The sequence below is a fragment of the Emydura macquarii genome, unplaced genomic scaffold (genome assembly GCF_026122565.2).
Source record: "Emydura macquarii macquarii isolate MOO-44397 ecotype Brisbane River unplaced genomic scaffold, CSIRO-AGI_Emac_v2 contig_18, whole genome shotgun sequence".
Classification (NCBI taxonomy): Eukaryota; Metazoa; Chordata; order Testudines; family Chelidae; genus Emydura; species Emydura macquarii.
The window spans coordinates 5,694,631-5,766,719 of record NW_027130155.1 but is presented as its reverse complement, the minus strand read 5'-3'; the positions used below and the strand labels follow the sequence as shown (position 1 = coordinate 5,766,719).

The 72,089-nt window shown below is 41.6% G+C and overlaps 1 protein-coding gene and 1 long non-coding RNA gene across 2 annotated transcripts in view; both read right to left on the bottom strand.

Annotated features, from left to right (window-relative positions):
- The window catches only part of PFN2 (profilin 2), a 10,132-nt gene extending 8,823 nt beyond the window's left edge, over nucleotides 1-1,309 (bottom strand). The window contains exon 1 of the mRNA XM_067553054.1: nucleotides 749-1,309. Coding sequence (XP_067409155.1) covers nucleotides 749-880 — 132 coding nt within the window. The 5' untranslated portion in view covers nucleotides 881-1,309. The remainder of the gene's footprint in view (nucleotides 1-748) is intronic.
- Nucleotides 1,310-16,026: 14,717 nt separating this feature from the next.
- LOC137156378 (uncharacterized) lies at nucleotides 16,027-60,822 on the bottom strand. Its single transcript, XR_010920753.1, has 4 exons — nucleotides 60,695-60,822; nucleotides 52,006-52,044; nucleotides 43,425-43,524; nucleotides 16,027-16,456 (listed from the first exon to the last, which is right to left on the bottom strand). It is a non-coding gene; the product is annotated as an uncharacterized lncRNA (long non-coding RNA).
- Nucleotides 60,823-72,089: the final 11,267 nt, after the last annotated feature.

The window sequence follows — 72,089 nt, the reverse complement described above, 5'->3', positions numbered from 1 at the left end:
GGAGGAGGGGGAAAAAAAAAAATCAATGGCAGTGCGCCATCTTGGAGATGAAAAACATGTAGCCAGCGGCGAGGATTCACGAAAGCCTCCTACGCCGGCTACGTAAGTCTCTCCGCAGCGACGAGGCCTGGGCGCAAGGGACCCCTACGCCAAGTCTCGCCTGTGCCCGGCCTTTCTCTCCTCCTCCCACCGCCGCCGCATTGCCGGCTTAGCCCACTATCCGGCGCCGCGGCCGGGCAGCCAATGGGGCCCCCGGTGCAGCCGGGGTGTGCGGGATGGGATTGGGGGGGCTGAGCCACTGGCCGCCGCCGAAAGCCGGGCCCCCGTTGCCCGCCAGAGCCGGCGCAGCCAGGAAAGACCCAGACAAAAAAACCAGCAGCGCCCTGGGCTCGAGCGGGCCCCGGGCCCCTTCCCACGGCCACAAGCTGCGCCCCGCACGGCCCCGGAGGCTGCGGTGCGTCCAGCGGGCGGGACCCGGGACCGCCGCTGTGCTGCTGCCCACAGTGCGCTCACTGGCGGGGCCGGCGGCGGCCAGCGGCCCCCCGCCAGCCACAGGGCGCCCCGCCGGCACCCGGGGGACAGGCAGAGGCAGCCCCGTGCCGGGGGCGGGCGTCAAGAGCACACGGCGGCGGCGGCTCGCGGCTCTTTGCTGCTGCATCATCCCCCACCCTCGCTCTGCGGCCCGCGCCGGGCGGGGGCTGGAGCCGGGCCGGAGGCTCGCAGCCGGCGCGGGGGCCGCGGCCCTTACCGTAATGCTCTGGAAGATGCCCCCGGCCGTCGCGGCCCAGACGTACTTGGCGTCGCAGTAGCCGACAATGGCGGCCTCCTGGCAGCAGCCATCGCACATCAGGTTGTCCACGTAGCTCTGCCAGCCGGCCATCGTCTTCGCCTGGCGCAGTCGGGCGGGCGGAGGAGCGGAGGGCGGCGGCGGGCGGGCGGGCGACGGCGGCGGGTCTCACACGCGCGCGCGAAGCGGCAGCCGAGCCCTGCAGCGAGCAGCGCGCGCCCGGCCACGGAGAGGGCGGGGCCTCCTCCTTCTCCTCCTGCTGCTCCCCCTCCCCTCAGCCGAGCCCGAGTCTGGACTCACAGCTGCGCGTGGGACGGCGAGGGGGAGCGCGAGCGGGCGGGCAGCAGCGCAGCAAGAAAAGGCGGAGGACTGGGGAGAACGCGGAGGAGCCGCTCCGCGGATCGTTCCGCCGCGCGGCGGCCCCGGCGGAGGGATACGTTGCGTGGGGGGAGGGGCGGACAGCTAGGGATGCTGATAGCGGGAGCCAGGGAGGGAGATTGATGCCGGCGGCAGCTGTGCTGGGGGACGCGGCAGGCGGAGGGAGACTCGTGGCAGCTGCCTGCAAAATACGGGAGGGGGGCCGCCCCTCCCCCCCCCACGCCCTTGGCAGCGTGGGGTCTGCCTGCCGGCTTGGCTCGGGCGGCTCACGACACCTGAGGGGGACCGCCCCGCCCCGCCTGCAGGTGCGTGGAAGGCCGTCCCGTCCCGGCGGGTGGTGGCGTGGATCGCCCACCCTCCTCCCCGTGCCCTGGTTCCCACTTTCCCCTGCACGGGGCGATGGATGGCGAGCGGCGCTACTCAGACAAGCGTGGAGAGACGAGGCGGTTTTGTGACACTCCGTAGAGAACCGAGCGGTGCAGAGGCGGCAATAGGCTCGGGTGTGTAGCGCGTTATCTTCGCCCCAGGTCGGACCTTTCAGACTGCACAACCAGCCAGCCTGGAACCCGAGCACCCGTGTTGGGATTATAGACCAGATTCTCCTTTCAACTCTTAACCACGTGCATGTGAGGAATAACTCCGCTGCCGCAAGCCAGTGGATTTACAGCAGGGTAACAGCGCAGAATTTACCCTCTGTATTTAGATCATTCTTAAACAATGAATGAAGTAATTGCAAGCTCCAGGCAGTTGCAGCGATGATCTTGTCATATTACAGAATATTTGGTTTTAACATAACATTTGTGGCTTGAAGTTCACCTATCAAAACTTTGCCTGTGATCACAAAACCAAAGGATATGGGTGTAGATTGCATGTTAAAATGATGAAAGCTAAATTATTATTACCTTTTGTTATATTTATCTGAGATTGCTTGTTTTTTTTATTTTAATCTTTTGGAAAACTAAACTCTTCGTCTAGGTGAGATTTCAAAGAGCATATTTCATGCCATAAGAAACGTTGAGATAACATTTATTTGGAAACACACATATCATGATGGTGTAGCCACTCCAGAGCTAAGGTTTCAACTGAGTTTGTATTACAGACTCAATTTTTGCCACTTGCCCCAAAGTAAAGGGAAATCCTCAAATAAAATAGTATTCCCTTTAGAATTGATAGGTTATATCTGGAGCAAAGGTACAGTTTTTCTACCAAATTTGAAGTGAATTAGGCAACAGGTTCTTGAATACATCTAATGCCCATGCTATCTCTGTCTGCCCTAGAGGTTACACCATTGGTAGCACTGGTGAAGCTGTATTTTTACTGAAAAATAAGTAAGTATAAACAAGTCACACACAAAAAAGCAGCTAAAATGTAATTTACTAAGCTAATCTGGTTCAGATCAGGTGCACAGGACAAGAAAGAAGAAATCTCTTAACACTTTTTTGGTGAGATCTTACCTTGATAAGGGAGAGTGGGAGACATAAAAGTAAGCTTAATGGTTTCATCTTTTTTACTTTTTGGGGAGAAAAGATGCCTCTTCGAAGTGTTGCGTTTTACCCCCTACAAAATCCTCTACTGGTTCCTGTGGCTCCTGGTGATTTCCTAAGGAACTCACATCTTGTGGAGAAACTGGGAAGAGCATGGAACTGGAGGGAAGGTGGAACACTTGAGAAGGAAATATAGGGAATCAGAGGGAGCAAAGGAGAAACTTATGGACTATAAACAGCAGAGAGTATAAGAGAGAGGCTAGAATAATCAAACAAGCATCGAAACTAAATAGAAAATGGACAATTTGTTGAATGTATTAAGGAAAAAAAAGTCTGAGTTTAAAGTGGTTTTTGTTCGTTGCTGTGTGGTTTTTTTACACTGTTACTCCTGCACTGTTATAAATTAAAGCACTTTCTTTCCAAAGGGTGCATCCAAAATGGAAGAAAGTTCAAAACTGAAAAGTCTCATGAATGAGAGTATAGACTAGAGGACGTGGTGGAAGCCTTGCATATTTTTTCAGCCAATGCACTAGACTTCTCAACATACAATGTGACCAGAATATGGTGGGTTATCATCCTCCTGTCTAATTAGCTTCCATAATATATTTTGTCTCATCTTCATCTGTAATAGTGTCCTTGGATGTTTTTTTTTCTCTTTGCTCTGAGAGTGGCAAAACAGGAACTGTGATTTTTGGTATGCCTTTGTTCTTTCTATGTATAACCTTAACTCTTTCTTGTCATTCTACACGTGCCATGGTTGGTTTTTTTGTTTTTGTTTTTCCCAGGTTGCTAAATTATGGGCAAAAGGTTGGTAGGATGACTTCCTAGGATCTGTGGAATACGATTGATACTTTTGGTAGAAAAGTGTGGAAATCTGAGGTTAACTTTATCCCTGTGAAACATACAGCACTGCTCTTCTATGGAGATGGTGCTCAGTTCTGAAATTTTCCTTGATGAGGTGATGGAAACAGAGAGGGCAGTAGGCAGAGACAGAAGCACAGCAACAGCTACAGGGTCCCCAGCAAAACAGAAAGAAGTGCATAGTCAGCAATCCAGAGTCTCACCAAGCAGATAGCTGAGCCCAGGAGGGGGGACCTGAGCTGCACACCATGGCTCAGCTGATTCCTAAGGGACATCTGAATCCAATCAAGCAGGAGTATACAAGTTCCAATGAAGGCAAGTTGAGCCCTTTGGAGCGGCATCTCTTTTGGGATCTGTCTCATGTTAAGGTCTTTCATTTTGACATCACATATAGACTGAGTTTAGTTTGTGGATGAGTACAAATTAAAGTCCTATTTTGTACAATACCTTACACTTTTTTCACCAGTGTCTGAATTTAAGAGAAATCCTAAAATGTGTTTTAGAAAAGAAATTCTTTCTAGCTGGCAGAAACATATTGATGATGTAATCTGAATATGCCTAGTTTTTCAGGATCTGTCTTCAATCACCAGCTTGTTAAATTTTCAGTTTGTTGGTTCAGAGTCAATCCTTATTCTATGAGTATACGATAGAGTCCATCTCTAGATGACCAGCATCCAGTTTAAAATCTCTGGATTGAGATTCTTTAAAGTTTCTCTCTTTGGTTTAGCCAGCTGTCTCTTATGTTTTGAGATCCTTTGGTGGGGTCGTTGCCTTTATTCATTTTATGTTTCCATCTGCTCAACAGAACAGCACTGGGGCATTCTTCAAGAAGGCTCAGCTCTTGGCAACTCCTTGCTGGTTCACAATACATTACTGCTTTGACATAGTCCAACTTTGCCAACATATTTGCCACAAACTACTGGAGTTAACTCAAGCAAAGGCAGATTAATCTCCTGTTGATATGGTAGGATTTATGTGTTGATCCTGACCATGTATCAAAATATCAAAATGGTGAGATCCCCATCTTGTTACACTAACATCTGTTTTAATATTCTCCTTTCATGATGGTATAAAAGGCAAGATCAGGTTCCTTCTGAGTTTCTGTGAGAGAAGTAGTTTCTTAGCTATGTTGATGAAAAACTTCAGGAGTGTTGAGATGGACTGAATTTTTGGACAACTGTTCCAACCTGGTTTAGATTTCTAATTGTGGTGGGCTTCCCTTAAGATAGGATGACTTTGCCTTCTTTGGTATTTGTTAGGACTTGCAGGTGTAATAGGGAATAAGTGGGCATGAGGTTGCTTTTTATGTAATTTACTATGAAGCTGTGATTAAAAAAAACATAGGGATTATGCTAGCTGTCGCCTCTTCCAGATTCCTTCTTTGACTCACCTTTATCAAAGTGAGAAGTATAATAACTGAATCCGTCTTCTCCAAGGTTACCAAAACCTTGGTGAATACACTCTGTGATAGATAATCTAAACAACAATGGATTCCCTGAGACGTGAAATTTTTGTTGCTGACAGGAATAAAAGGAGCCGCTGGATTTGTTGCAGGCATATGGATTAAATTCAATTTTTAGATGTTTATGGAGAGAGATCTTGTTTTGCTTCTTATATTTCAAATCCACAACCATTTTCTCTATTTTCTTTCTAAACAATCTTTCCCCACTGAATTTTCCTCAGCCAGGAACTGTTTGGCTTGTGTATTTTCAAACTAGCTGTGGAGCTAAAAATGCCTGCATGTTCCTGCGTCTGCTGATGTATGATGGGATTTAAATTTCCTTTTGGATTTTTAAAAATGTATTTATGCTATTTGTTGGTTGTTTGGATTTTTTTCTCTTGAGTCCCTCCTGGGGGAAGGAGGTTGGAGGAAGGGAAATGGTCTGTGTCTTTTATGTTTGATAGAATCCTTCAATCTGGAGAGTTGAAAGCTGTCATTCAGGAACAGCTTCATCCTGTCCAGGTTGGAGTCTTTCATGCTTGATGTTAGAGGGGACTGATGGGCTCATTTTCTGGAGCTGGATCAAGGTGTGGTTTTCTGCAGGCCAGGGTGACTAGAAGCAGTTGAGAAGATTCCAGATTGCTCCTTTTTGCAACTTAAAACACAGAAATGGGCATTTTCTTACCCCTTCAGGAATGAGACATATTGGCAAAGTTTTGACTTACCTTCTCAATGGGCTGCAGATCATCATCATCCTTTGAGTGGTTAGAGGTGGGCTTCACATGGATAGAGGGCTGCCTGAATAGAGGACATGGATCGAGGACAGACTTTGTGGTGGCTGTAGTATGAACAGAAACCCCAGGTTCCAAGGGGATTAGTAAAGAACTACAGAATGAACCTCCTACCTGGAACTCCCTCACTTTACTAAGTTCCTCTTAAACATATCTGGTCCTGTCTTGAACTGGAGGACCAAGAACTCTGAGTGGAATTTATCTCCACAGAGGTCTGACCCAGAGCAGTGGCACCTATCATCCTCTTGCATTTCACCCTGTGGAGAGGCCCAGCTGTCATTGCCAGCTAGAAGACAGGGTTGGGCTTAAGGGAGCCACTGCTACTTTGGCAGCCATCTTTCTTTGATGCTTCTGTGGCCAGAGGTGGGGAAATTCAGCCACTCACATTTTAGCCCTAAAAGGCTAAAACCAGTATTTTCTCAAAGGGCATTCATTATATTTTTTTAGAAGAATAATCCCTGCTGGTGTGTCCCTGAAGGAGACTCTCACTAAAAGCACTTAGTCTTCATTGCTCTCTCTCTGAGGTATGACATACTGCCTCACTGATGCATGGTGGGTGGGGTCTAGAGGGGCTCCTGCTGACTGACAGTTCAGTCTGTCTCATTCCTTAATGTTCATAAATACTGGACCACCATGAGAATAATAATATTCCAGTTGTCATTGGGATTTAACAGTGTTGTTACTAAGACTAGCTGTTTGTAACTTCATGTATTTCTCCATTGATGGACCAAATACTATTTCAGTGGAGTTACAGGGATGTAAATGAATGCAGAATTTGGCAAGTTATTAATACATGTAGCACTTCACATTTTCAAAGCCCCACATACCATGGTGATGCTCAGATACCGGAGTGAGGGAGGCCCTATCTAGATAACTAGATTAATAATTGGGATAAATACAGTGGGTTTGATTGTCCTCCTGCTTTCTCTGGTGTAAATCAGGAGCAAATCCATTGAAATCAGTTGGGTTACTTTTACATAAAACTGATGAGAGAGAGTGGAGAATCTGTCCTGGTATTGCTGGATATTTCATCTTTTTATTGGTGTGATTTATACAGTTACTCCCCACAATATATCTAGAAAAATACTTCTAAACTGAGTTACCAGGGTTTGATATTTGTACCCATACTATAGCTCATATGTTACATTTTCTGTAACTGTATGTGATCGTTTCTTGTATAATTCCTTATTTCACAGTTATGGATCTGATTAATTTGTTACTAGGAGTATTATTATCCTATAGAAACTTTGCAATACTTGTAAAAATAATTTTTTGCAACTATACCACTGATTTAATTTAAGGAAGTAAGTGTGGTGTCTTGGATAGCGTAAGGTACTAGGAGTTTGGAGTTGTGGGTTCTATTCCTACTATATTCCTACTTGCAGCTGTATGGATCAGAATTAAATTTATGGTGGTTGTTTGAGTTCAAGTTAGTGCTTTTGTTTGGTAATTAAATTTCCTGGCTTTCTAAAGCATTTTTTAAAGAAATGCTATGCCCCTGCAACCTTAACTCCATCTTAATGAAGATTTTTGTTTGACAATTTTATATAAATAGATAAATATTGATATAGTTCTATAATCCAAAAATCCTATAACAATTTAACAAGTAATAAGCAGTGGCAGCACTAATATCAGAATATTTTACTATCGGCAATGAAAATGACCCAGACAGTTCGATTTATAGATATTGTGGCTTAGAAATTTATATGGAAAATAAAGAACTTAACAAAACTTCTAATTTCATTGGCAGACTATTCAGCAGAGGGTATAAGGAATGACAGCAGCAGTCTAGTAATGATCACATAAAGTAAACTTCAGATAGAAAAACATAAAGCTCTGCCAACTTAATAATAGGAACACAACATGACTCAGAAGGCCAAAGTTGGACATAGACTATGACAAGCATGTGATCTGCCAGAAAGATGTTGCTGATATTCTGATCAACATTAAGCCTGAAAGAGTGACACATTAGTCGGATGATAGAGCACTACATTCAGAACATAATATTTCTGTTTATATATACCAAAGTGGCACAAAAACTGCAGACCATAATGGACCATCAGAAAGATCCATTTAAAATGCCAGTGAACTTTAATAGAAAATGGAAATGAAGCCCTAGACAAGTCAAAATCAGTTCTCTTTAAGTTCTTATTGATGTCAATTGGAGACTTACACAAATATCAGAGAATATGGCCAGTAACAAAACTGTTAGTTGTCACATTCACCAACGCTCAGTGGGAAAATAATGCTTCCAAATAAGACCCCTGATCCGTCTGCCTGTATTTCCCTTCTGTATCCTCTTTTCTCTGTGTTCTATCCTCCTTCTTTATCTTTGTGTGTATCCTTTCATTTTTCTGCATTTCCTTGCCTGCAGCAACTCAGTTTTTACCCTGAATGTCACTCTCACCACTTTCCCTGTTTCATCCACTAAAATAATCTGTGATGAAATAGTGATGACATGAAAAGTTACCCAGGTGAGACTGATGGGAGTGGGGAAGTTCACACCTCAAAGTCATTGTTTCAGGCTCTCTGTAGACTCAGGAAGACATCACTGCAGCGATTTATCATTGCTTTGTATTTGGAAAGTTAACTTCACAATCAAGAGAGCTAGAAACTTAGGGTTTGGTGGGGAGTTGGGGGGCAGGGGGATTAAACAAAAGCTTAGGGTTTGTCTACATGGTGGGGTAATGTACACTATGGGGTGTGATTTCTAAAGTGCACTAATGTATTGCATATTAATTGGTCCATAGTGCGCATTGCTGCATTGTGTAGATAAGCCCTTAAAATCTACAGAATGGCCTTGCTCTTGCTCCTTTGGTTTTATTCACCAGAACTGAAACTGTTAACTCATAGTACCTCTAAATCAGTTTCACCCGCTCCACTTCCGAAAGCACTTGTGGTAGAGCACACAGATTGTCACAGGAAACACAATGTGGTTTACAAAGGAAGTATCAAAAGTACCACTGCAAAGTAACACATGAAATGACTGTTTAATTGTCAACTGGAAGAGAACAATGCATCAAACAAGATATGTTGTCTTAAATATATTAAAATGAATAGCAGTAGTCAAGACACTAGAAATCCACAAATGTGGAATTTCCTACTTTCTGTAGTTTCAGGGTATCCCCCTGGACTTTTGGTATCTGTTGTTTCTGCAGAGTTTACATTTTCATTTGTGAAACATGGGGCACGATCATTCTGAAAATCATATTTCTATCTGAAAATTTTGTACTTACTACAGTTACCTAAGATTACAAAAATGAAAAACTGGAGGAGGAAGCATTAGTTTTGTTTCCGATTAGTTTACTTTGTATATTTTACTGCACTTTGTGTATAATCAGTGTTTTGCATTTCCTCCTCATACACTAATGATATGTGATGATACCACACATGACCGTCATGACATCACTGTTACAGTGCTTTGGAGAGCTCACGTTCATGCTCTTCCCTGGACCTTGCTAAAAAGTTTTTACTAATAACACCATCATAAAGATGCTTCCCTTAAGAGTTTCAGGTCAGTAAGGTGCCTGCTTTTTCTGGGATCCTCTCATGGAAGCATATGTGGAACTTGAGTAGCCAGGGGAATCCCTATTTTTAGCTATTATGATTCCCGTTATTGCAGCTGGCTTTGAAAGCCCTCATAAATGGGGTTTCAACAATGCAGAGATGAAAGTATGGCCGGGGGGGGGGGGAGAATTCAGAGGAACTCAGATGCAGAGTAGAGCATGGGGCCCACATTTTTTTTCTATTTGAGAATATTTGATTTACACATATGTATATATTAAAATCTTCCATTAGAATCATAACCATTTTCTGCTGTACAAATCTTTATCATTACTGCAACAGAAGACTCAGCCTACAATGATGTCTAACATGTCTCCTGTGGTAAAGTCACTAACAGGTATTGCTTTAGTGATTAGAACTATTGTATCTATAATACAGTGCCCTTGTCCAGTTTGCTAACAGAATGGTATAAATGTTTAATTAAAATACTGCAGCACACTCTCCTTGATACAGTAGGTAGTTTGTAATCACACTTACTGGCACTCCCCCTCCTGCACCCTCAAGCTCACGGGAGACATTGCTGTAAATTAAGCACACTGAAAATGTAGTGTGCACTTAATCTAATAATTAAAGCTGCATTGAATAAGAGTAATACGATGTGCTGATCAGGATTTGTTGCATTTCTGGGCAAGGGGGGCTGAGTGTCCTTAAAGATCATTAAGCTTATCTACCATGCTTATCACAGTTTGGATCCCTATTACTTAAACCAGCAATTTGGTATCATCCATCAGTCACTTGATTTTCTTGGAGTGCATTAGCCTTAGAAATTATGGACCAAGAGATAAAACCCATAATTTTATAGCTGCTTATAATTTTAGTACTCTTCACTCTGCCAGCATCCTTTGGCAGGCTGTACACCAGGAACATGAAAAAATAAAGGCCTAATCCTGCTTCCACTGAAGTCAGTAGAAGTAGCATTGGGTCCTTTGGGGTATATCTACCCTGCAGTGTAAGCTCTGGGTTAACAGAACTCAAGTTAGCACCCTCTGGGCTTGTTAACCTAGGCCTTGAGCATCTACACTCATTTGTAACTCTAGGTTAGGAATTGTTGAACCATGGGTCCCAACCTGGAGCTCTAGGTCTACACTGCTTTATGGGGGCCTGAGTCCAACCACCCATATCCTAGCTCCTCCCAAACCGTTGCTGCTCTAGCCACTTGTTCATGGTGCAATGTGGGAAAACTTGACTGTCCAAAGGAAAAATAAAGTTGACCTGTAAGATTGTGGGATACTTTTAGCAGACCCCCAAAATATGAGTCCTGTGGAGCTGTGTCTACACTGCAGAGCAATAGGGCCTAAACCCTGGGTTCCAGCTTGACTCAGGCTCAGAACCTTTACCTGTGGGGAACTCAGCATGTGGGTCCAAGTGCAAGTTAGGACAATTTGCATACAGAGGGAAGGGGGGGGTTCAGACTGAGCCTGAATTCAAACCATGGGCTTACACTGCAGTTTAAACATACCCTTTTGGTACAAGATGCGTTTTGTTGCATATATTTCCTTGTGGCATGAAGGCAGTCTAGCTAAAACCACTGTCCAGTCACTGAGGTATTGTATGGTTTAATTTACTCCCATATTGTGCTTCTGTACCATTTTATTAAATAGATTAAATATAGTTAGCCTGGAAATCTATACTTGGAAGAAACCACAGAGCATATTATCCTGCAGCCAGGGCAAAACATCATAATAACAAAGATCACATGTTAGATCTTAGAGGCCTCTTTGCTGTGCAGAGTATCTTCAGCACCCACTGAATTCAACAGGTACTGAGAGCACTCAGCATCTTGCAGAATGAGGCATCGCTGTAGAAAACAATGCATACATGCAGATCCTCCTAGAAAGGTACTAGCACTAGTACTGGTTTCTTTTTCTCATGCAGGCAGGACCTCACTGTGATGTGAAACTTTTCCAAAAGCCATGTTATTATATAGAAAATGCATATACAATACAGCAGAAAACATTATTTGTGCACCACTTTTATAGCCTGGTTAGGCATTGATTGGATCATCTCAGGAACTAGTGCGCAAAACTTTCTAGGAAGGATGGTTTCAGAACTGTCTTCTAGAACGGTGCTAGCATGGTTTCTTTGGAGCCCTGGCCAAAGTTTGATAGCCATTTTGAGAATATCCCATCGGCTGTCCACTAGTGGTATTAGCATTGGTTTTAAAATAAACATCTTGTCTCCTCTTCCAATCAAGGTAAAGTGTCACCCTCACACATACGAGTAGTGAGAAGCAATAGGCAAATGGAAATAGGCCATGATTCAAATCCTCAGCTTACCTTGGGGAAGAAGTAAGGAAGTTATGGAAACCTGGAGATGCCTCACCTACAAAGTATACAGCAACTGTATATTTTAGTTTATTTATATATTTTTCCATTTATAAAGATAGTTTATGAAATTAAATGCAATGCATTGGGCAAAGGACAATTTTGGGTGTGAGTGTATGAGCCTTGCCAAAGGGCAGAGCTAATTTAATGATTCCAGGTACTGAATCACTTTTTAAAGATATTTACACATGGTATTTTCTCTATTTTATTCTGATCTATTTGATATTGTTAGAGTGGTGGTTCCAGCTGCCATTGTTCATGCATTTACAGTCAGTGTTTAAAGTAGGACCAGGCCCTTAAATCCCTTATCCACTTCTTTAGAATATAATTCCAAGACCCATCACTTCCCCAAATTTTTTACAGAGGGAAATTCTCCCTTGCTGCTCACTTCCATTTACCTGCTATTTAAAAGGGCAAAACTAGAGCAGTTTACCACCAAAGAAAAAAGGCTAGTTTTTACTCTACCACCTGCCACCACCCTTCAATGTTAGTCTAAAACAATACAAATAAAAGTAATCACCCTATCAGCACTTCTGTGAGTTTTATGTTCTTTCATTTCAGGCCATTTTCATACAGCATTTTGTTTGGGTGTATGTTGTAAGTTGCTAAATACAATTCTACAAAGTGTTGTTGGAAATACTGTGTTCAAGTTGCTCTACACAAATAAATTGAATTGAGTTATGCAAATAAAACTTTTAAAAACTCCTAACATACAGACCTTTATTTTCTAGTGCATAAGAAAGTTGTGAAAAGTTTTAAATATTTCTTTAATTGTTGAAAGAAGGGGATTGAAGGATTCCTATTCACTAAACTGGAGGATGATACCATGGTTATATTTGTTTTGTTTATCTTTATCAGAATATTTAAAACTAGCTGCTGTCTCGTGATCATAATAAAAAAATTTAAAATATAGTGATAGTGGGGCCCCTATCTGTTCCCTTTGATTTCAATGTGGATAAAATTTGGTCCTGAACTTACATAAGATTTATTGTCTTGTACTAAAGTATTTTACAAGCAACAGTAAAGCCATTTTAAAAAACAAGACACTGAGGGAGTGTGGATTTGTGGTGACAGAATGTAAGCTGGATTTAATGCTAGCGCTGACGCTAACACAGGCAGCAGGTTGCAGTTCATCTCTCTTGACTTCAGTGGGTGACCATGCAAGTCAGGTCTGCTTGCACAGCATACACTGAAGGATCAGGGCAAGTTCACTTAGGACCCAATCCAGCACCACTGAAGACAATGGAAAGACCATTTGACTGCAGTAGACGAGGGGCTAGGCCTGTAACCTCTCAGGGCCCAATTCAAAGCTGACATAATTGTATTAGAGTTGCACTTGCTTATGTCAGATCTGAATCTAACCCTCAGTGCCTTAGTTTTTCTGTCTGAAATGAGATATTTAACATACCTGCCCCATTGGGATTTATAGATTCAGAGGGTACAGCTACACTGCAAAAAACCCCAAACACACCAAAAACCCCACAACAACAAGCCTCAGAGCCCAAGTCAACTGATTCCATCTCACACAACAGGGCTAAAATATTTAGTTGATTCAGGCTCTGAGATTCACTGCCATGATTTGTTTGTTTATTGCTGTGTAGCCATACTCTGAGAATTTAAAGCCAGAAGGGAACATTAGATCACCACCCAGTCTGACCCGTATATCACAAGCAATTAAATTTCACCCGGTTACCCCTGTATTAAGTCCAATAACTTGTGTCTGATTATGGCATATCTTCCAGAAAAGTCTCCAGTCTTGATGTGAAGACACCAAGAGATGGAGAATGTACCACTTCCCTTGGTAGTTTTGTTCCAATGGTTAATCACCCTCATAATTAGGAATTTGTGTCTAATTTGAATTTGCCAGGCTTCAGCGTCCAGTCACTGGTTCTTGTTCTGCCTTTCTCCACTGGATAAGAGAGCCCTTTAATATCTCAAAAGCAGCTAGAATCCTGTAGCACCTTAAAGACTAACAAATTTCTGCGGGCATAAGCTTTCGTGGGCATCTGACGAAGTGGGTTGCAGCCCACGAAAGCTTATGCCCGCAGGAATTTGTTAGTCTTTAAGGTGCTACAGGACTCTCATTGTTTTTGCTGTATACAGACTAACACGGCTACCCCTCTGGAACTTTAATATCTCGTATTGTCTCTCTGTGAAGGTCTTTATGTATTGTAATCAAGTCCCTGCTCAATTTTGTTGATAAAGAAAACCATCTGTTTACCTTAAGTTTCTCACTATCATGCATTTTCTCAGCCCTCAAATATTTTTGTGGCTCTTTTCTGCATTTTTCAACATCCTTTCTAAAATGTGGATGATAGAATTGGATGAAGCATTCCAGTATTAGTCTCACCCATGGTGTATTCATAGAGAGAAAATCACTCCCTATTCCCACTCATTACTTCCTTCTTTATACATCCAAGGATCTACATTTGCACTTTTTGCCACAGATTCATGCTAGGGGCTCATATTAAGTTTCTTGTTCACTAGCATACCTGAATATTGTAAAGCTTCAATGAATGTGAAACACACTTGGAGATGGTCTGACAGAAGGCGCTATGGGCCAGACTGTCCCTGGCTTTAGTGCAAGAGTTTAGGGATTGGGAGACACTGGTGCTGGTGGTGAACATAAGAAGCTTTGTTCCCTCGTTGCTTTGTATACCAAAGTAGTCCCTGCCTGTGGGGAACCAGACAGAGAGCTCCCTCCATGCAGACAATGAGCCCACATTTGTTACTAGAAATACACCTTGCATCTGCTTCACACTGGACTGTAAAGAGAATCATGTCTGGATGTGCTGTGGGGAGCAAGATGCACCATCTCAAAGGATAGTGCAGCTTTCAAACTCCCCCTGTGCGCTGAGTAGCTGTTATATCACTGCTATGGTTCATCTATGATTCTCAGGAGGGGGATCTTTCTGAAAAGAGGAGCTAAGGAGGGGCACCTTGCAGAATATATTTGACATGCCTATATCCATAATGTTTACACACCTAAAGACATGTCCACAACATATATTTGGAAGCCATCTAATTTTGCTTTGTGATGTTGCAGCCAACAACAAAACCAAAAAAGAAGCTACTTTAAGTGGAGTGCAGGGATGCTTTTTCCTGGGGTCTTTTTATATAAAAGATCAATTCTCCTCTTGAAGCATAGCAAAATTCCCATTGGTTCATGGGGACAGGATCAGTACTGTGTTGGAAAAGCACTTGTGCTTATACAATGGCTTTATTAAAATAAAGGTTCTAGCCTCTTCACCAGATGCCAGGACTCAGTATTTTTCCTAGTGTCAAATTACCCTCAGTCCAGTCTAAATGTAATCTGAACTATGTTAAAGCAGGCAAGATATTTCCAGATAAAAATATATTGGTAATACACACAAGATGTGTTTATATTCAAAATAAATAACGTTTAGTCCTGCCTCAGTGGAGGGGACTGGACTAGATGATCTACTGAGGTCTCTTCCAGTCTTACATTTCTATGATCTAATAATATTTGGCAGTTTTCCTTTGTAGGTCTCAAAGCACTTTACAAAGATGAGTAAATCAATAGCCATTTCATAACTGGGGACACCAAGACAGAGAGAGATAAAGACTTACACCAGGTCAAAAAGCAAGTCAGTAGAACAGCTGTGAACAGAACCCATGTCTCCTAAAACCCAGTCCAGCTCCCTAGCCAATCAGCCCTCCTACTTCCCATTTGTGGGTGATCCAACACCCATTGAAGTCAATGGAAAGAGTCCTGTTGACTTCAATAGAATTTGAATTAGACTCTATAATGTTAACCATGGCTGGGGACACAGTTACACTACTGTTGACCCATTTACATCAGAGATCCATTGTGTAGCATACAACTGATTTAACTGAGTATTGGTATGTTCCTGCATCATGTTAAAAATTTAGACAACCGATTCTAACCTAGTTCAGATATATAGTTAAGTTCTACACAATGGAACAATGTTGTACTGAGGTTCCTCTTTCAAAGCTGTAATTGTAGAGTAGATGTGCTTGTTGAGTTAGAGTTCAGCTAATTGCAGGAGAACCAGAAGGTCAAATTCAGCCTTAGTGGAAGCAGGTGCAACTCCACTGCCCTTGATAAAATGGAGCCACAATGTTTCCCTTTCATCACACAGAACTTTTACGCTGAAGAGCCTAAATGCCTCCTTATTCATGTTTGAAATTAAATCAGTGAATGCAGAGCATTAAATACATCTCTCTCCACATAGTACTTGGAGGAGCACTTCTGTGTAATTGTCAAGACTTTCTTTAAAGGATGTTACCACACTTCCAGAAATATAAAACAAACAAGTCACCATGAACAATTCACTCAAACATAATCTTACAAATTTAAACTGGCTACCTATAGAAGTTAAAAGAAACTACAGAGTTCCATCTAATTCGGAATAATTCTCACTACTCTTTATTATCAGGATAATGAGATCAAGCAAGCAGAGAGTGTAGCAGAAGTGATTGTGTTAAACTCTGCTGTTATGTTGGTGTAAATCCAAAATAATCCATTAATTTGAATAGTGTAACTCTGGTGTACATGTTAGCACCCTTTCTTACAGGGAAAGCTCTAAATCTCCTCCGGGGGTTCTTAACCATCAGAAGATAGAAGTAATAGAAAATATTGATTTATCTTTGAATGTTGTTTTTCTAAGTGCTGTCTTAAGAGGTGATCCTTGTAATATTTTATTTACCATTTTTACTGGACATTTCTTCATCTGCCACTTCAGGGAGCTGAGGCACATAGAACTCCTTAGGAAGCCACGCTTCTGAAGATATTTCGCTTTAACCCTTTCATTGTCGCTTTTGGTCAGTCTGGCATAAAGACCCTGTTACAGATGAAACATGGAAATGGAAAAAAATTGCATTAAGAGCAAATACTCATTTTTCTAGATACAGGGCCTAACTGATCTTGCACCAGTATGTCACTCCATTAACTTCAGTGGAGGGACCCCAAATTCCCATCAGTGTGACAGAGCAGAATCGGGCCTAAGGTAACTACAGCAACAAAAGCCCACAGAAAAAAAGCTCATAACGGAAAGCTGAGTTTGCTTTCTTGAATCTTACTGTTTCAGTTTTCTTTCCAGCTAAACCACAAACAAATGGCAAAGGTGAAAACCTTTTGTTCTATGATTATGATGACGTTAGGCTTTAAAACCAAAGAGACACACACACACACAATAAATACTTAGACCACACCAGGGTAACAGGAAGATCAAGAAAAGGGTACTTATTCAGATGAACTGTTATCTAGTTTTTGTCCTCCATTTTGAATTAATATAAGTAAAAATGTTTTTCTTCAACTCTGGCTTTGAGTCTTGACCTTCAGAGCCCATCTCTTTTCATAGGCCTTGGCCTGAGAACAAGTGGGAATGGTAATCTTCCAATGAAATACCCTTTTTGTAACATCTAGCAGAAGAGAAGATGTGCTCAAAGCAGTAAAAACAAATAGAAATAAGGTTTATTAAAATGCTTCTTAAATGAGCCATTAAAAAAAAACAAAAACCCCACCACCAAAATCCCCTACCACAAAATGACAGTCACAGATGCATGAAACACATGACTTTCACAGCATTATTAATAATACCAGCTTACTCATGGGACCAACTGGAGTATGGAGTTACAGCTGACCTACAAACAATTTTTTTAAAATGGCTTTGTGTCTTTTTTTTTTTTTTTTTTAAACAAACAACATAAGGCTGGCTGGCCTGTTTTCCCAGCCCAAGAAGGACTAATACCACACCCAGATTCTTTTTAGGGCCCCCCCCCCTTCAAGGCACAGTTTTATTCTTTAAACATAAAACTTTAAGCAAAACAAAGCAATTCTGTCCACCATGGGCTACAGTACTCAGAGGCTTTTCCCCTAATCTCTCTCAATGCTGGAAAGAGACTCAAGTATGCATGTCCTCACCCTTCAGTCCCCTGTGTTAGAGCCTACTACAGAATCCATCTCCCTCCTATACCTCCTCCTTAACTGAGCCACTTGCTGGGTTTTATAATCATTGATCCCTTCCCAGCTGGGTCTGATAATTGACTAAGGCTAGCTGGTCCCAGGTCTCTGGCCCTTTAAGGGGCAGACACTATCACAAAAGGCACAAAAGATTTTTTTTTTAAATAAAATAATTTGGTTTTAATTTTCTCAGAAACATCTGGAATGTCAAGTCTGACCTGGGACTTAAGGGAGGGCTTTTAAGGTCTCAGAGATGAGCTGTTGCACTTTAGTTGAATCTTTAACCACTGCACTAGTTCTCCAGTCATCATAAAGTCTTTCAGCCTAGACAGGACTTCAATTTCTAATGTAAAAATAAGCAGGGAAGCAAAGCTTTTTAATTTTGAAAAGAAAGTATATACCCTTTCAGTCCATCTTTATCCACCACAAAGAAGTAAATAAGGATACAAGCCTAATTCTTTTGTTTCCTTTGCAGGTCACCTTTAACAGCAACAGAGTTCTCAGTACTGCTCTTTTCTGTAATAGATAGATTTCTGCATGCCAGGTTTACCAGAGCATCAACTCATCCATTTACATACTATGATTTTTTCTCCATAGGAAAGGTTGCAAGAAAGTTATTTTTATTTTAAACAAAAGATTGGTTTCCACAACAAAAATTGCAAAAAGACCTTATGATACTGTCTTTTACTTACCTCTCTTTTTAATGATTTTCATAGTAAGTAATACGGGATTATTGTCTGGCCGGTCCCTCTGGGATTCGCCACCAGATGCGCAGACAGTGCAGCCAGCGATGCAACGGCGAGTGACAGGTGCCAGTCAGTAAAACTATCTCCCCTGGGGAAGTGACCAAAGGTGCAGTAGTGGAATCTCCTGGGGGAAGAAAATGTCCCCAGAAAAACAGATGAGCCAGAATCTTGTTGGCCAACAGTACCCACACTATTGGGACCACACAATTGCGGACATGATAAAGGTGGGTGCTTCCTTCAACTTGGAGTGGTGTTCCGGCTAGAAGCTGTAGGAGGCCTATACCAATTGTGTTGACCTTCATCTTGCCATTGGAGTTCCGTAGTTCCTGCTGAGAGAGAAGACCATGATTTTCAAAAAACAGCCATAATTGATAGAGAACTACATCAACTGGGCATTACTATTGCAGCCCTCAGCGAGACAAGACTTTTGGAAACTGGATCACTAGATGAAGTAAATTACCACTTCCACTGGTCTGGAAAACCTGAAAATGAACCAAGGATATACAGTGTCAGATTTGCCATCAAGAAGTCTTTCCCTAGTGCATGTATTTATTAATGAAAGGATCATGCAGCTGGATGTGAATATGAACTAACTCGGGAACCCTGACTTTTCAGTCTATCTATGGATCAACTCCTGAGTAGTCTAAAAAGCAAAAAGATGAGTTTGGTTCCTACCTGGAACAAATCATCAAGAATGTCTGTGTAAGGAACAGACTTGTTGTTCTCAGTGATTTCAATGCCCATGTGGGTACGGACTAGGACCACTGGGGACACATGGTTGGCCAATATGGCACAGGTAGTTAACGAAAATGGCCAGCATGTTCTTGAGGTTTGCACCTCTTGTGAGCTGATATAGTCTCAAATACTTATTTCACTGGCAGCAGTAGCAGCAAGGTCCAATGGAGGTATCCCCGCTCCGGACACTGGCATCAGCTTGACCTCATCCCGATCCATCACCAAAACATTCACGATGTACTGCATGCTCGATCAATGCATAGCGTTTATTGTGACACTGACCATGGCCTGATCAGGGCCAAGCTCCAATTATATCTTAAAAAGATCCATCAGGCAAAGCCAAAAGGCAAACTTTGCCTCATCATTACTAACATGAAGGGCTCTGACACTTGTGCAAAGTTTCAACGTGCGCTTGAGTGTATTTCTGAAAATGATCATCTTGATTCCCCTGATTCTGAAACCTTGTGGGACAATTTTAAAAGTAAGACACTGGCTACTGCCAAGGATGTCTTTGGAACAACAAAGAAAAAACAACCTGACTGGTTCGCAGCATCTGAACATCTGCTGCTCCCACTCATAAAAAATAAAAAGCAAGCTTGCCTAACTTTACTTCAACAACCAAGTCCAGCCTCCTTAAGTTCAAAGAGGCCACGGCTGCAGTTCAGAAAGCCACTAGACGAGAATGTGCCCAGAAGTACTGGCAAGAAGATTCAGATCTGTTTTGAAAGAGGGGCCTTCATGGTACCTGTGATAGAACCAAAGAGGCACTTGGTCCAATTTGTAAAAAGACTACAAACTTGAAAGTGAAAGATGGTACCATCCTGACTGACAGGCAAGAACAACTTGGCCAATGGACTGAGTATAACAAAGAACTCTACTCAAAGGGTGCCATTCTCCGTGACACTGCCTTCACTGCCATTCCCCAGCTTCCAATGGTGCAGGAGCTGGACCAAAAACCAACTCTTGAAGATGTAGAGAAAGCTATCAAAGAGATTATTCTAGGGAAAACAGCAGGCAATAATCAGATACCTCCAGAGTTCCTAAAGGCAGGCGAGAGAAAGCTTCCGAGCGACATCCACGCATTTCTCTGTGCTTGCTGGGAAGAAAGCCACATACCCCCAGATGTCAAAGATGCACACATAAATACTTTGTACACAAATAAAGGGAACAGAGCAGACTGCAACAACTACTGAGGGATATCTCTGCTCAGCATTGTTGGCAAGGTGCTTGAAAGGGTCCCGCTGAAATTATTCCAAGTCCTTGCTGAGAGAGTTTATCCTGAGAGCCAGTGAGGGTTCAGAGCTGGACGCTCCATGATTGACATGTCCTTCACAATGTGCTTACTGCAAGAAAAAAGACGTGAACAACAGGCTCCTCTTTATGTAGCGTATGTTGACCTACAAAAGGCCTTCAACACGGTAGCAGGAATGGCATAAACAAAATCCTGTTGAAAATTTGCTGTCCACAAAAAGTGCTGTCCTTATTTAAGGCGTTCCATGAGGGAATGAAGGCAACTATCCAGTATGAAAATGAAATATTATCTGAGTTTAATATTGATACTGGCATGAAGCAAAGCTGTGTCCCAGTGCCTACCAGCTTTGACATCTTCTTCTCTAGTCTTCTTAAGAACGTTTTCAGAAACCTTCAATCTGGCATACTAATTGAGTCGAGGAGGGATGGCAGCTTGTTTAACATCAGGCGATTTCAGAGCAAAAGGCATGTCACCCAACTCACTATCCGGGCTCTGCTCTTTGCAGATGACACTATTTGTCTCTAATTCACCTGATGAATTGCAGATCATGATGAATAAGTTCTCTTATGTATGTATCACGTTTGGCATGGTAATCAGTATTAAGAAAACAGTTGTAATGTCATAAGAACGGCCCTACTGGGTCAGACCAATGATCCATCTAGTCCAGTATCCTGTCTTCCGACAGTGGCCAATGCCAGGTACTTCAGAGGGAATGAATAGAACAGGTCATCATCAAGTGATCCAGGGCACTAACATCCTACCTAAAGTCTATGTCAATAATAAAGCTCAGGATAACGTGGATCACTTCCGCTATCTTGGTTCAACTTTAACCAGTTCACTTAGCCTTGATACAGAACTTGATGCGAGAATCAGCAAAACCTCTGTCACCTTTGGCAAACTTATCTCATGTGTCTGGAACAACAAGCTGCTAACCCTGAATACAAAAATGTCTGTTTACTAGGCTTGTGTCCTCAGTACCTCCCCTTTACAGCTGTGAAAGCTGGGTTACTTAGTCCAAGCAGCAGCAGAGATTGAACAGCTTCTACCTTCGCTGTCTCTGAAAAATCCTTGGAGTCACTTGGGACCAATGGATCACTAACAACTAGATCCTTGAGAGAACTGGCCTGCAGTCTATGCAGACTATGCTGGTTGCTCGGAGGCTTCGCTGGATGGGACACGTGGAGCACATGCCTCAAGATCGTCCGCCAGAGAGTGTGCTCTATGACCAACTCAAGAACTACATGCGATGCAGAGAAAGGCCAAAGCTCCGATACAGCGACAGGGTCAAGAACGGTCTCAAGGAATTCAGCATTCCTACTGACAACAGGGAGAGACCGGCCCACAAGCACTCAGTCTGGAGAAGCCAGGTCAAGGCTAGTACAGTCATCACAAAGAGTCATCAGAGAGCCCAGGATGAGGCCCATAGGTGAGCAAGGAAGCAGAGTCCTTCAACCTCCATCTGGTGAGTGGACCTGTAGCCACTGTGGAAAGGTCTGCTGCTCGCCCATTGGGCTCTTCTCCCACACTACTGCCAAGCACCATTGACTGCCTGACTGAATTCATCGTGTTTCCTTTTATCTGGCAAGATGTTGGATGGCCATATGAATATGGGATTGATTGAACACATTCAACAACTCACAGGAACATGCCCTTATTGCTTATATTAGTTATTAATGCAGGCATGATATTATAACAAGAACTGCTATCTCCTGATTAAAAAGAAAAATTGCTGCTATTATAACTAGAAATATTAATAATAATGAAATAGGAACTGTCTTTTGAGCTTACTTACACCAGTATAAACCTGGAGTAACACCAATGACTTTAGTGGTACTGGGGCACTATTGCCATCAATGCAAGTTCTGTTCCGGCCTCCAATAGGAGCAGGATCAAACCCATAAGTGTGTAAAGTTAAGCAGGTACATAAGTACTTGCAGGATCGGGGCCTTAAATTTTATCTATCTTGAGTTCTTATATGGCCCCCATCACAGTAGCATCTAAGTACTTTACATCTCTAATGTATTTATCCTTACACCAGCTCTGTGAGCTAGGGAAACATTATTGTCCCATTTGGCAGGAGGGGAACTGAGGCACAAAACAATGGCGTGATTAGCTCACGGTCACACGGGGTATTTGTAGCAGGAAATGACCTCATGTCTTTCCCAAGCCAGGCCAGTGCTCTGCTCAAGCCACTGAACCTTCCTGTTTCTCACAACCTGTTAGTGAAAATGTCTGTATCTTTCCAGGCCATTCTGACTGAACTTGGTTTCAAAATAATGGGCATGAGACAATCTGTCAGGAGCATGGAACACCCCATGTTCTGGAGAAGTCCCAATCTGACCTTTCATACTCAGCCAACTACAGATCAAGATATCAACTACAGCTGAAGTGTCACACCATGGAAGTGTCCTATGGTTAATATGAGAATGCAACAGCTTTTAAAAATAGTTAGCAACTAACGAAGCAAGCAGGGTTCAGCTCATGTCCAGAATACTGGCAGCGCAGTATAATAGCACTCCTCTCTGTTTTCTGTAGCCTTCAGGCTGCCTTTTTTATCTGTGGCCACTGACAGCACTTGCAGCCTACGGCGTCCCAAACCCCACATGCTGCCATCTGACTCTCCTTTTGGCTTCACTTCTGCATAAATGAAATATCAGATCCAGGGCAAAGGCAAAAGGAGGGCTAGGGTTTTGTCTGGGGCTTTTTATAAAGTCAAAGGGCCAAATACAGTTCCTGGTGAAATCAATGGGAGTTTTACTATTGACTTCAGTGGCAGCAAGTTTTCTGCCTACACTATGCATTTATGGGATTTGGCCCTTACCTTCTCTCCTTTCAATCTCCCACATGCCTAGGGACAGATTCATTCCTGCACCAGTGCAGCTGCCAGCACAGGAACAGAGGGTCTGACTGTTTTGCAGGGTTCTAAGGGCTGAATGGTTGTTACATTTCCACCCCAGATGTGGCTGCAGTTCAGTGGTTTGTTTGATTATCCCTGTCCAGACTGTAAAACAATGACTGTGGTTTCCTTTGGAAGGAAATGTGCTATGTAATATTGTTTATTATTAATAATAATTTCATACTTCAAAGGGTAGGACTTTTTAACTTTCCCTAGAAACAAAGCATTACCCCAATAATCAAAGGTAAGTGTGTAGGGCCCAATCTTGCAAGGTGCTGAGCAAATCTTGTGTGGTGCTGTTATTTTAGCTCCAGCACTCAGCCCCACAGGCTCAAACCCCTTAAAAAGACAAACTCGCTCTGTCCTCCTGTCTGTTCATAAGGCATTCTCCTCCTTCAGTTCCAGCCCTGTTCATAGCCACTATCGCATTCACCCCCAGCAGCTAACTAGGGCCAGGGAGCTGTAGCTCCAGAGGTTTCCTGTAGAATAGCACAGTGCTGCTGCTGGACCTTCAGAAACAGCTTTTTTATTACCTTATTTCCTGTCTTCCTGCTAAAGCCAAAGAGAGCATTTGATTATTTTTCCTGTTTTCTTTTTTAATTCCTTGCTTTTTGTAATCAATCTCCCACAGATACCCCAAGGCTCTGCTGAACTCTTTCCATTGAATAACTTAGTGTAAGCCTGTGTAAAGTTTGCCCTAAAATGGATTCAATCCAACCCTTTTGTTCCTTAGCAAAGAGCAAGTTACAGACAGTAGATCTTTCTTTTTTTGTCTAACGCGTATAAGCTCCTTCTGAAAGCTCAGTCCAAAGAACATTCAGTTAATTACTCAAGGCAGCTTGTTATTTAGAGCTGCCATTTAAGCTGCCTCTTTTCAGAAAAGTGCAAGTTCTTCATGACTTTTCTATTTCCTCTTTTCAGGGCCCAGCTGAGAACTACTTATTCTTTTCTCACTAGGCTATACTCCCACAGTGCCTGATCTTCTTCTCACTCCACTGTAAGCCAGGAATAACTACACAGAAGCCAGGGGAACTACAGCAGAGTAAAACTGGTGTGAAGACAATCAGGGCCATTGACAGTGTGAGCTCTGCCTGAGTAAGACAGGTCCTTAGCACATCATACCGCCAACCCTCTAAAGTCCCATCTACACTAAAAGAAACCTGTATTAGTTTATCCCACTTTTGAAAACTAATTCTGTATAGCACATGTTTAGGACATGGAGCCTGCTCAGTATGAAAAACTGTAAGGCTAGGTTTCCTACAGGGGTCTACCATGCTTTCAGAAAAATGCCTTAAACCTGTGTTGAGCCAAACTGGTCTTTTATTCAGTATAGCTAACAGCTAATCTGGATCTAGTGTAGGCAGAGCCTTAGCATAACTGTCAGGCTGAAAGGGCTCAATGCATTATTGCACTATGTTCCCTGGTGCTAGCCTAGGTGTAAGAAAGGCATAACTCTCCTCCCCTCTCCCCCTCACCCTTTCTGGAGAGTAGCCCTCAGCACAAGGCAGCATGCCAAAGAGGCCTGGGGACAAGTCAGTGCGTAGGTGGGATGGAGTGTGGCCAAAGTACACTCATATCTCAGCAATTCTGTGCCCCTATAGTGGCCCATTGTGACCGCTGGAGTAGGGATATAAATTAGGTAGCCCTAACCTGCATGGTCGCTATAGGCCTGACTTGGGGAGGTGCAAACTGCCTCTCCTCTGTTGCTGTACTGACACACAAATCAGGATTTACCACATCAGCTGCTTGTTAAGGTTGTGACAAAGCAATTAGTGACTAATGATTACAGGAGGCAACTGGGACTGAGGACTTGTGGCTTTTATTCCTGCTCCGAGAGGGTGTGATCTCTTGGAACTAGAGCAGAGTATGGCTTGCGCATTGTAGTCCAGGTGGGTTTTGGGAGGGCAGAGTGAAGTAGAGGTTAGCTCAGAGGACTGGTTTCTATTCCTGGCCCTAACAAAGACCATGAGCATAGCTGGAAATTTGGAGTTAAACATGTGAAGAGAGTGAGACCCAGCCAAAATACACCCTGCACTGCTTTGTGTGTGTGTGGGAAGAAGAAACGGGTCTCCTGCACATGTCCATGCCCTTGGGTCTGAGGCAACATACCTCCCGCTCTTCTCAGCAGGCTTATTTCAACTGTATCCCTTCAGATGTCTTACTGCCAGTCTTCTGCTTTAACCATTAGACAAATAGGAAAGAAGCTGGCCCTAACATCTGATACAAATAAAGGACATACCATCAGCTGTAGCTATGGTCCTTTGAATGCTTCACTCAGAAGACACCATGGTGGGTTGGGCTGAGGCTGAATCAGCAGAGGTTGAAGCTTTCAGGCCCCAAGATTTCCACTGCTTCTTTATTCATTTTAAATTGATTAAAATAGCAGACGGGTCTCATTTCCTCTCTTTAAAATCTTTTCCTTGTGCCTACCATTCTGAGGGAGTTAATGTGGTTAACAAGGCCTGATAGGCACAGTTGTTATGCTACAATTGCACTTAATTTCATCAACAAATCCTGTCCTTTGTAGCAATAACAAATAATATTATAAACAGTTGAGGGCCAAAAGTTAACCTGGCTTTTCCCCTGTGCAACCCCACTGATTTCTCACTCTATGAAGGCATTGATGGTGTAGGATGCTTCTGCACTCAATTCCTAAAGGTGAACACCCCCTGGCCAAGCTCTCTTATTGGAGGGCCCCCATTCACAGGTGTCATCCAGACTGTGTCTTAGGCATGGAGGGGACCCTTCATGTACTGAGCTCCTCACTTCCAGAGGGACTTATATTCCCACTTCCCCAGAGCCTGCCAAGTTAACAGCCCTCTTCCAGCACAGAGCCCAGACTCTGTGGAGAGATTTCTCTGTTATCTGGTAGGGGTGAGGATGATGCTGAGGTGGGGAGCTAAGTCATCTTCCTTTCCACCTACAGGCACAATTAGGGAAGTATAGGCATTGCTGTACCAGATCAGAGCAGTGGCCTTTCTAGTCCAGTATTAAGTCTCTGACAATGGCTGGCATCAGATGCTTCAGAGGAGTGTGCCAGAAACCCTGAAGCAAACAGTTATGACACAGCCTGTCCATAGGCCATTCTCTATCACTGTTCATGCCCTACTCCCCATCAGTTGGTGGCTGTCTTATGCTATGAAACAGGAGGGTTTGCATCCCATGTAATTTCTGTTCAATCCAATGTAATGGCTGAATTGGCCATACAAATGTTTAATCCTTTTATCTTCTCCACATAGCTCCTCCTTGGACTCCTAGGCACCATCACGGCCAGGAAGGGGCCCCAATCGTGTGGCTGTATTGCTGCCAAGAACCCAGGTGAGCTTGAGGACCCACCAGGAGCCAGAGCCAGTGTAGAGGGATCTGTGCAGATGGCTCTGGCCTTACACAGGTCTCTGGCGTTCTACCAGATTTGGGAACAAAGTCCCTAGCCCTTTCTGGAGAAGGTGGAGAGCCAAAGCCCACTCCACAAGCAGGCAATGTTGGGGAATCTCTTCAAGGGAATCCTCTTAGAGACTTCCTGCCCCAGTAGGCCTCTCCAGCTGGTTTTTCAGTGGGCGGGGAGGATCTGGGCAATGAAATTCACTACCTTGTGGCTGCACAAGAAATAAGGACCCTCATTTGGCAGTGGGAAGTGCTCTCCATTAAAACCACAGGTCAGGGATGGATCACAACACATTATACTGTATCTGGAGCTTTTTCTCCTGGAAATAAAAATCCTACAAAGGAGGGGGAAAAGAAAGAGAAAAAAGAACACTGGCAGGTGGAAAGCACTAAGTGGCACTTAAAACAAGACTGATCAACACGATAAGAGAAATGAGGCAGCAGAACACAGAATTAGCCTGGCAGCTACTGAAGCATCTGTTCTTATCATGCTTTAGTATGTCCAGCTCCATAAAGAAAACCTGCTCTTCCAATGAACCTGAAAACATTTAAAAAAACCAAAACCCTGCAAAAAAACAATGTGACTATATTGATGGAAGTAATGCAGCAAGCAGACTTTAAAATGGCTGCACAAAATCCGTAAGAACAGCCATACTGGGTCAGGCCAATGGTCCATCTGGGCCAGTATCCTGTCTTCCGACAGTGGCCAATGCCAGATGCTTCAGAGGGAAAGAACACAACAGGGCAATTTCAAGTGATCCCGTTGCTCTGTCATCCAATCCCAACTTTCTGTCAGTTGGAGGTTTAGGGATACCTGGGGTAGGGGTTGCATCTTTGGTATGTTTTAAAAAGCTCACTAAATATTTATGTTGCTGGTTGATATTAATCATAATCCTTTTCACCTGTACATCTCTTTTCATCTATAGGTCTCAAAGGCCAAGATTTCCCAAAATCACTTGTGATTTCAGACCTGATATTTGGAGGGTGGATGGTCAGAACTTTTTGAAAATCCAGCCCCTTTAATGCATCTGAAATCAAACACCCTGAAATTGAGACACCCAAAAATCACTATGGAAAATCTTGGCTAACATGTTTTCTACAAACAGGTGTCCATAACTATCCCCATTTTACAGATGGAGTAAGTGATGCACAAAGAGACCAAGTGACTTGCTCAAGTTCACATAGCAAGTTAGCAGCAGATTTGAGAACAGAAACTAGTTTTCCTTACTCCGAGCTCTGTACTTTGCCACTGGATCCCATCTAAAGTGCTTTAAAGCAGATTTTTTTTTGCATAAGATCCCATTTCCCTGTGATACACTGCTCCTTTTCATCTTTAAAGCACTGGGGAGCTCTTAGTCTGAGGCTATGGCTACATTAGAGAGCTTGCAGCTGTAAGCTCTCCAGTGGAGCTGCTCTAAACCGACAGGAGAGACTTAATTAATCCACCCCCAACATAGTACTGTCGACGTTGGCGCTTAGGTCAGTGTAATTTACTCACACCCCTGAGCAACGTAAGTTATACCGACATGAGTGGTAGTGTACTGTAGACCTGGCTTCAGTTCCCGGGACTGAACGTTCCATGACTGGCAACAGCACATTGTCATGTAAGGGTCCCACCTTTGAGATGCGCTGCTCCTTGCCCTTGCTGTTGAGATCTGCAGAGGATGATGTCAAACCCATTTATTTTGTGCAGAATTTGAAGGACTTATTTTGTTTTCAGTTTGACTGTTTGAGTGCTAGATGTAATTTGTGTTTAACATTTTTGCAGTTGAGCTCCAACTTAATAAAATATACATGAATTCCTGACTGTAGTTAAACAGATTCTGAGTTGGCATTTTACTCAAATTAGCAAATAGGTTAAGAAAGGTAATGGATTACAAAATGTTTTCGCTTCACTGATTCTGACACTTGCAGTTTAGTTTTAATCATTTATAATAATTCATAATGTGCTGGTTAATTTACTGTAGCATATTTCTGTAAAAATAATGAAGTCTTAATGACATGAGAGTTTACCATAGCATTTGCTATTAAATCGTTACTGAGTAGTATGCAAATTAGTGGTGCAGATTAGGGAGGTTCTACTATATTTAAAGGGTCAACTTGAGGGTTTGGTTTTTAATGGACTAGTTTTTTATTTAAAAAATCAATTTTCTAAGGCCTGATCATGCAAACCCTTATTCCCATGAAATCAATAGGCTGCCTCACACGTGAAAAATTATGCGTGTGTGTACGTGTTTGCAGAATCAGGCTTTAAACAGCAACCTTTAAAGAATATGTCCTGATTATGTTTTATTGGAAAAATTCATTTAAATTTTAAAAGTTTTTCTGCTTGCCTGTTTGTTAAAGGGTCTTTTATGCAGGCCTGGGAATGACAATAGTAGGTATGACATTTCCAGATGTAAATGTGACAGACGTGGTCTCTTTATTCTGCTAGCAGCACTGAAGTTCCTCAGCTATGATATCACATCATGACAATAATGCATATCCTAGAGTGCAACTTATCTACACTTACCTAATGAGAAAACTGGTTGTAACTCTTTCCTTTTACATCAGGTGGAGCAGGGACCACGACACCCAGAAATAAAACACATATACATCTTTTCCATATTTTCAAAGCAGAATTCTCTCCATTCTCCAACCTGCCAGAGATTAGACTAGCTGGTGGGGATACCTTTTAAATATCAAATTAAACAAATGAGGATATTCTTTCCATCAAGTGCCCCACCTCCTTATTTTATTTCTTTTAGCCCCAGGCTATTGATATTGCTTCTGAATCAACAATGAGTTATATCTCTTCAGCAGCCTGCCTCATGGGTTTGTTTTTTAACAGCCTATTCACCCTCTTTGTTACATTGTCTTGCTATGAGAAATGCATAATCAATCGCTCCACTTCCATCTCTTTCACATTTTCAGGACTTCTGAAAGCTATTACCCTTTGGATAATAAAGATCTGGGATTTTGTCCCTTAAAATCTAGTATCAGTGAACAGTTCAACTGGAATATCAAGCCACATTTTCTTTTTCCCTGAGAATTCTATGAAACGTGGGCACTTTTTTTTCCCCCTGAGTCCCCAAGACAGTGGAATAGTACATATATATTTATGGACTAGTGACTGCGAAGCAATTCCTAAGGGTGCTGCTGCACTGGACGCAGCTAGGAGAGCTGACATGAGCCTCCGGACAGTGGGGAGTACCTCACATTACTCAAGTGACCAATAATCCTATTGCCGATTCATGGAGTAGTAATGGTGACCATCATACTGTGTATCAAATGAATATACAGGCTTGCAGACAGCAAAGGTGAAGTCTGGCATAGGGACTTATGCACATGTACAAGGCCCCGTGGCCTAGGAGCTGCAAGCAGGAACACACTGTTGTTACTGGGTTGGACTTGAGGCTTTCAGAAAGGAAGGCTATAGATTGATACCTTTCCTTTGGAAGAGAAGCCATAGTGGTCCTGGAGTCAAGGTCTGGTCTTATGCAGGTTACATGCTATGTTAGTTAGTTTCAGATCCAGACATGAGAACAGCTATCTGATGATGAGGATGCTGTTTTGATACTCCACAAACTAACCAATCATCCAGGTAAAGAAATATTTAAACATCTAAATGCACTTGGTGAAGATCCTTGAGGCTGATGACAGCCTTCAGGGAAACACCATATACCGATCAAGACTATTGCCTGCTATGAACCCAAAGTACTTCCTGTGACCAGGACATAAAGCCAAATGGAAGTACACATTCTGCAAATCTAGGGCAGCATGCCTATCTCCAGGGAAGGGATAATGGAAACAAGGGTGGCCATCTTGAATTTGATTTTCTTGATGAAACGATTAAGCTTTCTTAGATCTAGAATGGGATGAAGGCCACCAGATTTCTTTGGGATCAGGAAGCACAGGGAATAGAAGTCTTTCCCCCAGTGTTGGTAAGGAACTTCCTTTATTGCTCCCAATTCCACAAGAGACTGTACAGTCTCGTGAGATGGGTCTGTGAAAAGGAATGGGGAAGATGAGTTGAAAAAAGGGGAGGGAAGTGAATTGGAGAAATATACTCTTTTATTGTGCTGAGCATCCACTTGTCTGACGCGATATTTGTCCAACCATAGTGAAAGAGATAGGCATCTTCCAAAGCGAAGATATGGCCAGTGTGCTGTCCTCAACTAAGCAGTCAAAATGAACGCTTGAAAGTTGAAATTGTTTGGTGAGAAGGGCCTGTTGTAGACAAAGCTGGCTGGCAACATCGAGTATGTCTAGACTTTCTCTTCAAAGAGGATCTGTAGTAAGGGTGAGATCTAAACTGTTTCCCCTTTTCACTGTGGTATAAACTCCTGGTGAATGAAGCATCACCCAGGAGTCTTTCAGGATGCGCATAGCATCATTTGTTTTCTGGGAAAATAGTTCAATTTCACTCAATAGTCTGGAGGAAAAACCCTTCAACTGCTGAAAAAGAGAAAATGGGAGGGGGAAAAAACCTGTATATGGAGAGCTATTAACACTGGCCAAAATGATCAAATGTGAGCTGATCCAAATAGAAGAGTCCTGCCCTGAACCCCAGGATAGCTTGTAGACATGCTCAGGAGGCGGTTCAATCCCTAAAATAAAAAAGGCTTTGACCCTAGTCTGATCCAGGTAGATCCAGAGACAATCCAGATTATCTAAATTGCTTTGGAAAAGCAGAGAGAGACAGACCTAGGCTATTATCTCCTTTTTTTCCCATCAAAAGTCCATTGAAGTCAATTCATCCTCCATCTCAGTGACATAGTTCCCAGCAATCTCTGTTTGGTTGGACAAGTCTCAGGTTTTTACAAGGGTCCCTCTTACCCTGATGTCCTGGGCAATGTTGTGGATCAGAGAGTGATTTATTGTACCTTTATGGGGGAGATTTGATTGCAGGGGCAGTGCTGCTCAGAATGTGTATGTATAACAAGCCAGCTAATGCCCCAAAGAAATGGTGAGGCTTGGATGGCAGAATTAATTTGGGGAGGGTAGAGAATAAAACTATCTTCCTCTTTTGCAATGGGAAGCGAGCACACAGGAGTACACTGGGAGATGTAGAAATTCAGGAAGGACCCCAAGAGATGAAGGGAAACTCCCCAAATCCTGAGGCAGACAAACAGGGCATAAGCCTGGAAGTCCCCCGATAGAGAAAGTGAGGGAGATACACCGCATCCTACTCCCCACAACTTCCAGTGTAAAGAAAGTGTGAGATAACTCCGAACACATCAGAGAGGTGAACAGGCCTGCTATGACTCTCTGAAGAACTGGGCTGAGGAGATGCCTGATTTGCAGGCCACTGGGCCTCCTTCTAATTTCTGGTGAAAGTGAAGAAGATTGTTTGAAGAAATATAGGGGCCTCCATGGCTTCTGGCTGCTTGGCTGAACTCCCAATGTTATGAACCCTAGCAAATCAATTGAGATATTCACAGTACCAATCACCTCAAATTAGCAGTTTTAACACGACATCCCCCTCTCTTGGGAGCCCCAGAACCCTGGCTTCTTCTCTGAATTGTCCCAGTAACATTTTAGGACATGATGGCAACTGTGCGTCTGTTGAGAGACTAGTCTACCTTACTGAAGAGTCACATGCATTGGCTGGAATGATCCTACAAACATCACCTCACCTCATCTCCTTCCTTCACAACATGTTCTTTTGTGAAATGGTTTTGGTTTTAAAAAACAGAGGTTCAATGCTTCAGGATGGAACACTTCATGTGGGAACAAGCTAATGCTATCAGACAGGGAAGGAAACTCCCTTTTCTGGGGCTATCCTTATCCGCTTTCTTTTTCAACTCCCATTAGTCTTACTGAAAACTGATGATCTATTTAATCTTGTGGTAGGAACAACCAAGGCTCCTTTAAAAGAAGACCAACCGTAAGGCAGCAGGAGTCACCTCTTCAGTGAAAACTGCTGAGAATAGTAAGATCCATATGCAAAGAACATGGATAGCACAAGCAACAACAGTCCACATTCCTCATCCCTTACTTGTAGGTGATGCAAGACATGACAGTGGCTCTGACAAGCAAATGACATAAAAGGCCACATTCTGAATTTGGCCCATGAAGTTCCCACTTACACTGGACACTTGCCAATGGCTTCCTTAATTTTTATACCTGATGTTGCTGATGAAAACTTTGTTAAAAGTTATTCCTGAATATTTAATAAATATAATTTCAATATTTTGCATCAATGGAATGAATGGTTTGTCATATGTACTGTCACAGTGTGTTCCTGCTTTCTGCCAGCGTGCCAAGTGTGCAGATTAATAGATGTGGCCATGTGAAGGAGGAGGAATGTGCTTGCCTTCCTGTTGACAGAATGTTCCTTTGGATAGGAATTTCATTGGGATGAGACATGAAACTGACTTCCTTTCTCCCCATCACTGGTGACTATCTGGGTGACAGTTAAGACCCCTCATTACTTTTCTATAAGAGTTACAAGCCTATTTAGAGAGGCATATGCTTTACTCACATTATCAAATGCTTGAAAAAAGAGGAAGTGGACAGGCCGTAAACCTGATTTCTGGTCAAGTGCTTTAAATTTCAGAATTTTCTTTCTGGGGGAAAAAAAAAATTTTTTGTTTATTAAAATCAAAGATGGGCTAAAGCACCCCTGAACTCAGGGGAAGTTCATATCAAATCCAAACTTTAGGGATAGCTCTTCTCTAATAATGGGCCTGAACAGAAACCTTGGATCCAAACCCCACCAAACTTTGGGAGAGTTCAGATTCAGTTCTAAATTTTGAAGTTTTCCATCACCTCTCAAAATAAGAGCACCTAGTACATTTATCTGGCACAAGGGAAATCAGGTTTGGAAAAAATGACTATGCGCAACTCTGTCCAGGCCACCTGTTCTCTTTTGATTTGTCCTTCAGCTACTGTATGAATTTGTCCTCCAAATGGTATGTAACAATAATGTCCATGGATATCAGTTCCTCTCTTTCTCTCCTCCCCAGAAGCTGGAAGACAGTGTGAAAAGTTTCCCCACACTTCAGATCTCAATTGTAGTAGTAATGCATAAGTAGGGGCATTAACAGGAATTTTAAGACAGCATTGTCAGGCCCTCTTGTTCTTTAAATAACCTCTTTTCTCACTAGTTTCCTTCATGCTGAAGCCAGTTCCATGGTCAAGGAGTTAAGGTTCACACAACCAAATATTCAGTATTTTATGTCTTTTCCTGCTGTGAAAGCCCTACCCCATGTTGGCTTCTTCTAGTGCCCTTGTCTGCAGTGCCCCGGCCTCTAAATCTGCACATCCAAACTATGCATCAGTTTTTGCTCACAATTTAGGGAAACCATATTTTGTTCACTCAAATATTCAGATTTGCGCAAGCAGTAGTTTTTCAGATAGTTTGTGCAAGCAAAGCAGAGGTTGGGGGCACACAAGAAGTTGGGTGACCAAAGCTGAGAGCAAACTTTGGGTCACATTTTTAATACGGGACTCTTATTGTTAAATGCAATTGAGTTGTGAATCGTCATTATTGTAGGTCTGGTAGCATGTTCAAAGACTAAAAAACAAATTCATAAATGGTTTGTGCAAATCATTTTGCAGCTTCCTTGCATCAATGCTATACAGAAATGGTTGTGACTCTGCTTGGGCAGTATCTATCCCACTGAGTAATCCTGAGTTTTGTACAATAGCTAACAGATTCTTCAGCATTTAATGTTAGCATTTAAAAAAAATATTTTACAGTCAAAATGTTGGTAATTTCCCAGCTGTTTTAACGCAGTGAGATTGACCACCCCCACCCCGTACTGCTCCAATGAAGATGAACTGTACTTCAAGGACCGACCAGTCATTCAGTAGTAATAATCTAAGGCCTGATCTAGCTCTCAGTGAAGTATATAACCAACCTCTCATTGATTTAAGTGGTTCAGGGTCAATCCCCTACTGAAACCCCATTGTCATTCAGTAAAGCCCTAGCCATGTACCTCTACTGTAGTGACATACTATTGTGTCAGGCTGTTGCTGTTCATTAGCGGTCTAGTGGCACTCCATTGGCTCTTCCTAGCAGTCTAGTAACACATCTTTGAGAGGCAGTAGTGTTTGAGTGGCACAATAATAACAGACAGCATTTTATAATGCCCTATGTGACATCCCCATTAGGGACAAATGGAATATCAAGTGGTTTGCAGAAATCACTAACAAACTTAAAATCAGAACTTTGTTAGTCCACGTTAGTGAGTGCAGAACCCTTCTAATAGGAGGTTTCTCTGAGGGTTGTTTTTTTTTTAAATGAGTTACACTAACACAATCAATTTGTTTCTGTTGCAGTTGCTCAGGACCAAATAGATTTCCCAGCTCCTTTTTATAAAGCTATTTTAAAAGGAGGATTATTGGAGGCAAGATCAATTTAGAGTTGGAGGGGACAATTCGTTTGTCCAAATTTAGACCTCACTTGAAATACATTCATTCTAGTTTTAGAACAAAACTTTAACATTTTAAAAATATATTAAAAGCAGGTTAACTTTTATCTTGTCTCCTGAATACTGTCCTAATCATAAATATGTAACCAAGTCTTACAGGAACATCTGGATTGAGTAGGCTGGTGGACTTTTAGAAAATACCCTCTGGGTTCAGCAGGTTTTGAATTAGGCTCTACTTTAAGAAATAGTCCAGAATATTAAAAAGTTTAAAAACTATTGCTCTAATACACTCATTCTGTGATTTCTTTCCTCAGTCATTTTCTGCTATCGTATCCTATCAGTTTCATTAAGTCATTGCTGAATATTTGTCCCCAATATGCCAGTATATGATATACCAGTCATTTAATTGATAATATTATTGCAAGGACAGGAAAAACAATCAAAATAATGTCCTGAAATATAAGCCTTTTCAAGGGTTTAAGCCTGAAGTAAGAAAAAAAAAGTGTATTGATTTTGAGAAATTACTGACACAAAAAAGGTTGAATAGAGGTGACCATTAAAATGACAATAAATGGCTATGTCCTGACACTGAAATAGGCTGGCATGTGATAGAATCATAGAATCATAGAGTTGGAAGGGACCTCAGGAGGTCATCGAGTCCAACTCCCTGCTCAGAGCAGGACTCACCTCAGCTATATCATCCCAGCCAGGGCTTTGTCAAGCCTCAGCTTAAAAACCTCTAAAGATGGAGGTTCCACCACCTCTCTAGGTAACCCATTCCACTGCTTCACCACTCTCCTAGTGAAAAACTTTTTCCTAATGTCCAACCTAGACCTCCCCCACTGCAATTTGAGACCATTGCTCCTTGTTCTGTCATCTGCCACCACTGAGAACAGCCTAGCTCCATCCTCCCTGGAACCCCCTTTCAGGTAGTTAAAGGCTGCTATCAAATCTCCCCTCATTCTTGTCTTCTGCAGACTAAACAAGCCTAGTTCCCTCAGCCTCTCCTCATAAGTCTTGTGCTCCAGCCCCCTAATTATTTTTGTTGCCCTCTGCTGGACTCTCTCAACTTGTCTACATCCATTTTGTAGTGGGGGGCCCAAAACTGGACACAATACTCCAAATGCAGCCTCACCAATGCCAAATAGAGGGGAATAATCACTTCCCACGATCTGCTGGCAATGTTCCTACTAATGCAGTCCAATATGCTATTAGCCTTCTTGGCAAACAGAGCACACTGTTGACTCATATCCAGCTTCTTATCCACTCCCAGGTCCTTTTCTGAAGAACTGCTGCCTAGCTCATCAGTCCCCAGTCTGTAGCTGTGCATGGGATTCTTCCTTCCTAAGTGCAGGACTCTGCACTTGTCCTTGTTGAACCTCATCAGATTTCTTTTGGCCCAATCCTCCAGTTTGTTTAGGTCCTTCTGTATCCTATCCCTACCTTCCAGGGTATCTACCACTCCCCCTAGCTTAGTGTCATCTGCAAACTTGCTGAGGGTGCAATCTACCCCATCCTCTAGATCATTAATGAAGATTAATGAAGATGTTGAACAAAACCGGCCCCAGCATCAGCCCCTGGGGCAATACGATTTCTAGGTGGCAGGGGAGGGTATTCGGGGGGGGGGGCATTCGGCTCCGGAGGCAGGGGGGGGGGGCATTCGGCGGCGGCGAGCTTTTTCGGCGGCGGCAGGGGGGGCATTCGGCGGCGGAATAGGCGGCGAGGTTTTGCCTCGCGTACCACCGTGACCAGCTGCCAGCTAGACATGGAGCCATTGATCATTACTCATTGGAGCCATTGATCTATGCTCTAGCCAGTTCTCTATCCTTTTATAGTCCATTCATCCAATCCATACTTCTTTAACTTGCTGATAAGAATACCGTGAAAGACCGTATCAAAAGCTTTGCTAAAGTCAAGGTATATCACGTCCACCGCTTTCCCCACATCCACAGAACCAGTCACCTCTTCATAGAAAGCAATCAGGTTGGTCAGGCATGACTTTCCCTTGGTGAATCCATGTTGACTGTTCCTGATCACCTTCCTCTCTTCCAAGTGCCTTAAAATGGATTCCTTGAGGACCTTTCACTTCAGTAAAGGGAACTTCAGACACTAGAAAAAACTGCAACCGCCCTCCCCCAAATACTGGATCTATTTCTAGTTTTTGCAGCATAAAAGGAACTTTCATCTTTTTGCCATGCAACTAATAACAAAAGTTCTCAAGTAGAAGCAAAAACACAAAGTTAATATTCCTAAGGGAGAAAGACATTAATGTCTTAGTCATTGTTTATTATTATATTTTAAAATTACTCTGCTGGTTACAACAGTGGCCACAGATACTGTATATAAAACCAGCTCAGGTATTACTAGTTGCAGAACGATTACCATATTCCCTATTTGTTCCAGGAAAGATGCCAGTGGCAATTTCAATAAGAATAGTAGGCTCAATGGAAAATTTGTACACCAGAGCAGCAAATCTTTAGATCATTTTCCACAACATGGAATTTATGAGTCTCACATTTATTGTCAGTACAACTTCTATTAGAGAGGAATGAGAACATCCTACTGTGTAATGGAAAATTCAGATAAACATGACAAATACTCCTGTGCACACAGGATGTTCCCTCATTCTTTATCAGTGTTTAAAAGGTACTTATTTTTTAAAACTGTTTTAAAGAAATTTCAAAGACAAAAGTAAAAGGTGTGCAGAGACTCTTTCCAGGTTACTGAAAGATCAAACATGAAAATGGCCTACGTGGGAGGAAAGTGGAATTCAAAGATAATACCTGGGATTCTGCACTCCAGTCTTTTATTCAAGTGAATAATGGTGATTCAGAAATAAAGATACCACAAAACACACAACCAGCTGCAAAAATCCTTACAAACTTGCTACAGCTATGTGACATAGCTAAGAGTTCTGAGGATCCCCGCTGCATTGAGGTGGCAATTGAGGTAGAAAGGTTGAGGCTGTGATTTTCAAATGGGCCGAAGGGAATTACACACCCAATTCCCATTGAGTTTCAGTAGGATTAGGGTGCCTAACAGCCTTTGGACATTTCTGGCTCAGAGGTTTATGCAAGCTCAGAAGGAGTCAGTATCCATGTTAGATAATATTAGCACTGAGGACCCTAGTTTTTTTGCTCCTTGCAGCTTGGGTAGGTATTTACACCTATACAAAGTGAGTGTAAAATGCTACTAATCTGATCTGGTAACATTTTACACCCACGTCACACTCACTGTGTGCACATGCATGTGACTGTGGAAGGCAATAGAGCATCAAGTGTAAAGAATACCTGGTAACTTGTCCACATCTCTCCTCTCTTTCTCACTCTCTCTTTCTTGTTGGCCTGGTCTATACACAAATTACATTGCTTAAAGAAAGATGTGGTTTTAAAATGATTTAGTTAAACTGGTGCAACTGTGTGTGTCGGCACTCTTAAATTGGTTTAAACCTGACTTAGTTTAGCACAAAAGCTAAACTGATACAACCAGTCTTAAATTGATAAAAATGTGTCCATATAGGGGGTTACAGTAGGTGTACTAATTCACTTTTAAATCAATGTAAGTTAAACAATGCATCTTCTGAATGTACAGAAGTCTTTCAATATCCATCCTAATTTTGAGTTAATATTTGTTATCATCTTTCTTTAGCAATAGCTAAAGAAAATAAGAACAGACCACAACCTGCTGGAAAACTTTTGCAAGAAAAACTTGGGAGTTACTCCTGATTAAACTGATATGAGATCAGTGTCAGGCAAATATAGAGCCAGACTCATCAATACATTCCAGCTGCTTTGTGAATCTCTCTCTGGCAATGCAATTGGTAACTGCCCAATTAAACCAGGTTGATGGATATTTTGCCTCATTGATAGCAATGAATCTGATTCTTTGCATCTATTTGTCTCCCTCCTATTTTATAACATGTCTGTTTACAGTAAATGGATGCTTGTTTAAGCATTCTTCCGCCACCCCCACCTCCTTTCTGGGGTTTTCTTTCCTCAGCAATTAAGGACACGGGCAGTGCAACAACAAACAAACAAAAAACCCCACCAAAAACAAATGCTTCTTCAAAAACAATGAGAGTTCTGTGGCACTTTAAAGACTAACAAATTTAATTTTTGTAGGCATAAGCTTTCATGAGACTCAGCTCACTTCATCAGATGCAGAGGTATCACAGAACTCTCGTTGTTTTTGCTGTATCCAGACTAACACAGCTAACTAACACGGCTACCCCTCTGGAAATGCTTCTTCAGTTTTATCTTATCATGTCAGCACAATTGCCTCACAATACATCCTATTTTACATTTTTCCATGAGACTTTGGTGGCTCTATAAAGAATCAGTGACACACCCATGCAAGCTTTGAAGTATCTTGCATCTTATCATTAGGCTCATTAATTTGAGTCATGTATAATTTCTGTGTTTCTTTTCTCCTCCTTACTGATTGATTACACATAAGGATCTTGCTAATTAAAAAGTATTGTTCTGCTTGATCCTCATGGCCCATCCTTTTCATGAATGCAGTGTCATTCAGAAACATGGAATTGAGGATGACACTGTATCAATCAAGCAGGAGATTGGAGTGGGCTGATTAGAAAAGGAGGGCTCTTCGGCTTACACAAGCCATCTTGGCAATCAGCATGATAGGAAGAGAAGTACAGAGAGGAATGCACGGCTGCAGAATGAAGGTTTTTCAAAACACAGAAGTTTTCATTTTAAAATTTACTTTAGCATGTCAGAAACTCTTCCAATAATTAGGCCAAATTCTGCTACCAGATGTGTATGGGGGGCCATTGTCAATTTCAATAGGAGATCTACATATATATCCTAGGACAGAATTTGGCTCATTGACGTTAATAGGACTAACTTGGCAGCAGGAACACAATCACAGTTTGAAACTGGTTCTTGTTCTTATACCAAGACACAGAAAAAGAAGGAAATTGCCAAATGAAAAAGGTACTCAAGGACACAATTAATTCTTTTTACTTCTCATTTTGAGCTAAGTCTCTGATTGAAGGAAAAGACAAGCAATGAGGAAGTAAAGGAAATATCTTTAGGAGGAATGCCTGTGTACATCTGCACCCAATACCTGTGTACAGCTGTACATAATCCTTGCACACATCTATACTCAGTACCTGTGTACATAGTACAAAATACACATAGACCAGAGTCTGAATTTGACAATTTTCAGGACACTATACAAGATGTTATGACAAACCTGTTTTCCCAGGCTTTTCTTTGAAAGAGAGAATGTTTGGGGAAAGAAGGAAGCAGAGGTTATTTGAGGAGCCAGGAGTGTATTGGGATGGGAAGCACTGTTGATAGTTGGTATGTGAAGCAGAGTCCTTTAGTTTCTGAACTTTAAGTAGTGGGATGGGAATGTCTGTTTGGGGTCTTTTGACCTACTGAGCTGTACTGGTTTGTTTTCTTCATACAGCACCCAGAACTCTGGCTAGATTCTTTATAAGTATTCTTTTCTAAAGATTCCACAAACCCTGCAGCTAGAATTCCTGGTCTCTGAGATACAGTGAGGCTGAATTCTGTAGCAAACTGTAGGTTTTGCAGCAGTATGAGATACAGCAAGAAACACTTTGAAAATCAGGAGTATTTAAAACTAAATGATATACAGCTTTATTGGCTGTTTCAATATTTAATTTAATACAAGTCTCTAGTGACTGACTGCTGCCTCATTTCCAGGTTGCTGCAGAAACTAGTATTGATTCCCCTTCCTTTCGGCTGCTGGGAGGATGTTGGGAGCATGGGCTTAATTCTGGGCTGTTGGGGAAGAGGGAAGGAGTCAGGACACTGATCTGGAAAAACTGAGTAGGAAGACAGCAGTGGATGGGCGGGACAGGAGATCTGACACATAGCAGCTGTGGGAGGTTTTCGAGGGAGTGCATGCTGCTTGGAGATATTCACTCAGAGCTATGTGGGGTCCTGAGGGCAATAAGCTGTGGAATGCAGCTGCTCTTGTTTCACTCCCTCCTACCCCTAAGGCCCATCCTCAAATTTCTGCACAGTCTACAGAACTCAGACAGAGGGTCTTCCATCAGAACATGGTGTGGAGCCAATACGCCAACCCACTCTATCAGCTTTATCTGCCCTCCAGTAGTAGCACTGGGGGATGATGGTCTTGTAGTTTCAGAAAAGACTCAATAGTCTGACTTTTTTTTTTTTTAACTGATTTTAAGTGCTGTTGTTGCTTAAGCTCAAGGCATTTCCTTCATCAGGCTTTAGCTACAAAATATCTTTATGTCAAGTTAAAATACATTTAACTTAGCACAGTACTTATCTTGTGGTCTCAGTCTCGCCATGCTTCTAACTATAACATTGGCTGAGTCATTTGCTTGCTACTGCCTTAAAATTAGGCTTTTCAAACTATGAGAAGAGTTTTTTCTAGCATGTTTGGGAAGCAGGACAACTTTCTCTGCATCTTAGTCAGCCCTTTTTAGTTCTGCCAAATATTTATCACTCTGAGTGCCCTTAGTTATAAAAATAACAATGTCAAATAGCCAGCGAAGATTTGTGGTGTTTGTTTCATTATGTAAATAAAACAGGACAAAGAAAAATTATTCAAGACACCAGGCTGTATGATGCAGATCCATTTATAAAATGAGGTAAATGAAAGTGTTAAACCAGTTTCAACTTATCTTGTTATTATTCTTAAAGGAAAGAATTTGCACAGCGCTGTTAGCAGGCTTGTATACAATAAGAAGAGTTGGTATGAAAAGCTATTGCTATGTTTAAATATATACATACATAACACACAAAAAGTTATGTTAAAAGAACGTTAAGGTTCCAAAGTCTAGCACTCAAAAGTGAAAAAATGCCAGAATGACAGTTGCTCAAGCAACCTTAATTTGGCCCCTCTGTGCATAAGCACTATGATACACTCTAAGTACGTGATCACATACTGTTTTTTCCAAAGGACCCTTGCCTCATTCACTGAGCAGGATGGAAAGTGCTCAGTGAATAAACAGCTATTCAATATTTTGTTTTAGCCTCATTATTCAATATGTGGCCCCAGGCCTTATTTACTTCACACTATTCAAACCCTGCTCTGAAGACAGAATCATTACTTTTCTCATGGGTTTTACTATGGCACTTATCACTATAGTATCCGAGTGCTTCACAAATACTAATTTATTTTCACAAAAGCCTGTGAGGCGAAGGGATGGTATTATCTTCATTTTATAAATAGATAGCTGAGACAGAGGGATTAAGGTCAAGAGAATCCACTAATTTTGGGTGCCTGATTTGAGACACCTAGGACCTTATTTTTCAGAATACTTTGCATTATATATTCAAACACAGCTTTCACTGACTTCAGCTGCAGATGTGAGAACTTGGCACTTCTGCAAATCAGACCCCAGAGTCTCAAGTTGGGCACCCAGAAAAGGAGGAACACACAATTAGTGGCCACCTCTGAAGTTTGGTTTAAGTTACCTTCCCAGCATCACATAGGAACTCTATGACAAAAGCAGGTACAGAATCCAGTTCTCCAGGACAGCATTCAATTGCTTTAACAATCAGACTACCCTTTCTCTTTCTGCAATCATCTGCCTCATTTGCTAGACATCATCCAACTTCTACAACAAATGAGGCATCTGTTTTGGGAAGAGTATCACATTGGAGATGTAGTATTAATGCCACAGTACTTACCCTGGATTTAAACACACCTAACATATTGCAGTACTGGTTTCCACAATTGAGGAAGAACATAGACAAAATACAAAAAGCAACAAGAAACAATGGTTAAGGTAGGCCCAATCTGAGACCCCAAAATCTGAACAACCCTGCCATTTGAGGTATTCAAAATATGGAAATGAAACCTTGGCTGATTTATGCTTTTGCAAATAATCATGATGAATCTGACATGAAACCAGATGAAACTCAGACCAAGCTTTGCTTTAAGCTTTGAGTTCATCTGAACCTGTGCCTCAAAGCACAAATCAAGAATTATAAAACCAACCAGCTCAAAACTGAAAAAAAAACATTTGCACAAACCCATGAAAAGTGAAACCACTTTGTTTCACCCATCTGTAATAGGTCAGAGAGAACCAGAACTTAATTTATTTAAAAGTGAATCCCACTGAGTTTCATTGTTCATGTACTGAAAGATGAACTTCAGTTGTGACACAGACAGATGCAAAATAGCAAAGAATTAGGACAATATTCAGACCTGGAATAAGTAGATGCAACTTCATTAACATCAGTGTGGCTCCATTTGCTTGCTCAGATTCTGAATTTTGGGTCATAATGTAAAACTGAGCCTGATCACATTTCTCTTCATTTGTGCCACCACACAAGAGCACAACAAGGCTCTCAGATCACCTTCTTGCAATATGTCATGCATAAATCATATTGCACATCCCACCAATTTCTGATTCACTAAACTAAGACTGATAAGATTCTGAGTGTACAGTGCTGGCAAAGACAAATTAGTGCCCTCTACCCTGATTAGTGAAAACAACCTACCTTTTAAATGAGGAAAACAACAAACAAAACCGATTAAACACAATTTCATTTTCTCCACTAAACAGTTCTGAGTCTTCTTAGGAGGAGGGTAAAGCCACATCTGGAAAAAAAAATCAGGATTTCTAACATCACACAATCTGATGCAACATTCAATAGTTACTTTACTCTGTTTCATTTATCACTGTCATTGGCGGCAATGTATCCGTTGACAATAGCTTTGTGTGAGAATCAATATGTTAACAGTACCATGAGCCATTCTGTGGTTACCCCATACATAACAGCATATCAACAAAAACAACTGATATACCATAAAATATGGCCATAGATTTTATGTTACCATCTATGGCAAGTCATACCAGGATTAAGATTTGCAGGCATAGGCTAGACAATTTTCTCTATATGCCACATTCTAGTCTCTTAGATAAAAGGACATATAGAATATTCTGATCACATGTTGGTAAAATGTAAATATAATGCATCATGAATAAACATGAGAGAGGGCTTCTTTTTCTACCCTTGTAATTTACTAAGAATATTTTTGTACAGTTCTTAGGTCCAAAATGACAGGACTTGCATTAATGACATTATAGCCAACCTTATTGCTCAATCTAGCCGTAATCTGCCTAACCAAAACACTCCCACTCACCCACACCTTTTTTTTCTTAAATAGGCAATGGGCCTGATTCTTATTTACACTAAAGCCCCTTAACACCATTCTGATAGTTTAAAGATAAGTGTCATTTATGCCCATTTTGAGGCCCCTTTACACTGTTGGCAATCTTAGAAATGAAAATCAGGCTCAATATGTAACCAACTAGTTCATAAAAGCGAAGTACAGTATGTAACCGTAAACGTTTATAAATAACAAAGCTCCAGCTTTTCTATAGCATTGCACTGGATATTACTCTGATGACCACCAATATTTTTCTGAGCTCCTGTACTGATTCATCAGTGTGCCTTAACCCCCATCAGGAGGGACAAAATCTAAAGGTCAGAAGACAATTCAATCTCCTTGACCATTTAGGAACTGATCCAAAGCCCATTGAAATTAATAGAAAGGTTCCCATTGACTTCAGTGGGCTTTGGATCAGGCACTTAATCCTTTGCCCCTGTGCTGAGCATGCCAACAAGATTGCCAGTTACATGGCATCTAAGCATTCTAGTCATGTACCCGGGCCTCACTGTGCTAGACGTTGTACACCGAAGAAGAAAAATATGGTCCCTGCCCCAGAGCATTTACAATCTAAGTTTAAGACAAGACATAACAGATGGATACAGAGAGACTAATGAAGGAGAATGTTTGTGTGTGTTACGTGGGTGCTTGTCGACTAAGAAGTGAACTGAGACCGCCAACATTATCTCACACAGGCCACCAAGCAGCCATCACATGGTCGTGCCTTTCTGACCTGGGCTAGAGTTCCCCTGATAGCCTAGAGTTAAAACAGGCTGTATCCCATAACCAGTTCCCTAATGTCTATTTTCCCACAACAGGTATCACTAGAAGCTAGTTTCTGATTTGTACCCACAGGTTTATTTGTTGTTTTTAACAAAGAAATGGATTTTTAATACACTAGAAAGGCACAGCCTCTTATTTTAAGCTAAATTTCTCTTCTAGTGACTGCTGCCCTAGGCCTATGGTACCTCAAAATGTATGTGCAGAGGGGCCAGGTCATACCAATTTACTTAAAGAATAAGAAGTGATAGACCATATTGTAATGTTGATTGTTATTATCCCTCAGGTACCTAGTAAGGTACAAGATAAGCTAAGTGCTCCCAACCCATCCATGTGTCATTAGTAATCTACTCTTCAAGTCTTTTGAGATCTTCTATGCAGGAGACTGATTATATTTCCCAAAGGGGAATACGGAAGCCCTCCTGCAGTGATCTGCAGTACACCCACTCCAGCACGAAATCTGTGGGATGCTGAATGTGACTGTTCATGTGCCTAGAACCATAATGCTCAGTCAGTCGAGTGCCTGTATCTCACTGCCCTTCACTAGAGAGAATAGCAGACCAGCTCAATTGTTTGATTCTGACAGAACTGCAAAGAAAATAAAAGCCCTAACACTGTTCTGTCTACTGTAATACAGATTCCTCTCTAGCACACAGGCCTATGTTTGGCAGTAAAAGTTTGTAGATTCTTTCCTTGATGCTACATGTGTGTGGTTATGGTGATGAATGCAATGGCTGTAGATGTGCCATCATGGATTGGTGCCTGATGGCTGCATTTGACTATGTTAGAAACCCAAGTTTTGGGGTTTTTTAAAAAGATTTTTAGAGCCTGAGAACCCTCAGGTTAGCCTGACCAGGATTTGGGGGGAGGAATATTAGTATGCGTTACCCTGGCTAGTGTGTACCGCTACGCTCTCCAGGAGAGATCTCTGGTCAGCTAAAGTTCAGCTCAGCATAGGAGAAGGATTGTACAGAATGCAGTATACATACACAGGGAGACTTACAGGTGCTGTGGGGAGAATAGTCATTTGTAGCAGGTCAGCACCATCCAAGAGTGTGCCATCTACAGGAGTAAGGAGTGAGATGGAGGGTTCAGGTGAAGAAGAACAAGTAGATAACATGGAAGGATATTACAATTTTGACTAAATTGTTTGGAACTCTGAAAGAAGGGTGGGTGTACCAAGGTCCCCTTGAGCAGCAAGACTGGACAGAACTACAACTCAAGCAACCCCTTCCCCCACATCTGGTTTGTCAAGTGATTACACTCCATCCCCTTTGCTGAGGGCCATACTCCATACAGAACACTTCCCACCTCACATTGTGAGATCTGTGAGTGAGCAGCTCTGTAGCAGTCCTAGCTATTGTTATTAAGTATCTGCAAGGTCATGATTCACACTCTAAATATAGGAAGATTCCAGGTGCAATGGCACAGGCTGCACTATATTTATGTGCACAACTGCCTTTGACAGCAGTAAGATGGTGTGGGGCCCTCAGTCAGAGTTTTTAATTTCACTTGTATACATCACTTTAAACTCTTGCACCTATGCTTTACTATGTGTTTTCACTCTACGACATAGTGATCAAATGGAAACTTGTTAACTCAGGAACTTAAAAACCCGTAAGACAAATATAATAGTCACAATGTGTACATGGCAATTGCTGCCTAATGTTAACAGATAGCCTTGGCAAAAAGTATGCCCAAGAAGCTCTGAGGAAATGGGAGGAGATATAGTTAGTAAAGTGAATTAATACATTTAATTTATGCAAATTGTAACTGTTCTTGGCAAGACAGTTTCATTAAGAATGATGATCTAGCATCTCAGAACTCTGTATTTTTAATCTAACAATTCACAATAATCGGTGTCTCAGTGAATAGCTGTATAGTATATCTTATCTTGTTTTATGGCAATGTGATTGACAAAAATATTTTAAATGGATGTAACAGTAAAATGTAGTATTCAGAAACATTCTATCATTTGGCAATATATGATTCTTTGTACTTCCAATCTGACATTTGTTGTTCCTAAATGACTGACCTTGCATTTAGTGGTATTAAAATATATAGTTTGATTGCACTTAGCTCACTCAGTGACCCAACCACCGTAATTCACCACCTCACCAATCTTTGTGTTATCAGCAAACTTTATCAGCTCATTAAGCAATAAAACCATTCAACTCTGAAAAACTGATTGTTTGTCATCTCAGCTGCAGAAACATAATGAAACAGACAACTTGGTCAATTTCTGCTAGGCTCTTCCTCTCTCAGCTTTACAGATATCTTTCAAATCAGATCAGCTTTCCCCACTTTGCATTTATCTCCATGGTATTTTTATGACCACCAAAACTTTCTACAGAATAAAACTTTTCCAGGCGGATAGCAACAGAAAATCTGAAACATGACTTTCCACTACTCAAAATCAGCCTGCTTAGTCTGTGCTGGAGGATGTGAAGCAGCTAGTTTGATGTTAGAAATGAGGTCACAGTGGCTAACAGTCAGTGGCTATTTCTCTCTTCTTTCAATCCTTTTTGGGAATTTGTCATCTTGGATTAGTGGATGGTTAAGGCAACTCAGAATGATTATATCCTCCAGTTCAGACAAGACCCACCTGCCCTCTTCAGGAACCTTTCACCAGATTTTTCCGTAAGCCCCCTCCATGGTGCTTTGCACTCACACCACTAGTGCAGGATTGGACTACTGACTTCCATGTGAGTTCTGCCTGAGTAATCTGACCAAAGATTTCAGGTCTGAGCCCTGTCATGATTCCAGGCAGAACTAGCACACACACACCCCCCTTCCAGTTGAGAGTGGAGTTGCAGGGGAGCCTTTACTTGATTTTTGCCTCACCCAGGACATCAATGAGTCCATACAGACCATTACATGCTAAAGAGTACCCTTTTGTGGAAGGTCTCAATTATTAACAGAAAAGCCAACAGAACAAACAAAACTGTCATCCCAACATGTCAGCTGGGTGACCAGGTCATTCTTTGTCCATCTGTCCTCAGTCCAGTGCTTGTATCTTCCCAGGCTCTTCCCCAAGGGGTATCTTGGTTCTGGTCTCTGAACCTGGTGTTAGGCCTCTTGGTCCTATGAGATCAAGATCCTTCTCTGGAGTCAGGGCTCTAGGGAGGGCTGTCTACTGCAACTCTTCTCCAGAGACATTATGTGATCCTCAGTGTCTGGGAGACCCCTGGCTGAGACCTCACCCTATTGAATATCTGCCAACTGCAGCCCTCCATCTAGGAGGGATCCCCTCTAGGAGCACCTCTTACAGGCTCTCTATTGTGCTGGGTTTCCCAAAGAACTCATCCTGTAGGTTTCCTGCTCAGCCCACTGGCTGAGGCCTCTCCTAAGAATTCATCTCCTTGGGAGTCCTCCTCTAATGGGCCTTGGGTAACCTTTATTAGGTCCAGATGCTCATTTACTAATTAGCCACCTGGGGCAGTCATTTACCCCCAGGTGGGGCCTTCATAGGGCAGTCATGGGCAGGTTGTGCCAACTCCCATAAAGAACTACTACCCCATGACAGGCCCACAAATTCTGCTATTTTGAAATTTCTGCTCAGTGAGGTTGTATGTGATGTAATTCAGAAGTCAGTGTGCCCAAACATGAAGCTTGGCTAAGGTCTCCTGCATGCGACCATTGGCCAAGCAGCTCCAGAGAGCAGCAAGGTTCTGCCAATGCTCATTTCCTAGCCCTTACTCTGCCAATGGGCTGGGGTGTAGGGCTGGCTACACCCACCCAAGGATTCCCCAATACCAAATAAATCCTTAGTTCCCAGCTACAGAAGCTTCACAGTCCTTTTGAAGAGCTGGAGTGGCATAAAGGGATTGTCTCAAGGGCTGGGATCCAGCCCAATGTAACAGGATGGGCTGCAAGTCAGCAGAGAATCTGACCCAAGTTCTTGCTGAAAAAAGAAACAAATTGCTGATCAGCAACCAACACTATGCATCTTACTGGTGAAGCCACTTTGTACTTTCATACAGTGTAGAACAGCCAACGCTGAGGTCAAGAAACAAATATTAGTAAGCAAAGTTGGCAGCGTGTAAGAGATGTGGTCCAGCTCCTATGTCTCATTCAAAATTACAGTAAAGTGACTATACCAGCAACGACATATTCATATCACATTAAGCAATCAAATGAAGGTAGTAACCTATGAACTACTAGACCATTATTCAGCACTGTGTATGGGAACCTGAGATAATACCATCAACACTGTATGGGAACACTGATAATACCATCATCATGCGGCATTCAGGGACGTGTGTTAGGCACGTCAGTGACTTGACCACTGGTACACATTACTGGATATGTATGCAACCAGAGCTTTGCTCTTCACACTGTGTTAACACTGCTGTCTTTGAACACAGCAATACTTTGTTCACAAGATGTGTGATATGTTTGATATGTTTTAACAGAGACTTATTTCATTGTTAGTGGTGTCTAGTTTTGGACCTAAATTGATGAAGAGCCCTATGCTCTTCTGGTATGATATTTGACTATACTGGAGTATAATTAAAGTAGGGCTTCCCATTCAACCAGATGATCCATCATGAAAATATATATTGGACTTGCCCTTTTGACGCTTTTTAACCACACTCATAACTCTGCCACAGAGTCTGTGTCAGGTAGGATGATAATTTGTATATAAATCAGGTGTCCAGAGGGAGGAAGAGAGGTAAACTAAAGAAAAAGGTCTGTTTGTCAGATGGAACACACACACAATCTAGCTCCAAAATCTGAGACTGAATGTTGAATGAATGTTGGTTGAACACTGACCAGGTGCGGTGGGAATGTCAATTTGGTAAGCTTCCCCACAACCTGATCTACAACAGCACATAGCAGGCAGAGGGAGATTCACCTTTGCCCTGACCCCCACAGCACTATTAGTGTTCACTTTTGAGAGATCAGAAAGGAAGATATAGGCCTAAATGCTTAAAAATAAACAGGTAATAGCCATCACCATCAAAAAATAATCTAAACCCCCTACACTTGAACACAATATAATAAAGCCATATTTTCACAGATTCTGGTTGTGACTGAATTAGCGGCTGCTGTCTATTGATATCTGGCTGCATAAAACAGGTTGGGAGAATATGAGTTTCTTCTTTCCTTTTATTTCTCAGGACAGCTCTGAAACAGAATTAAATCTACCAGTGAAATTTGAGTATCGTTTCCAATGAAGCACATTACTCTTTTGACTCAGTTCCAGAGCCTTTCAAAGCCTACAGTTACTATAAACAAAAACTGGGCTGGAAGGGGATGAGGGTAACAAGGATTTAAAAGGGCATGTTATTCCAGATGCCTTTTCAATGGTGTAAAGCTGGAAAAAATGAAATCCTCATGTCTGGCTGTGCTATACATGGTGCAAGACCTGAGATGGATGGCATTAAGGAGCCAGGCCAGGGACTACGGATTGGGTCCGTAGTCTCTTCCATTTTCTGAAGAATGTTTAGGTGATTCTCTTTCTCCTAAGTCTTGTCTCCTCCTCCTCCACTGTAACTATCATACAAGAAGTACAAGAGTTTCTCATTTGGACAATAATCTGAAGAGAACAAATATTGTCATGCAGAAACGTATTGCAACAATATTCTTGCTAATGAAACAATGCTCTGCTTATGCAGAATCTGTTTTGGGCTTTCTCTGCCCTTCCACAGCATCTTTACTAATTTTCAAGCCTTACAATATTTTAATAAGTCCATTTATCTTATTTTCTAAGCCTTTAATGGCATGAGAAATGTTTAATGTTGTGAAATCTAAAGAACACCATCAGAAAGCAACATTCTTCTGTATTGTTCAGACAGTTACAATGTACATAGTCACAATTCAATCTTTTCTCATGCTGCTCTGCAGAATGCTTTACTTTCAGAAGTAATTCAATCTCCATTGTTAACTTTGATACAGACCTTTTCCTGATCAACAAATTAGATGCCATAGGAATGCAGCTGAAGAATAAAAGCCCCAGTAATTTAGTCACTTACGCGCGTTTCCTGTTCTGGATATGAATATTTAGAAAAAGCAGAATTATAGCTTCCAGATATTGCTAAAGATTAGAATTTAAATAATAAATAAAAACATTGGTTCAATGGTAATAGAATTTTATTAAAGTAGTATTATTTTTGTCTGCTACACAGAGCATGGAATCAGTTTGCATCTGTCTATCCGTATCTATTTATCGAACATTTTTCTACAGCAACTATCACTGACAACAGTTAAGCGGCTGGTGTGCTGAGACCACAGCCTACCCAGCTGACCAATAATGTCTCATTGTTCTCTTGTACTTCCCCATCGGTATCCATCTGTTGTCTCTTGTTTTACACTTAGATTGTAAGATTTTGAGGGCAATGAGTCTTTTTGTTCTCTGTTTGTACAGCGCTGAGCACAATGGGGCTCTAGTCCAGGACTGGCACCTAGGCACTAAAATACAAATAATAAAATAGTATTTGAGCGTCATGCCCCGTGTTACTGTAACAGTGGCTAAAGCCACAAATTACAGCCTTGTCAAATAAGGCGTTAAAAAAATGAAAACTAAATCCGATTAGTCAGTGAAGAGAGTTGAATCCAGTAGTTAAAGAAGGGGAGTAGGAGCCTCGGCGTTCCAGTCTTGGCTCTGACTCCATCTACTCCAGCTGTGGCCTTGACCAAGTTATGTAAAGTGCAGTTCTACTTTGAGAAGTGGTTCTGTTAAAACAGCCTGGTGTGGCCACATAATTTTTCGTCTCTTGTGATTGCCATATCAAATATGCTTGGTTTACAAGCAACAAGATTTATTTTCTAACTACCAGCTCTACAAACTCAGCCAGGACTCAGAGTCAAGCTAAGTTCATTCCATCTCTCATGCATCACCACCAATGGTAAGGGCTCTGCAGGCCAAATTAGTTCATTGGAGCAAACCCACTGCCTTGAAAGTAAGCCCACAGTGTCACCTGTACAACTGATTGGGGCTCAGCAAACATTTCTATTGTTGAGTTACAAGATGGAATAAAATTTGCATTTCAGTCTCCCAAAGCTGTGCTGACTCTGCAAAAAAGTAGTAAAGATATTTTTCTCACAAAGGTGAGAAACCTTTGTTTCTGAACACACAAAAGGAGCAGATATATTGAGTAAGAAGATGCCACTTTACATACTCACCTTTCAGGGTTACACTGCCCTCTGGCGCATTTTTCTCATCTGTAAAATGGGGATAACATTTGCTTAGACATATTGTCACAGAGATTAGTAGTTAATGGTTGTAAAGCACTTGGATGATGGTAAAGAGCTAGTGATAGTAATCACAGAAACCACTGTAGTTGCCATAATCTGAAGTGAATTTGTGCCTTTCCTTCCCTAGGAATAGCAAATTTTCCTTTTAGTGAAGAAATAGCCAACCCTGAAGGAAAGGAGTTAATGGAAATAATAACAGAGTAAACCCATGTGGTGTGCACAGAGAGAAAACTAGTCTTTCACTATGCCACATATCCAGTAAATCATGAGAATGGTATGTAGACATGGGGTTCAGAAGTGATTTTGTGAGGCGCAGTCTGGGATTTGGCAATGCTTTAAAAAGCAGATGCTGTCTCTGTGTGGAAGATAACGTTTTTTGCTGCCACAGCTGCCTGTATTTTTGATCTAGTTTTCAGCCCAATGATATCTGTTATGTGACAATCTGTGCCTCTATGTATGTATCTAAGTCAAAAGAAGACTCCCTCTGACTGCAGTGGTCACCGGATCAGGCCTCTACCTAGCCAGGTTTTAAAGTGGTCTGAAAAAGTGGGGAAGGTCTATCACCACCCCATACACATCTGCCCATCCTCCTACCCAGCAAATTAATTTTGCCCCCAGCCTCATAATCAATCTTCTCCCCCATCAGTTCTGCCTCCTCCAGCTCCTCCCCAATTCTGTCTCCACATCAGTTCTTGCCCTCCTGCCTCACCTCTGCTCTTCCTGGAGAGCCAGGGGTTCTTCACCCCCATCTTTCAGGTGTGTATGTGGGGGGGGGGGGAGGTGGGAGGGCCTGAAGTAGGGTCTCCCTCTTCCACTTCCAGACCATGTATTGCAAGAAGGAAGGGGGAAGTGCAGAAGAGCTAGCCCATTGCTCAGAGGAGGGAAAGGAGGAGAAGGAAATGGAATTGCCCTGACCTGCTGGACTCTTTCTGCTCCCTCCCCACTTCTGTGAGAATACGGCCAGATCCTGAGAGAAAGGAGAGAGCATGGCCTGCTTCCTGCAGCAGCCTTGATTTGCTGCTCTTCCCCAGGAGGCAGGCAAAGGGGTGGGGGGGAAGTACCTAACCAAAAGGGGGTTTGCCCACAGGCCCTTCAGCAACCACCTGGCTTTTTATACCTTTTCTTTGGGCCTGCAACCCAGTACACTTTGCACATTGCACTTAGCAAAAATCCAGTTTCCACAAGTGTCAGCCACAGGAGTCCTACTGAGCCTAATACTGATTCAAAGATGGTGGGGAAGAATCTTTCCTAGGAGTGTGGATCACTTAGTTCTGCTCCCCCCCACTCCCTTTTCCATGGAACTTTCTCTTGTGGATTTAAGTGGACCTGACTCTTTGGGCACCTCACTATCGGAGGCAGGCAGTTTCCAAATTCTTTGGGTACATCATCTCTCTCTGGATCTTCCCTTCCTCCCATAAACCATACAATAATCTTTTCCAGCTCCCTCATCTCTATGAAACCTCCAGTAGAACATCCTGTGTCCCTCCTATTCCATACTCCATAATGCTCGTTTCCTTTCCTACTGCTGTTCTAATAGTCTCATGAAACCCTGCCTCTCTTTCCCAACTCAAACTATGGTATACAGGGGCTAGTAGCCTGCAGAGCACTTGCTGGTCATCTGTGGAAGGCTGGTTGGGTAAAGAACAAACATTAGTAGCCTGGATCAAACAGGTGGCAGTAATCACAAAAATAAAATGCTTTTGAGTCAGGTTTGAGGTGAGTTGTGCTGCTGCAGAGGGACACTACACACTATTTTTTAAAATCAGCTGTCCATCCACTAAAATTCTGTTATGAACTAATGAAATTCCACCATAGGACAATGACAGAATCAACACTCCTATGAAACAACTTTAAAACCAGGATTTCTATTTTAAGTTTCAAGGAGGACCTACAAGATCCATTGTAACTGGGCAGGAGTTGTGGGAGAGTGCGATGATTTGTATCTATGTACTGCTGTGCTCTACTGGAATTGAACGAACGTGGTCATATACAACAGTTTCCTCTACTACTATACCTGTACTAATGGAATTGCTACTTTAGTTTCCTGCTAAAGACTTGAAACGAAAGGTCCTTAGTTCACACACCTGATGCCTCTTCCAAGGTTGTTGCATGTATATGGCACAGATTATAACAAGCTGATACAGGGTGTGAAATATCAAATGACATTCTAGTGAGAAGGGTCTGTGACACAGTTTCACTGTAGCTTAAGTGCATGAATATTTCAACTGAGATTCCTGCAGGGCTTTCAGATGTGTATGCACACAGCTCAACTAGTGTGAGAATAAAAACAAACATATAAGGCATTGTCAATAGAGTCAATGTAATGTTAGTTAGTAGAAGCGTTTGGATTTTTTTTCTCCACCAAGTTGATCTCTCATACCATCATCATGTTAGTGAAGCACTTTTAAATTTTATTTTATTTTTTGGACAAACAACTGGTACCAGTGACATTAGACTTTCCTCTCCCATTTGTCCACTTCTCCCACAACCATCACTGCACCTTTTTTCCAACTCCCTGAATTGGTTTACCAAGCCCCACCTCACCCTATATACAAATCCGTCCTCAAGACCCATTTCTACCATGACCCCTACAAAAAGTGAGAAGACAAATTTCTTTTACAAGACATTTTAAAAATACCAAGAAATGAATTTTTAGCCATGCTGAGTAACAATGCGAGTCTGTTCCGTGTCCACTCTCTTCCTACCCCACTTTGCTCCTCCATTGTGTCTTGTCATTAACGTTCTGACCATGCAAACATTTTTTATACATGTAAGTAATTTACGCACAAGTAGTCCCATAGAAATCACTGAACTGTTCACCTGCTTAGAGTTACTTATGTGCAGAAGTGTATGCAGGATTGGGGTCTTAGTTCACAGGCTCTTTGGGCCAGGGGCCCAGTTATTTATTTTTACGGTAAGGCAGTTAAGCACACTTTAGGTGCAGTAAAATATTTACACTTATAATTAATACATAAAGAGTTATATAGTAAGGAAGGATGGTCCAGTAGGATATGAGCCAGGGTCTCTTGAGTCCCAGTCTCAATTCCTTGCTCTGCCACAGACTTCCTATATGACCCTGAGCAAGTCACTCAGTTTCTTTGTGCCTTAATTTTGCATCTGTAAAATAGGGATAACAGCACTTCCATGGCTCACAGGGGTGTTGTGAGGATAACTACATTAAAGATTATGAAGTGCTCACATACTATGGTAGTAGGAGACCATGTAAGTACCTTAGAGAAATACTTATTATTTATATTACCATAGCATCTACAAACCCTAGTCATGGACCAGGACCCCCTTACGGTTGGTGCTGTATCTATAGATCAAATTCTCTGAGATCCCTATTCAGGCGTAGGTACAAAAAATAATTTAAAAAATGGATAATCTTAGGCTACATCTACTCTATGAGCTAGGAGTGTGATTCCCAGCTGCGTACACAAGAGCAGTTGTGTAGCTGTGGTAGCCTGGGCAGTGGCAGCAACATAGCTTAACCCTACCAAGAATAAACCTGCCTGGTAGGTGCGTACTTGGCCTGACTAAGCCATGCTGCTGCCTATGCTACCATGGCTACACTCCTGTTTATACTTGCACTAGCTCGAGGAGAGCTAGGGAGAGTATGTGTATGCATGTGGAGAATCACACCCCTAGCTCACGGTATAGGTGTAACTTTAAAGGGACACCATCCATTTTTTAAAGTTTAATTTCTTTACTTTCTATTGTTTGTAGTACCCTCTTAGAGATGGATCCTGTGTTCCATGCACACCCAAATCAATTTTCCAACCAATGAAAAATCTGAGCACACTAAGAAGAAACTTTTATTCCTCCCCCACCCTCTCTTCCAACAGTGAAATATTGAGTCCCCTTTTTTGTTTCTTAAGGAGAGCAAGCTTTGCTGTGTTAGCTGTGTGAGTTAGGTGCCTAATACCTGGGAGGAGCTGAATCTAAATTATTTTCTAGGTCATTCAGCAAATCATTGGCAAAGTCAGGAATAGAATCCACCTCTCTTGATTCTCTGGCTTGGTCTACACACTAGCAATTTATGTTGGTAAAACCACATTGCTCAGGGGTATGGAAGATCCATAGCTCTGAGTGACATAGTAATTCCAACCTAACTCCCAGTGTAGACAGCGCTATGTCGATGGGAGGGCTTTCTCCTGTCGACATAGCTACCACTTCTCGGAGATGTGGAATAACTACACGAAGAAAAGAAGTTCTCCGGTTGGTGTAGGTTCTATCTTCACTAAAGCGCTAGTGTAGCTGTGCTGCTGCAGCCTTTTAAGTGTAAATAAGCCCTCTATCTGGTAGCCCAGGCACTAGCTGGACCCTGCCTTTTCCTAATGAACATGATCTGATTCATAATGCTTTGACTGTATTAGCACAGTTCTACTATACGGTTTGGTGCCTCTCTGCTGGCTGCCTCAACAGCTGCGAAGGAAGATATTCAGGCTCACATATTAATGGTGACTATGTACTTCTAGTCTGTAGCAAAAAAAACCAAACAAACAAAAAAGCAGTCAGTCTAAAAAAATAGAAACAGTATTTAGTATCTGGAGAATTGTTTCAGCAAAATTATAAAATATTATGGGTAAAATTAGATACAAAAGTTCATGGCAGTGTCTTTTATTTCCTTTTTTGCTGTTGCATCTGCATACGAATATAACTTTAATAGTTGGGTTTATTGATCTATCTTTGAAAGATACCAATTAGTATTGATATTTTTTTCATTTTTAATCGCCTTTTGGAATGATATACCTATTCCTACTGTTACTATTATTTGGTGTACGAATTTTGTATATTTAGGCAAATAAAATCCAGAAAGGTTTGAATCCAGGCACTAGCCACTCTGAAATTCAGTGGGATTCTGGTGCCTTATTCCATTAGGCTTCTTTCAAAGTCTCAGTCTCTACCATTAAAACAACCAAAACAAAGAGACTCCACCAGTGAAATCAATTAATAAAATAATGCTCTGATCCCAGTATTGTAGTCGAGGATAAACAAAGAGAAACGTTGTTTACTCACTTCTCATTTGGGGGAATATGGAGTTTACACCTACCACACCAGGCCACACCAGAAAGATTTGTTTACCCACTTTTTTTTAAATCACTACATCAGTGACCAAACCTGCAATGAAAACCTCACAGGTGGACTCCAATGCTTGGCAGATTTCCAAGTGAATGGGGCTCTGCACGGCGATAGTGGCCCATGCACTAAGTACACATTCCAGGACTGGGCCTTAAAGTGTAACTTCATCACATAACCCCACTGCAGTAAAGCACACCTGAACCAGCTAATACTTAAAAAAATATCCCAATCTCCCTCCAGAGACCTTCCAACCTCAAAGATCAGCCAAGCAATCCAAACAAAGCAACCCTCCCCAGAAGCCTAAAAGAACAGATTGCCTTTCAGCATGCCCTGTTTGAAGGACAAACAGTTGAGGCTATTTTGGAGCAAGGCAGAATTCCAAAGTCAATGGGCAACTCATGAAAACCCTGCCAGTAGCTCCCTCTTTTGAGCTATGGGGTCTCCAGTGAATGCTTCCAGTGATCACAAAGGAAGAGATGAATGTATTAATCATGATGAAAGCTAGGTGTGTGTCTATAGACTACATGGATTATAAATGGAGCTAATACGGATTTTTTTTTAAATTGCATTTGTTATATTGATTTCAGATGTTTAGATTACAGGTGAGGTTCCTATTAGGCTTTAACAACAATCAGGTCAGCAGGTTTCTGAGTCATATTTTAGTTTGCCCTTTTATGAGCAACAAACATGTGAGAAGTGAAATGAGACAGTTCCACACAGCTACCTGTTTGTCCATTGGCAGTACCTCAGGGCTTTTAGTTGTTTGGCTTGTGTTACTCATCCTATTTTAAGGTCTGATTGAATAAGGATGGATTCTGTAACCATAGTACTTAGGTATGGTTGTTCAGCCTTGTAAACCCTGCTTTACAATGGGAATTTTTAAAGTAACCCTCACCCCCAAATTAACTTTTAACCAATAGATTTTAAAATGTTCACTGCATCATCAACCTTTGCCTTTGTCATTTATGAGCAAGATCTTGCAATCTTTATTCAGGTAAGTTGTTCCGTTGACTCCAATGGGACTACTTGTTTAAAGGAGTGTGTGATGGAAAGCACCTAGGAGGATAAAAGAAAACAGCCATTGGACCTTCAGGAACAATCCTGGTCTGAGAGTTTGGTCAGCCATGTTACTGGAACACGTGGTTAGGGACTTCACCTTGAACCAAGTCTAGTTTGTTAAGTTCAGAAAGTGTTTTATCTTTATTTTTCTTGCAACCATTTCTCACTTCAATGCCTCATTACTTGTAATCACTTAAAAATCTCTTTGTAGGTAAATAAGCTTGTTTTATTCATTAATCAAAACTAATCCACTGTTGTGAAGAGAAGGATGGACAGTGCAGAACATAACATGTTTTTGGGAAAATCCAGGATCAGGAGTGTGTTGGAGTCACCCTGCATACAGCAACCAAGGCTGTTGAGATCCAGAGCGTGGCTGGTGCTTGCTGACAGACTGCTGGGGCCAGAGCTGCTGGACCAAGGGTGTGGCTATACACAGACACTCAGGGTGTGACCTGCATGCTGGCAGGCTGATTGTGAGCAACCCAAGTTGGAAGTTACAACAGCGAAGCACTGCAAGGCACCCAAGGTTGCAGGGCAGGGGTGACAAAGCCCCTCACTGGTCTGGACTGCACCCCAGAAGGTCAGAGGTTACTGGATCACACTCATAATGAACTACCCAGCACAATGTAAATCTCATAAGGGCTGTCATATTTCTCATATATCATGCATCTCAGCAAAATTAAAGTCTCAGACTGCTCCAGGATTAAGTTCTAAACAGGGATATCTGCTTCCTGTCATGGTACATGAGGTAATTTACACTGAAGAGAATACTTATTTCCTTAAACCCACAACTGAATTCCCATTGAAAGGAGTAAGAAATTAATTCAGATTTCAAGACCACGGTAAGCCATACCAAACAGGATGTTTTCAGTTGGATTTTCTCTACCATTGTCTATTCTTTTGTGCAGCAGTTTTCAATCTCTTGAATTTAAGAATTTACCTAGGTGGACTGGATAGTTTAAGGGATAGGTGGTAGCATGTCTAGGATCACCAGGATGACTATCCCATGCTGAGAGTGACCAAAAGACCATTACTATGGGATGGTTGTTCAGTAACCTACGTAAAATGAGTTACTGATCTCAATCTAATATGTAAAATATTCCTGGATTGTGGCTTTGAATTTTACCCACAGAATTGATACTTCTGAGAGCTGCATGTACTATTCACATGACTCCTTTTAATTTTTAAGTGATGTCATTTTAGTTTCATGCCCTTCATTTTATTACTGCACTGAGTACAGCATGAGAAATTGTGCCTCCCTGCAAATGTATGGTACCAAGAAGTAAGTGTTCGGCAGCTCGAAGGAAAAACTGGGGAAATTGGGATTGATAGCAGGTACCCAGGAGAGGGGATAAGGAAGGGGAACGACTGAATCTAGAGAGGGCAAAGGTTGAAGTGGAGAAAGGAAGGGGCAGAAGGCAAGAGTTCTGCAGTAACTGCTGTATAGTAAGTTCCTCCCATCTTTTTAGATGAAATACTATAAAAATCTCAATGAAGGAAATTACACTCATTCTTTGCAACCTAGTCACAATTTAGATTGTAAAGTGCCTTGTGAAACATCCCAGCTACTACTGAATACAGACTTGAGTGACCTGAGCCAGCATTATTTTTTTCCCCATACATACCTTTATTAAAGAAATGACTGAATAAATCATTCAAGTAACCATAAATCCAAAATACTCATTTAGCAGGAAAAAAAATAAATTCTGATTTTTTTCCTTTTCAGCTTTCAGGGTCAGATTTTCTGGTAGCCAGAAGTCAGCCTTTTAATTTTATACTACAGAACTGCACCTATATTTGAGCATGTGTGAATTGGGCACCATGTGTACTCATGCAAATATCTGGTCACACACACAAAGTGGGTGCAACACTACTATATTGGATATACATGATGTGGTCACTCACCTCAAGTGCCTCCTATCAACTGGGTGTGATACTGAAATCTTTGTCCTGCTCCTAGCAGCCCCTGTAGGCTGCCAGTCTCATTAGGCAGACCAGTGGCTCAGCCCTCTGGCCAAGTCACACAGTCTAAATGGATCAACAAATCCCTTCCAGGGTATTCAAGTCCAAAACAAACAAACAAAAGTTTTCCAATCCCTCACTCAAGCAGGACTCAACCCCTCTTTCCTGCAGGTGCATTCTCTCTTCAGCCTGCTTCTTTAAATTCAGCCCTCTGCTCAGGCTTCTAGAAGGAAGCTTATCCCTTTCTCAGGGCTTAGTAAAGAGTCCCACCAGAACTGCTGGTCTACCTTCACCAGGGCCTTCAGCCCTGTCTCTGGGCCCTTTTAAACTTAGCTCCTTTTCTTGCACTTTTAATATAGCCATGTCCTTTTCCAGGGCTTAAGCTACTCCAGCACCAGCTGGTGAGGGGAGGCAGCCTACCCACCCACCACTCCATATCCCAACCCAGGGACACTATACACAGCAGCCACATACTGTACTCAGTTGCTGCTACATTCCCTGGGCCGCTTCCCACCTGTCCTCTTTGTCTGTGTCCATTACCAGGGCTTGGACTCAGGCTCTTAGCTCCCCTCGGGTTTCACAAATACAGCACCTCAGACACCTTTTGGCCAGCACACCTTACTTCACTCAGCTGGTCCCAGCTGGGAACTAACCCCCTCAGCTCTTGCAGCTCCTTTTATCTGACCCTGCTGAGCTCTGATTGGCTGCTTGTGTGGAGCCTTTCTAGGCAGTCAGGAGGACCCATCTTCATTGCTCCTTTCTTGGGGCAAGTTGTGGTAGGACCCTGAGGCCTCCACCAGGGGGCCTCAAAGGGCCTGCTACACCCCATCACAGTACAAAAAACTCTGAAAATTTAGCCCTAAAAAGTTTAGGATTACAAATCAAATTTCTGATTACACTCTGATTAAGAAAGGTTATTCTACTGACTGATGCTTTTAACTCTATACATACATGATCATTATTTATTATAATAAATATTATTCATCAAATGTACAATGTAAATTTGTAAAAAGCTAGGTTTGGAGGTAATATCAGTCTAAAGATGTACCTCATCAATTTTGTTATTGTGCGGAACAGCATGAGAAATTAGACAGAAACAGAATCATACAAAATAACCACTGTATTTTAGAAAGAAATTCAGCCTACTGTGGAATAGTTGCTACACTAAATTGTGTTGTTAGGACTTCATTTTTAGAAGTGGTCATCCAAATATGTGCCATGTAGAAGTACAAATACCTGACCATGCTTTCAAGAAATGTGTTTAGACTTCCAAGGACATCAACTGTGCCTGCAATTATTTGCGTCTGCAACTTAGTAGATGCAAAATATATATATCAAGGCCTTAGAATTTAAAAGCATCAGCTCAGTAGAAAATAAATCTGATTTTTGAGAATTTAAGGATAGGTCTTCACAGCGAATATTATTTTTCTCAAAAAACAAAACAAACAAAAACTTTTGAATGAAGTGATAGACAAGTCAGAAGAACAATTCAGCCACATAATGCTATAAAAAGAGCCTCCATAGCCATTTATAGGATCATTAAACTGGACACTGTTTGGGCTAATTTAGAATGAAAGTAAAAAGAATTAGAGATTAAACACTTAAAAACCTAGTTACTTCACTGTATAAATCAAAATACAGACACAAATGAACCAAGAACTGGAATAGGGAATGAATTATTGAGTCCTCCTTTAGGCTGTTGCTAAAAACCAAAAATATCACCAATTACATGCTAAATGTTCATACTCTACCTGGCATTGACTGATATGCATCCTCCACACAACAGAAAACTGAATGCTTCACTGTCTCTAGTGGAGAGTGTACACTTACCTATCATTTTTTGCCTAGAACATAAGTTGGGGGTAAACCCACTAATCTGCTGCCATGCTACCTTGTGCAGTGATCCTGCTATCTTGTATAAAGTCAGGAGGTTTAGGGTGTGAATGGAATACCCCCCAGGAAGATGTGTGTGTGACAGTAAATAGTGTTGGCAACATATAATCTGCTATTTCAAAAGTTGCTCAGCAACCCCAACTCTGCTTGAACTAAGTGGAAATTGTAGTTGTCAAGCACCTCTGAAAACCAGGCCATTATTACTAGTCAGCTGCAATCTTTGCTTAGTCAGTGCTGAGCCAATGCCCTATTGTGGCATTATGGGGCACTGAATTACTGGAGTGTGTTTGGCTGAAATATCAAACTGAGTTTCTGGCTTCTTCAGATCATTAAAAATTCCATGACACTTTTCACAAGAACAAGGATGTGTTAAATGGAGCTAGTTGAAAAATGTTTCTACTCAGGAAAATTTCAATAAAAAAGTTTCCATGAAAAATTTCAACATTTTTCTTAAAAGCTGAAAAACCTAAAATCTTTTTGGTTTCTCAGTCTATTGCCAGCAAGTCTAAATTTTTCATTGAAAGCAGAGACACTTTCTGCTGAAATTTTCATTTAGTCAAAAACCCAATTTTCCATGAAAGCATCAGAAACAGAACATTTTCAACCTGCCCTTGGTGCACTGCTCAGATTTACATTCAACCAATCTAAAATTCCCTGCAGTTTCTATTAGAAAAGGCAGTTTGCACTTGCTACCCTAAACTATTGCTGTGTTTCATCCTAGCAATTAAGTGATCCATGTGAACAGTTTGCAAAGTGCTTTGGGGTCCTTAAGATTATTATCATTCTTAATATTCTGAAAAATGAGAAGTACCACGAGGACTTTGTTACAATGCTGCTCTCATTGTATGAGAATGAGGAAATGAAACCAGTGGTAATGCATAAATGTGGTATTTGCAAAACTTGCAGTTGCTAATTTAGATGCTGGGTTTGGAACACTTAGCCTACTTGACCCTCTGGTTTTAGGACAGTGGAAAACACTAGATGAGATTTTTGACATTTCTCAACACTGGTGTCTGGTAGGTGGAGACATTTTCTTGTGGTTTGGCATGAGACATAGGGGATCATGTCACCTGATGGCCACATGCTATTTCAAGATATAAAGTAAACTTTAAGATATATTTAAGCACATGCACAGAAAATTGATTATAACAAAGGAAGCTGATCTTGAAGAATGTATTTGGTTGACATGGACTATTTGAGAGAATCTCCTTTGGAAGGGTCCAAACCACAGGCTACTGTTTAGCACATACGGATGTTTGGAGCATATTTAGGTACTTTCAAACAAAGAAGCTCTATAGACAACTCAGGAGATGAATTAATCTCTTCCCCTCTGACATTTTAGTGTAGAACTATCACTGGTTACTGTCTGTAAGTGGCAGGAGGAAGGCTAAAGTAAAGCAAATATCCTATTCACTTCTCACTTGGGACTGTAGGATTAGACCGGTATTAGTTTAAAAGCAAAATTTTCCCCCACCAACAAAGAAACTGCCATGGTTTCACTTTGCAGGGAGATGTGATGATTGGGGGAGGCTGTATAGCTTGGAATCTGATCCTACAGCCCTTACTCACATATGTGAAGTCTGCAAAATCAGGACTTTGCTTTCAACATTGCAAACTTTCACAGTTCATAATTAAATGAATGCAAAAGCTGATTGCTATTAAGGCACATTGGATAAAATGACATATAAAAAACAAGTTAAAAGAGAAACTGATAAGGGCTGTGGAAGTACACAAAGTAACCGTTTGCTAGCACACAAATTCCATTTGCCTTTGGAATCAACTCAGCTGCATTTATGAAATCTGTCCTTGGGCTAGAAGATTAGTTTTCAAAGAAGTCAGAAAGCAGAGGAAAGATCTCTTGTTTGTATGCCTGCTCTCTGACTCTCGGATGCTAAAGAGTAGAGAGGGATATATTTTTTTTTTAAACAACTGTTTTGAAAGACTGCAGGGTCAACTTCCCATTAGAGTCAACAGGAATTTTGGGTGCACAAGGAAAATTGGGTCCTTAATGTTCATTCTTGCTTTTAAAGTAAAAAACACAAAGTGAAATACAGTGCTATATGTATGTAGTAAAACATTGAGGGATCCTAAAGCCCAAAAATATTTAAGACAAGGTGATTTGTTCTAACTGCATATAATCTAAATGAAGTTTTAACTTTGTGGGTCCCATCCTGCTCCTGCTGAATGGGATTTTTGCTATTGTCTTCAAAAAGAAGTAGTAGTACATGGGCCCTGTGTGAATATTGGCAGGATTCTACAGATCCATTTTGCTGTTGTTTTCAAACTCCTGATGTTTTTTATGGCAAGGGTGATTATAGGAAGCTTCCAGATTTCAAGTAAGATACGTCCCTGAGCTGTCCTTGTGATTTGCTAGCAGGCCTTCTCTAAGGAGAAAGTTATTGTGGAGGAAGATTTTCACACCATAAGATATTTTGGTAATATCTTAAACAGCACAAGAATTCCTATGTAAAGATTCCCCTTCAAAGGATGTTAAAACAAATAGTTCAAAAATTATCAATTTTGAGATTTTTCAGGGCTGTATTTTCAAAATTGGAGGCATAGGCCAAAAAACAGGATACATTTACCATGATTGTGTAAATAAACAGGTAATTTTCCATAGTTCTGAAATATTTCTAAGAGCCACATATCAGCTTGACGTCTACTGAATACATTAGTATCCATTTTGATGTCAACATTGTCCATATGTGTAACTGTGACAATGCACATGCAAGTATGCACTGAAAGTTTAGCCCTGATTCTGTTCCATATGTTCTTCTGCCAGAGGTAGAAGGTGACTGTTTAAAACTGTGAAATCCCCTAGATCACTATATTAGGGTTGTTCTGTGAGATGCTTTAATAGAGACAGTGGGCACAGAAAGTTCAGAAGTGGAAGAACATGTAGTCAAAGTTCCTTCACTGAATCTTACATCTGAAGGAAGGGAGATGAAAAACATCATGTCAGTCAAAGATTATATCAAAACATGGGTTGTATTGTCCCTTTTGTGAGAGTTACCCGAACATGGGATTAGAACTCCAGGTCTGATCCTGCATCATTTAAGACAATAGGAGCTTTGCAATTGACTCCAATTGGTGCAGAATCAGTCCCTCCATGAGGTTTTCCTTGCAGAATTTTCTTCCCAAGCATAATTCCTTTAGAGGGAGTGGAGGCAGGATACAGGGCTTGTTCCTTCCCCTTCCCCCAGAAATGGCATGAGTGTCTGTCACACATACACCTCCCCCAGAAAAAGTTAGCAGGTCCCCAAGATCAGCAGAGGTACTCTGCCTCCAAATAGGTTCCCTGCGACCCTCATCTAGACTCTTCAGACATGCAGCCAAGGACACCATGAGTTGGTACCTGCGGAAGACCCCCTAAAGTATATGGGCCAGATGGGTTGGGGAGAAAAATAATGAAGTTAATGCCACTTCAGGCAGCATTAATTTGTGCAAGCCTCTGTTAGAGTTTTCTTGGGTGTGTGTGTGCATGTGCGTATGCAGATGCACAACATATCTGCCTCCTTCTCTTTTGTACTTTATCTCTTTTGCACTTTATCTCTTCTCTGAATGTTATCGCTAGTCATTAGAGAGTGGAGGATGCTGTTCAGGAGGAGTGCTGTGAATGACCCTTAAAGTTTATCTGTCATCTCGAAGTGAACTGCATATGTGGGGGTGGACAACTATTGATCAAATGACTATGTGTTTTTCTCCCTGCAGTTGTCTGATAGATAGATGATCTCATTTCTGGCTACTGTAGTTCTCTCTCTCATCTTTTACATGGCACAGTATATAATCATTTTGTAATCTGTGGTTTTTGCCCATGCTTTCCCTGGTTGATTGCTTTTCATGGGCACCTGAGGCTAAGCTGATCCAGCTGACATCTCTCCCTCATTCCATTGGCATGATTCACTTTTATCTAGCTCCTCCCTCTTCTTTGATAGAATGGTGAATATCTAATCAGAGGGATATCACGGTGATCAACTGCAATCTGTTAATCATTTTCTTCTTTGTTAATAACTTTGAACTGTTTGCTCATATTCACCAGATAGGCCCAATTCTCCACTCTGTCTACATTAGTTTTTCACTGGTGTGATTCCACTGAAAACAATGAAGTTACATGAGTGTATGACTGAAATAAAGCTGTGGAGAATCAGGCCTCATATTTTCCAGATAATATTCATACTCTTTGTTATGGCTAGACACCACTTGGGTAATCTGAGGGAGCGCCGGGTAGAGAGAAATCAGGTATCTAGGAATGTGGATGCAAAAGAGACAAATCAATCAATCAATAATTCTTCTGGCTCTGGTGCCATAATTCTCCACTTCTACCTGTGATGTGCCTGAGAAGTGGATACTCTTTCCTCTGGGGCTGTATGGATCACTCTGGCCCTAAGCTTTGATCCCCATACTTTGCTGGTATATTTATAATTAGCTATGCCACATTGGAAGGGATCTGACCATTGAGTAGCTAGCTAGGTGAAAGGACTCAGGTCCAAGTCATATATCATTGGTTACTATGATATCATTAAGGGAGTGTATTTTCAACCTAGGGGTCAGGAATATTAAAAAAGATGAACAGCTGAGAAAAAGGTAGTAAAAATACACACACTTCACTAATACCCATATGAATGATCTTTCTTTAGGCTTTCTGAACCTCCCTCAGCTGCTGGAGATCCTTCTTATAAGCCCAGAGACAGCTTTCCATACAGGGTTACCCCTGTGACTATAAAACTATTAATTTTCACTTGTATGAAGTGTTTAGTTTCTCCAATGTTTGCTCATATTTGTTACAGCCTGAATCCTGAAGTCTTTACTCAGCCCTTAATTCAACCAGAACCAAAGCTCTGATCCCACAACTGGACCCAAGTGGGAAGATCACTGTGTCTGCACAGAACCAGTTGCAAGATTGGGTCCCACATCCAGAAAACTGAACAACACACTACCAGACTAACCCACAGACCACATTAAATACTTCAGTTGGAAAAAATATGTCAAAGCATCCACTTTTCTAGGATTAGAGAGGTTATTTTACCTTTATGGTTGGCACTGGTGCAACTGCTTCTGCAATTCTGTCCAATTCTGGGGCCCACAATTCAAGAAGGATGTTGATAACTGCAAAGGGTTCAGAGAACGGCCATGAGAATTAAAGGATTAGAAAACATGCCTTATAGTGACTGAGCTCTTTGAATCTATCTATTTGGGTTAACAAAGAGAAGGGTAACTTGATTACAATCTGTAAGTATCTACATGGGGCACAAAGGAGTTAAGTGACTTTAACATGATCACACAGGAAGTCTGTGGCAGGAAGTCTGGTTCTCAGCTGGTGTAAGCTGATGTCAGTGGATGTATTCTGATTTACACCAACTGAGATCTGGGCCCAGATCTCTTGACTCCCAATTATGTGCCTAAACCACAAAACCATCTTCCCTTCAGAAATCTTCTTGATAATATGTGCTTCATGCTCCACTGAGACTAGACACTTTCTCTTCAGATTTGGCAAGGTACTTAAGTCCTTGTGTTGCCACAAAAATAAAACCATTCTTAGAAAACAAGAAGAGTAATTGGTGTTGTATTCCCTCTAACTCTCGTTAGAAGTTAAAAATATATCAGAAAGCAAGAAGATAGCACAATATTTAATAGAAGGGAAGGAAAAGATGAAGCTGTTCTGGACCAATTTTTAAAAAATTTATTTACATGGTTTAGTCCTGGGGAATGATGTCAAACTGGCAGCCCTGCACTCCTTCATTTATAGCCACCAGACATACAATACACGCAGCAGCAGTAGCAGCTGCTGACAGAGTGATCAGAACACTAGAAGTTGTAAGAGCACTGGCATTAATGCACACATGAATAGATGAAGAGGGAGCGCCATCTACTGTCATATAATATGAAGGCAAAAATAAACAGGATGACCATATTTATTGGGCTATAGCAAAGTTAACAGTTATCACTTACTCCACTAAGGAGAAAAGGAATGATTAACTAAGGACTCAAACTATTCCTTCTACAAACATTTAAGACTCACTTGTTTCTGTAGCAGCTAGAGGCTCAAACAGAGATTGGGACCTGCTTGTGTTGGGCACCACACATGCACAGTAAGAGATAGCCCCTGCCCAATAAGCTTACATTCTAAATAGACAAGATGACAAAAAAGTGGGACAAGGAAGTATTGTACTGTTAACCCCATTTTACTAAAGGGGAACTGAAGCACAGAGATTAACTGACTTGCTCAAGGCCACACACGGAGTCTATGGCAGAGCCAAGAATTTAATCCAAAATCCTTTATCCACAAGAGAATTTCACATGCTCCTGATTCCAGAGATCTCATGTAGATTCTAGATAGGAATTTTCTCAGAAACTATTGCAACAGGAAAGAGCCCTGGACAGATACAGAGTTGAGTTCTTCCATTTCACTGGCCACTCACTGGATGAATTCACAGGAGATGTTTACAAACTATTCCTTAAAAAGGTTGTGTCTGAAAAATACTAATTTTCTTCATTTTCATAATCCTCTTCCCTCTTATTTATGTTTCTTAATGGTTCTAGATAAAGATCAGGTTAGTTATAAAAAGGGAAGTTGAAAGTGTCATCCTACATAAAGGGATGGATTCAAACCCCAAAATGATTAGGCACTTGCTTTACAATTACAAGAAAGTTTCAGTGTTACTATCACCATACTAGCTTAGATAGCTAGAGAAATGTTTACTGTATGAGACTGCAGAGATATTTAAACTAAAGATGGCTCTAAACAAAACCTGGATCCAAACTCACCTAATCTTTGGGATTGAATGGGGAGTGGATTTCTGAACCCAGAATTTTTCTTTTATTCAATGAACTGAAACCCCAGACCTGAATGCTCCCAAACATACTTTTGGTGGTGGTAGGTGTTAAAAAAAAATCTAAATGGAACCCAGACTTCATGCTGGCACATACCTTTATAATGGGGGAACTAAAATCCAGGATCTAGTCAACCCATGAATTTTGAGCTCTAATCCATCTCTATTTGAAACATCAGTTTTCATCAATACCTCTCTCTTACAGAACATGAGATAAACTACCTGTATACATATACCTATGACAATGGCACTGTACAATTGTGTTAGATAGCAACCTGTATATTTTTACTATTCTAAAACAGTATGTACAATTAGGATGCTAAAGAAACAATCACTATAGGATCTTTTGTAAAAGATATTACAGTATTTATCAAACAAGAGCCAGTTTCTCCTCAAGTGATTCACAAATAACAATGATGCAGATCACTCTATAGCTACATGTAACATCAATGGGCTCAAAATTCTGCTCTCAGATATCCTCAGTGAAGCTTGAGTGACATACTGCTCTGCACTGAAAGCCCATTGATGTCAGTGAGAGTTTGTGAATGTGCCAACCGCTTCTACACTCTACTGTACTGTGCATCATCAGTAGGAATTCAGCACTGGTAGGGAGAGCAGACTTATCTAAGCTGTGTTCGGCAGATGTGAGAGAAGAGTTTTCTTCTTAGAGCTTTACAGAATGCAAGCTTTACTAGACCACACCACAGCCCAGCGCCACCTAGGCACAGTCTTGGGCACTGGATCTTTTGTTCTACCTCTCTGCTATAAAGAATATATTTAACACACTGATTTTTTTTGTCACATTAAAAGTAGGAATGATTTTGGATGGCTGATTTTTGTGTCCTCACCTGTGCAACTGAGACATTTACTAAAAAAGCAAAGGAAAAAACAAACCTCTTCTGTTTAGCCAGGTATTTTTGTGCCCACCACTAAAGCACCAAGTAAAATGCTTGACTAGACAATATGCTTGCAATGTTAAGTTGCTCAAGAGACACAGAGGACAACAGCTTTACAGTAACACTGCACAGTCCTCAGCTATATGTATGCAGGGTGTCAGTCTCATTCATATAGAGCAAGATTCACACATCATGCACCAAACACAGCCCAAGTAATTAAATCATCAGACAAGTAGGCAGAAACACTAACTACAGTCCTCTCTGGATCAGTTTATAACAATAAATACCTCTGCATACACATGTGCATGAAATTATTGGACCAATTATCTGTATAATTTTTCTGCATTTACAGACCTGTATGTCTGTCTGTTTCAATGGCTATTTACCAATAAACAGGGCCATAAAAACAACAATTTTTAAATAAGCATTTAAGCAATCAGAAACCTTCACGTCTTTGTATGTGAGACACAGCCAAGTGGTTCTTAATGTAGCAATTCCACATACTCAGCAAGAGGAACAACAAAGGAATCATAAAATACTTTTCATGATAACTGTCAACAATTAAATTGCATGGGGCTTTGCTACTAGAGGACATAACAAAAACCATGGAAATGTGAAACAGATTTAGAAAGTGAGCATTGAAAATGTGCGCCAGAAGCTGGGGAATGGATTACAGATGGCAAGTGTGTCTCAAAAACTGTCAAGGAATGATTTGGTTTGACAAATGTTTGCAACCTAGCATAAAGTTGTACAAAAAATGAACTTGGGCTATAGCTCTGCACTTGTACAAAAATAATTAAACATGATCAAGCATATCTGATATTGAAAATTGTGAGTCAATCTATATTTCCATATCAGAGCCAGATCCTGCAAGTCGCTGAGCACTTTCCGAGAGGTTCTGTACTATTAAAAATACATAGCTCTTATACAATATCTGGCTCCCTCACATTTCAAGACCTGCTTTAAAAATCATAGGAAGTATAATGACCTCCATTTTACAGAGAGGAAAGCAGAGACATATAAGCAAACAGACATAGAGCAGGTTAATTGCAAAGCTACGACCAGAACCGATAACTCCTGATTCCCACTCTAGTGCCAAAGCCACGGCACCATGCTGCCTCTACAGGGTGTTTTAGTTTACACTGGTGTAGACTAAATCTACACCAGTGTAAATTTCATTCTGCATTCTCATGTCACATGCTAATTGGCGGCATCGACCCTGCTGGCAGCAGGAGACATTTTTTAGTTTGTGTGTCAGTTCTGTGTCAGGGAGCAGCCTGTCTGGGGCGTAGCTCTGTGTCAGAACAGCACAACAGGCACTCTGCCTCCATTTCCCTGAGCAGAATCCCTAGTAATTCCAGGCCATTTTAGCCTCCAGTCCATCAACATGGTTTATTACCAAAATGTAGTTCAAAATAGTCCCTAATGAAAGTCCCAACTGTATAACCCATTTCTCTCCCCAGTGAGAGCAGTCATTAAAATCATTGATGCCTCATCCCACATATTACACACCAGTGCCTTCAACAACCCTTTAACTCTATCAATCCTCCTCAGCCCTTTTTAACAGGACAGCCACCCCAGCCCTTCCAATGGAATGCTGCTGGACCCCCACTCTTCCCAGCAGGAACCCCCACAACTACTCTACTAGGAAGTCTCCTTGTCAGGGGAGCATCCCTCACTCCCCTGACCTTCTCATGGTTCCTCTCTAGTCCAGCTCTCTGACCCTGGAGATATCAGTGGTTAGGCTCTTCCCCCTTCCTTCAACCTTCTCTGGACCTTGGCTCCAGCTCAGAGCCAGCTGCCATCTCCCTCCTCTGCTGCTCTCAGCCCTCTCCAAGTCAGTCTCTCTGGCTTGGGACATCATACTGTTTGAAATGGGAGTACATTAACACACACTGGGGCCCTTTCAGTGAGTGCCAGCAGGGTCCATGTGGGCAGCCAGTTGTTGTGTGACATACCAGTGTACACTAAAATGTATGCCCTTCTGGTGCAGCCTAAAGCTCCATTTAGAACAAACCCTCAGTTAAAGTTAATAGGTGTTGAAAATTATCATCATTTTCCAAGAGGTGCTCATCCCCTTGCAGGAGTGGATCACGACTGAAGGAAGCAATGACAATAGTAATAAGGTAAACTACATCAAACAGGTCAGCAACGGAAACAACATATTGTCTGCATTTTTGCCAGAGAGCTACAAGAATCTCACACTGGGTAAATGAGTGTTTGACTAAATACTGACATTTCTAACGCTATTAATGATCTCACAAAGTGCTAGAACCTCTTTGAAAGTGGA